Genomic DNA, 71,387 nt, shown 5'->3' on the forward strand with positions numbered 1-71,387 from the left:
CCCAGAGATGCCAGAGAGCTCGGAAATGGGTTCTCAGCCCGGCAGTAAACCGAGCCTTTCCCGTAAGCTGAAAATTTGAGTCTTTCGCACATGCTGCAGTCAAAATGATTGTCAGCTCAAACAGCGCCTTTTAACCAGATTCAAAGGAATGCATTCAGAGCAGATTTGGAGTTTGCCCCACGATCAAACTAATTACAATTACCAGCCCGTTAGTGAAACAGAAAACACCCAGACTGCCACAATATTTGAAGTAGTGTTTTAAGGCATCACTTCAGAAAAAAATGCTTTAAAGGCCAAAGCGATCATCTTTTAAACAGTCTTAATTGCCTGGAAGATAAATGGAAATGATGTGCTGGGGGAAGGGGAGAGTTCAGATAATCCACGTGGCTACGATGAAGGAGGAGGAAGGGGAGGTGGCTGCAATAGATGTGTGAGCCACCCGGGGGAGATGTCTGTCCCCAGCCAGCTAGAAAAGTCTGTGTCTCCCCCTGCAAAGCTGTGTCCTCCTCCGGCTTCTTTTTGGGAAATTAGTTTTCAATATCAGGTTGATTGGGGCCTTGGCTTGCTCCTCCATCCCCAGCAGGTGAGCTCTGCTGGCACTGCGCAGAAGCAGCAGTGCTGGGCTCAGGGGAAACTGCCCACACTGAGCCATGTCCCTTGCGTCCCTCATGGCCCACTTGGGGCTCAGTTTTGTATTCATTTCTAGTAGAGAGGATGCCCTTTCTGCCCCTGAGTTCCCAGCTGGATGTGCTCTATCAGGGATGCACGGTGCATTTTCCCAGGGAGCTGCTGCTTGCTGCGTGCCCCCTGCCTCTGTGCTCCCGCTGCCTGGGGCTGTACCCCCAAAAAAAGAGCAGCGATGAGTGAGACATGGGATGAGCCTGGAAATCGTGGCTGCAGCTCCCAGTCTGCATTCTTCCTCTGTATTTGGACTCTGCCCCATGCCCTGTGGATGCAGATCCAGGCGGTGTGGTCGCGGCTCGCTTCTCCTGCTGAGCAGGGGTGTTTATGGCTGGTTTTGGCACATGGGGCTCGTCTTGGCTTCACCCCAGATGTGAGGTTTGGGGATGACAGTAACCTGCAGCACGGGGCTTTGTCCAAAGGTCTGGGAGCTGAGAAGGCTTTATCAGCAGTGGGTTCACCTCCCTGGTGGTGGTGTCCAGGTGTGGCTGCTCTGCAGTCCCCTCCTGGCATCTCATTTTATCCCAATCTAGGCTAACGATGGGAATGTGCTGGACACTGCAAAGAGATGTCTTGGGTACACAAAGCCACTCACAAGCCTGAGAAGAGAAGAGGGAATTTTTCATTTGGCAGAAAGATAGGCATGGTGAGCGCTCTTGTTTTTAATAAGCTTACAAAGCTCTCTTTAAAGCCAGGGCTTTTTTTTCCATCCTGAACACATGAGGTATTTTCATTTCATAATGAACGCGTGTTATGTCCAACTTCCAGAAAGCCTTTCACATGGAAAAAAAAAAAAAAAAAAAAGCAAAGGCTTTTTTAGATGCCGAAGCGAACGGGGTGGAAGTAATCATGAAACCAAATGCTGGGATATTTGCTGTGTGCTCAGAGATTGTGTGGCATCTCACATTGTCTGAACCAGAGCACCGGGTAATAATCATACGTGCAGATCTCTCAGGCTGGGGCAACAGGGAGAGAAGCCAATCTCTGCGTCTCCACAGAGCTGGAAGAAATCTCGGATATTTCTGTTTGTCTGCAGAACAGCTGGGGACTTCTCAGACATGAATCTAATTAAGCATATTCCTCGCCACAAACACTTCATGTCCTATTTCTGAGATCCGAATGTCTGTCCAAAATGAATCCTTAGGAATATTGCTTTCATGCAGTGTGTGTTTGTTGTTTTTTTTTTTGTTTGTTTGTTTGTTTTTTGTTTTGTTTTTTTTTTTCTTTGGTCTGGGTGAAATTAAATTATATTTATAAGCTTGGCACAAAATTTACTGAAGTCAATAATATTGATTGATATCTGGCCATCAGCAGAACGCCCTGCATTAATAACAGCGGAGTTTAACACTGAGGGCTGGGGAGGCTGCTCTGAAGCCAGCCAGGCGGGGATGACATATCCATGTACATACATTTTACACACCCAAAATGCTCAACCCTCTCCCCACAAGCACATCGACTGCCCCTGCTTGCAGGCAGTCAGGGGAGGACCAAACCAAAGGCAGCATTTTCTGTGCTCACCACAAAAAGATCTTTAAAATACAGCATTTACTTCCTGAGATGCAGGCGCTGCTGGGGTCTCCCTTGCATTTCTGCCTCCCTGGTCCCTCGCAGCTCACCTGTGAGCCAAAGAGAAGGCAATTAGTGTAATTAGGGCTCGTTTGAAGTTTTGCCTTGCCTGCATTTTGGTTGTGGCTCATTTTCTTGTGCAGTGTTTAGCAACTGGAAAAAAAAAAGAGATAGAGCCCTGCATGGGTTGAGGCTCTAAAATGGGGATCTCTCCCTTAATAATAATAAAAACCCACCCATTTTTAGATAGAATTAATTCCTCTTCCTCCCTCTCTTCCTTATGGCACCTCCAAACTGCCCAGGAGCAGCAGCCAGGCCTGGGGGTGGCCATGGGCTGTGAAGCTGCTGCCTGGGTTTGCCCAAATCCTCCCTCAGGGGAGGCGAGGCTTGGGCAGGGCGGGGAGCCCAGGACATCCTCCTCACCTGCGATTTCACCACTCTCACCCTCAGGTGGGCTTTCCAGGGCTGGTTCCTTCACAGATCATTCCCCTCTGGATTTTTGAGGATTTAGAGGAATTGTTTCCTCCTAATATTCCAGGGAATAAATTTGCCTGAGGAAAAATTCCGGTATTGATTCACTGAGGTTTTCATCCGTCCGCCTATTTCCTGCTACCTCTAATTTCATTCTTAATCCATCTGTCGCCAGGCACAAGGCTTGCAGGAATCCAGCCCTGGGCTCCAAGTCCTGCTTCATGATGCAGCTAAACTGCAGCTGTGGCGAGGCTGGTTGGTGCAGCCACGTATCCTAAGACCATCAAGGGGAAAAAAAAAACAATAAGCTTCCATCTCATAAGCTCCTCCTTGGATCTCTTACATCCGAAGTTATTTGTCTGTGCTCCTCAGTGTGGTTTATGTTCATTTGCATACACGATGTATAGCTGCAGCCGGTGAATTCTCCTGGTACGCTTCCACTCTCGTAAGAAATGTGATGGGAAGTGGAAGATGTGATCATCTCTCTCCCTAGTGGCACCAGTAAATATCACACATATCAGATTAAACCCTTGACATTTTTCCAACAGTGTGAAATTTGCTTGAAGACGTTGGAAAATGAGTTATAGACGTGAAAGCAAGGCTCGGGATATGAATGCAAACACGTTAACCCTAAAAACAAGGTGAGTTGCTCTCCCCAGTGTCCTGGAGCATGGGGAGAGGAGCTGGGGGTGCGTGGGGTGAGCCGTGAGACAGAAATGCCCCTGGCTCTGGAGCAGCAGTGGGTGGTGAAGTCCTGCCCTGGGGTGCTGAGGGATGGATGCCAGCAGCAGCAGGGCCAGCGCCTGCCCCAGCAGCACAGCATTGAGTGAGCAGCGTTAGCAGAGCAAAACCTGGGAGAGAGGAGCAATATTGAGCATTTCAAGGAAGAGGCTGATCTTACTGCAGAGGAATCGTGGCAGCAATTACAGCACTCAAAGTAGCTTGATGCCTCTCCTTAATTTCCTAAGCACTACCCTGTTGCCCCTTTGGAGATGACCGAGAAGGACCCGATCCCAGCTGCTACTCGTGAGTGTGCTCACGAAAACTGCGGCTACTTACAGTGCCTGTGAGCATCGCTGGAGTTTCCATGGCGATGCCCAGGCTGGCTGCAAGATGCCTTCCTCAACCACCTCACCGTGCATCCCTCCCCAGGGACACGAGAGGAGGAAACAGGGGTCTCAGGGGAGGCAGTGCTGCTGCTGGAGGGCTGACAGTGAAATCAGAGCGTGTACCGGGTGCTGGGTGGGTTGGGAGGGCACCCAAGTGCTTCAGGTTTGGGAGGGAGGTGAGCCCGGACCTATGCCTGCAGATGGAGATGGGGGAGGAATTCACCACGCCAAAATTCAGGCCCAAATAGCCCTGCGGGGTGCTCTCATGTTGGCCCTGCTGACCTGGCCCAGAGCTGCTCCTGGGTTTTTGTGTCCTCCTCCAAGGGGCTGGCTGCGTGGCAGGCGTGGAGTTCACAGAAATCAGCTGAAAACACACTGATGGGTGGCACCGTAAAGGTCACCTGGCAGCAGGTAGCCGGCTTCCACGCAGCAGATACTCCAATTTTCTCAACAAACAGCCCCCAGACAAGAAGGTGAGGGGGTTACACACGGCTAAGCTACTCGTAGAGCTGGCGTTTGGGGACACGGGCCCACTGCTGGTACCTGACGGGAAGCCTGTGCCATCTCAGGGGCTGGGAGGTTTCACTGGTAATAAATCCTGGCCCTCACCTGAACGCAGGATGACTGTGTCTGCCTGCACACCCAGCCCCTTCGGCTTTGTGTGTTCACAGCCTGTGTTTGGCAGGTTTAGGTGTGCCAAAGAGAGCCGATAAAGATAACACCTGGGGCACTGCACAGCTCCTGCTCTGCCAGGTCCTGCTCCAAGGCCACGACCATCCCCTGACACACAAAGTTAGTGCAGCTCCTACCGATTCCAGTCTCGGAGTGAAGGTCAACAGTACCTTTTTTTTTTTTCTTTTGAGAGCAGTAATGGAAAAAAATCTTACCAGATATGGAAACAGGGTCAGAAAGCCATGGATAAGTGGAGCAGAGCATCAAAAGAAATGACAGGAGACCTAATTATGGGACTGAAGGTATGGCGTGAAGGAGGTAAAAATCTCACAGGAACTTGTGTCTCCTTGTAATTTTTCGAGAACATAAAAAGCTCTTTCCTCTTCTTGCCTCAGCCTTTTAGAGATCAGTACATTTTTAGCTGAAAGTTGGAGACGGGGACCAAATGGCCCAGGAATTAAACAGCAGATTTCAGTTGTCTAGGAACAGCTGGAGAAGTGTTAGCATTTTCTTCTCCATACACAGGATGCGATGACTGACCTTGAAAATGTAGATGAAGTCAAGGGAAACAGTTGGGCTTTTTTTCCCACTTTTCCAAACTGGAGTTTGCAGGCACCACCACCACATGTCCAACAGAGCTTTCTACCAGCTACCCACTCCGTGTGCTTAATTTAGGACAAAGTCATGTAGCACCGAGCTATTATATCTTTAATGCCTCAGTAAATTCATCCTCGTGCTTGCCCTGCTGGGCTGGCGTGGGCCACGTTTGCACGTTTGTATTTGCACAGTGACAAGCAAGCATTCATGTTCCTGCCTAAGAGCTTGCCCGTCCCAGGGTTCAAATTTGCTCGTGCAAATGGGGCAGCACAGCGGGGGCAGTCAGCCGTAAACCTGCCAGAAATTCAGCCTTCTGAAAACCTCAAATTCAGGGACCCAGCGTCTGAGGGAGTGAATGGAGAGTGAGGTTGTGTTGAGAAAACATCCCGCTGACCATGCTCTGGGGGAAAGCATGAGGAGTGTGAGCAGCATGGGTGGTGCAGAAGGGTCCAGGCACCTTTCCCTGCTGCATGATTTAACCTCCCTTCCCTCTATGCTCCGTGCAGCCACCTCTCCTCTGCTCTGCAGGCAGGCAGGGGCCTGGGATGCTGCTGCTGGCTGCAAATCAGCTCTCTCAGGCCCTTGCTGCAGAAGTAACCGTGGAGCACCAGCGAGAGGAAGGCATTACACTGCGGTATGTGGTCTGCTCCCACTGCTCGTGAGGCTCTTCCTTCCCCGAGGCGCCGTGAATTAATAACGCAGGATGAAAATGAAGCCAATGTGGTTATCAGGGCTATTAGATGAAAGCACGTCGGGAGCTGATGTGGCTTTAGATATCCCGGCTGCAGTCTGATGCAGTGGGTAATGGGGAAATCACTTCTCTGGAAGAGCACACGCGTGCCGGTGGGAAGAGGGTGCCCCGCCGTCCCCAGGCCTGCCTTATCTTCGGGAACGAGTGCTGTGGAATCCGGCTCCGTGTTGGTGAAACTTGATTACTGCCTTATCAGCCAGTCCTCGAGGGATACAGGCATGCTGTTATTAAAATATGTTATTTCCTCGCAGCTCCTCATGTAAATGATAGGGGCCGCGATGCAGAACCGCCTGTGTGGCTGCGAGCGCATTGTGCTCACCTCTGCCAATGCAACCCCATCTGTTTCGGAGCTGGAGGTGGGTGCTCACTGCAGGGCACTGCCTGCCTTCTTTGTCTTTTGCAGCAAGACGTGGTCTGTGATGAGGTAAAACAACCAGCCTGGTGCTGGGGTGTCCCCACGCCCTGCCTGCCCCATCCCAGCAGCCTGTGAGCCTCAGGCTGGTCCCCCAAACCATCCTGCAAACCCCAGGCACTGCCTGAACATCCCCAGACATTAATTTCCTCAAAAAGGAAAATGGTTTAAAACATTTTCATTTTGCCCGTCATGTCTCTAAACCGCCTGCAGATTCCATCAGGAATTTGGGGTTGTTTTGACCTGGAAGAATCAAAGCATCTCGGTTCTGACAAGCCGCCGTACTTTGACTGACACCAGCTAAAATCAGCTCTTTCAGACTAAGAGATTTTACAGTGTCATTTGCATACAAACGGGGACCCAGACAAGCACCTGAAAATTTCTTGCACATCCTGACACTTGAGATGAATACAAGGCGTTTTACACCGAGAGCCCAGCGGATGCTCAGCAGCATTGATGTCCTCATCAACATTAGTTTGAAACTCGGAATTATGAAAGCGATTCTGGGAGACTTTCACCTTTCTTTCCTCCCCCCCAGCCAGGGGCTGTTACGAAGCGAGCAGCATTAAAGCTGGAGGTCTCGGGGGCTGCCATAAAGCCTCCACGGGGAGCGGCGCTTGTTTGCTCCAGGTCTCCGTGCATCCCAAATCAACTTCCTCGCTTTGCATCTTTCACCACCAGCGATCACCTTCATAAATATGCGAAGAGCTGCTTCCTCTGAGCACAGCCCTCACCCAGCACCACCGGGCCAGGTGGTGGAGGCAGGCGGGGAAGCTCACTCCCACCGTTACAGAACCTGAAGCAAACTGTTGGAAACGTCCCTTCCCTTCCCTTCCCTTCCCTTCCCTTCCCTTCCCTTCCCTTCCCTTCCCTTCCCTTCCCTTCCCTTCCCTTCCCTTCCCTTCCCTTCCCTTCCCTTCCCTTCCCTTCCCTTCCCTTCCCTTCCCTTCCCTTCCCTTCCCTTCCCTTCCCTTCCCTTCCCTTCCCTTCCCTTCCCTTCCCTTCCCTTCCCTTCCCTTCCCTTCCCTTCCCTTCCCTTCCCATTTGGCCCCAAATAAAGGCAATTTTACACCAGCACTCACTTGGCTCCCCTGTCCTGCCCCTGTAGCTGCGCAGCTGGTGCGAAACGCGACATGCAAATATTTCGCTCGACATTTTTAAACCGTTTTTACAAGGTTCTATGAATTTAGTAAAACTCCTTAAATATTCATAGACCGCTCACCAGCCACACCATCTGATGAAGGATGGAGCAGGCTCGAGGGGAGGGGAGAGGGGGAGGGAGGATTTACTATTTTGAAGAGTCATCCCATAAATTATTCAAGAGCTCTAATGTGACCAGCTGTATTTACTATCAGGGGCCAAGAGCTCCCAAGGCTGCTGCCTCCCCGCTCCGACCAGAAACCTCCCTGCATCGCCTCTTGGCTCAGCTTCAAGGGGTGATCGAACCCATCCGGCTGGGGCTGGAGGAGGCTGGGGGCTTCTTCTGATTCCTCCCAGCCTGGTGGTGAAGCCTTTCGCTCAGCATCTCCCCCCACGTGCCCCTCAGATGCCAAAAACAAATGTACGAAAAATAAATAAATGATTAATTAAACTCCACTTATCCATTAGAAATGACGTCATTATATTTAATTTTTTTTTTTCCAAATTATGAGGATCATTTATGAGCAAGAGAGGGGCACTTCCAGCCCCATGGGGTACCATGGATGGGGTCCTCACCCCGGCAAACCCCCTCTGTTTGGCTCAGCAGGCACACGGGCCCAGTCCATCGCCATTGCCCTCATGCCTTGCGAGTGATCAGGAGCAACGGCAGCACCTCCAGATGTTTTGTGTATGCTTCAGCTTTCGTTTATTTGTTTTCTGGGCCGAGTTACTTGGGATACGGGCAATGTAAATAATGAATATGTGATGAGCAGCAAGAATGGATGCTGCCCCTGCCCTGCTGTTCCAAAAAACCTCATTAAACCGAGTACCAAAATAAAAGCTGCTTCAGCCTGCTCCAGCTCCAGCCATAAGAGTGCTCGTGAGCAAATAATTGACAATTAGAGGCCAACTTACAGAAAAGAATTGCGGGTTTAAATATTCTAGGATTTTTAATCTCCTTGTGGGTAAAAACATAATTGTATTGGAGCTTTGGAGTTGGGGAAACTGAGGCACCGAGCCCTGGCAGAGCCAGCAGCTGGGCAGGGGTGGCCAGGGCCGGCTGGCTGTAGGGCTGGAGCTGTTATCAGTCCCTGCATGTGCTAATTTATATAAATATAAATTTATTTATATGTAGCCTAATGTACACACAGCCCAGCCGAGGGGCTGCATTCCCGTGGGGGTGAAGCTGATGTGGGATCATGGCCCAGGGGACGGGGCGCCGGGCTGTGTGCGCATCTGGGTGTGTATGGGCACGTGTGTGTGTGTGTGTGTGTGATGGGCGCTCTTCAGAGCTTAATGCTTTATTTAGGCTGAATTAGCTCGCTTCACAGGGCTTTGTTTATCCATTTTAATAAATCAGGTCTTTCAGCTAAATCTCACTTTAAGAACTGATCGTAGCCAGAGCCTCCAAGAGCGCAGCAGATATAAATATTTGCTTTTACAACGGGAAAACTCTCCTGGGAGTGCTTTAGCAAACGGCTGCGGTTTTTGCCTAAAACAGGGATGTCGGTGACTCGCTGTGCTATTAATAAGGAGGGGAGCAGCAGCAAGGTGGAGCAGCAGGCAGGAGCTCTCGGGTCACCGCTCGCCCCAGGTGGAGCAGCACAGGGGGTGCACCCAGCCCAGTGAGTCCGTGCCAAGAGGCAGAGGTGTGAATGATTGAAACTTCATCCTTTATTCCTTTTTTTTTTTCCTGCTGGGAGTTGCAGATGGGCATTCTTGGCACCAGCTGTGGCTCTAGTGGTGTCTGGATGTTTAGCAAGTGAGTGTCAGCATCCAGCAGTACCTGACTGGGAATAAAAGGCTTGTATTTATTTTTAATTTTTATTTTTAGTATTGTAGAATAGAAATAGCTGTGGAAAATAGCTGGTATTTCAGCGTGATGGCTCGCAGATACTTTTGGAAACAGGTGCCAGCTCTCTTGTGGCTTTTTCATGGCCCTTAGCATCCCTGGCCACCAATTCCCCCTTTCCCCTTGTACTCAAACAGGACCTGAATTCCTAAATAGATTTAAGGATCTAGGCTGAAAGTAGGCTGCATAAAGTCTACTCTTTAACATCACGTCAGGTGGTGTGAGCAAATGGGATATCCCCACCCCCAAAAAAGAAAAAGTCAGGGCATTTAGACTTTAAAATAGCGCCCTGGAATTGCTCTTAGCTAATGAGCTTCTCCTGGCCGTGGAGGATGGTAACCTAGTAGGAGGCAGCAATCTGCAGAATGAGGACAGCCCAGTCCTCAAAAAAAAAAAAAAAAAAAAAAAGAAAAGAAAACTGTGGCAGCAATAGGCCTAAACAGATTTTTTTATTATTTTCTTGTAGCAGGGCTGATTTTGTGCCAGCCCGACCACAGCTGGAGAGGGCTTCCTTGGCAAAACCCCTACACCAGCAGCATCCCCACCTCCCCCACCACCTGGCACTCATCTGCATCAACTGGGGCCATATTAACTGAATTTTGGGAGCTGGGGAAGACAGAAATGACCATGAAGGTGCCCCAAGGTGCCCCCTGCTCCCCAGGCTGCCGGCAACCTGCAGGCAGCAGGTGCACGAGGGTAACCCAGCGGGGCCAGATGGCGAGGGAGCAGAATTTCACGGGCTTGTAGCTCCAGCCCTCAGACTCAGTGGGTTTGTCAGAAATGGTTAATCATAGCCTGAACAAGGGGAAAGAAAAAAAAAGAAAGAAAAAAAAAAGGATGAAAATTTCCTTTCCCCCATGTGCAGAATTGTATGGGACTTCTGGAGCCCATATGAAGAGTAAAAATGATTCTGAAGTTGGGTTTAGCTGGTTTATGTTTTTATTGCTGAAATTCAAACCGACTTGGGGCTTTCTGCCTTCCAAAATGCGGTGTGAGGTCTTTACGTTGGGCTGGCAAAAGGCACGACAGAGGGGAGCATCGCCAGAGCTACCCTTATAGGAACAGTATGGGAAAAGGTGAAGCCTTGCTGACGGTCAGTAACGCTTTAACCCTGCTGGACAGCAGGCAGGAGCACTTACTGCTCAAGCTCAATTTTTGGAGAGGCAACAAGCAGTTAAACAAGCCAGCGAGGGATTAGTTCTCTGTCATTTGCTGAGCAATTCAGGGTTTGCTGTACAAACAGTGGTTAGTCCTCAGGCAGCTCAGCTGCACGAGGTACTTAGGGCTGATAGACAACATTCATTGTGCTTTTAATCAGTGACAAAGAATTAAATTGTACATATTAAAAGCCAATTATATAATAACCTGTAGTTAGTGTCATACTTGTCACTGAAAGCTATACCCCTACCCTCCTTACCAGGCCTGTTTGGGAAAACATGCAAAGATCTGTGATCTTTCGGAGGAGAAGGCTGTTATTTATAAATTACAGGTTGAAGTCTCGCTCGGCACAAACCAGAGCTGTGCTGGGGATTTCAGCTGAGCTACGCTGACTTGCCCCAGGTGAAGATCTGGGATTTTTAAACACCAAGCCAGCAGAGGGGGCAGCAGCCCTGGGGGCAAGAGCCTCCTGCCTTGGGTTTCCCTGCCCACCAGAGGAGTCAGGGATGGGATGGAGCTGATCCTCATGCTATAATTGTTGATCCTCATGCTTTAATTGTAGCACTGGCCTGGTGGAAATCCAGTCCTGTACTCCCCAATTAACCATCACACCTTCAGAGTAAAATCATACTCATGAGACTCTTCCCTTTGGATGAATACTTCCATTTATTCCAACTGGAAAAAAAAAAAAAACATTATTTTTTTTAAATATACTTAAGTGTCATTTCTTTTTTTTTTTTTTTTTTCATTTTCTTTTTGAAGGAATAATAATTATCACATTGTCCTTTACAAACGACAAAAAAATTCCTAGCAATAGTTTGTGGTGTGGAGACATCCAGCTTCACGTTTTTCCTGCAGCTGCTGCTGTGGGCAGGCAACGCCGGGTCCCCGCGCTCTGCGGGGATGCTCCTGCAGCGGGGAGGAGATGGGGCCCCTCCGTCCTCCCGAATTTCCACTGGGAGGTGGTGAAGATGCCAGAGACCACTTCCACAAGCGGCATCACCTGTGACCCTGCTGCTACCCCGATGGCTGAAAGCACACGGAGGAAAAACTCGGGTCCACCAGAACACAGCTGAGCCCCGCTGATGTGACTCTCGACCAGGGCGATGCTGTCGGTGGTCGGCCAGGGCAGGAGCAGTTTGCAGTCGGTCTCTGAAGTGTTAGGCAGTAGGCAATACTGAGACTTCCACTTGGTAATGAACAGCAGTTAACATAACCCGGAAAACTAGAGCACCATAAGACAAGTCTATATTCAAAACAACGTCATGCTGACATCACACAATTGCACCATTTACACTTTTATTTACTCCAAATAATAGTTCAACGTTTAGTAACTTCAGCATTCTCTACAGAGATGTAAAATTCCTTCTCCAGCTTTGGTCATTTACAACTTTGCAGACATTTGGTAGTTCTGTTCTTTCCTATTTAACAAAAAAGTCACTTTTGCAGCTGTCAGGACTCCTGTATTTGACTGAGAGTGTACCTAAAAACCACAGGTGTGAGCAGACTTCAAAGTGCCACCTAGGCCTCTTCAAGACTTAATGAATCAGCAAATGTTCTCTTTATTTACCAGGAACAAAACGAACAGGAAAAGAAAAATGGAGTTTAAAAAATAAAACAACTACTCGAACTCTCACTAATATGCTTAAGAAATTTGATGATGAAATGAAAAGTTGAGGGGGGCTAAAGTACTGTTTGTTCAGCTCTGGCGGGATACAGCTATGGATGTGCATGCATTTTCCCAGTGACTCCTAAGATATAGAAATTCCTCTGATATTACAAAATACAAAAATATTTTCTCCAAACTCTCATTTACATTGCATTTACAACAACCATGGAAATAACTTAGGCTCCCACGCTGTCTGAGAGAGACAAACACGTAACAAAATTGGGTAATGGGAAATGATGGCGTGGTGGAAAGCAAGAGTTACCAGCGGATGGATGGTGATAGCCAACAGTGGCAACAAAAACGTACGGGCAAAGAGAACTCAAGGGGTGGCAGTACTCGGGAGAGAGAAGAGAAACTACTAGGTAAATATTACAGGCTAAAGTGAACTTTTTTTTTGTTTTCAAAGTAAGATGTGCAAAATATATTCACTGTGCCCACGATTATGACTATTTATAGAAGCCAGTCTACAACCTTCTTACAAATCCCTACTCCTCAGGCCTTTTTGTTACAATAAAAGCGCTTACATGGTCTAGAACAGTGCAAGTTTGTGAGTTAATCTACATTCTCCGAAGGTGCCTGGCAAGGATGCCATTAGGATATGATACAGTTTTTGCTCTTCTGTCTTTTCCGGCTGTGCAACTGTCCTCTGCCGCCCAAGGTGGAAGACTTGGGCATGCTGTAGGAGCCGTACTTGTGCAGGAGCTCCTCGCTGGTCACATACCGGAGGCGGGCGGGCTGGGGAATCGGCTCCCCGAGGAAATAGCCCTCGTTGTCGGACTCCGAAGAGGAGGAGCACGTCGAGCACCAGTCGTACTCGGCGAAGTAGGGCCCCCAGCGCTCGCCCAAGTGGTTCTGCAGGGCGAGGTCCGACACCGTCCTGGGACAGTGGCCGTAGGCGTCCCTGCGGGGACCCTGCTCCAGGCTCTCTCTGCAGCTCCGCTGGTGCACGAACTGGTCGTAGTCATCCCTGGCTCGCAGCGAGGGCCTCTCCTTCAGCCGGCAGCACTGCTCGCTGGCCAGGTGCAGGGCGTTATCCGAGCGGGAGCGCCGGGAGCGCCGCGAGCGGTGCGGGCGGTAGTGCCGGTCATCGTCCCGCAGGGTAGTTCGCCGGCGCGTGCGCTCGCTCATGGGGGCATGCCTCGCGCCGTCCTGCGCCCCCAGCTTGCCCCCGGGCACCCCGCTGCCGTAGTCGAAGCTCTGGTGGAGGCGGCCGTGCGCCGGCCGCTCGCGGTAGCCGATGGGGCTGGCCAGGTCGTGTAGGTTGGGCTCCAGGTCTTGGTACTGCTGCACGGAGAGCAGGCTGCGGACGGACTCGGCGCTGCGGAACTGCACGGAGGAGTTGAGGGTCCCCATGTTGCTCAGCTTCTCCGAGACGTTCATGCCCGAGTCTTTGCTCAGGTCGGGCATGGAGAACCTGGAGAGATGCTCCTGGCGCTTGGCTCCGCCGTCTGCTGAGAGGCCTTGGTGGGGAAGGGGAAAGGGAGGAAAAAAGAGAGATCAGGAGGAGAATTTCCTGTCACCGGAGATGCAGGGAGACAGCTGGTTTTGGCCTGAACCTGTGGGTTTTTGCTTTCAAATAAGCTTTGTTTTAGATGTTGTCCTGAAGAGCCCTTCAAGAGGATGCTTTCTGTTTTATTTTATTTTTTAAGAGGAGACAGATCCTCCTTTGGGGAAATCACACCAATTTAAGGTGTTTTGAGTAGGACTCCAAGGACTGTTAGATGCTTTTCGCGACTCCCTTCCCCATATGTCTATGCTGTCTGCGACTTGATAGGAATAACCAGTGATGCCAGCAACGAATTCATGCATCAGAGGTAACCCGAGGCCTCCGGCACGCTGAGATAAATAGGGTGCCATGATCCGGCACCCACACCTTGCTCAACAGTGACATGTTTTGAAGGACTGGGCAATGTCAGGAGCAGCCAGAAATGGGGACGCCGACCAATTCATGCTCGTCACCGAGCTGTGATGTCCCCAGGCGGGGTGGCAGGAGCAGCCTTGGCCACGCTCAAGGGGCTCCCCTCCAGCCCCAAAGTCCCTAAGGCTGCCACAGAGAGGGGGGCTGTCTGCTCTGTACCATCTCATAGACAAGAAACTCAGCATGCTCCATGGTCCCCTAGGCTCTGGCCTGTTTTCTGGGTGTTTCCTGACTATTTTCTGACTGCCTCCACGTTGGCTTGACAACTGGCAGCAGTAAGCTCTTGCATTACAAGCTAAGGACAACACATTTCGCAAGCTGTTTCAAAGGAAATACATTTCATCCCAAATCAAATGCAGAGTGTTTGCTTTGGCACTTCTCTCCCCGTCACTCTCCGGCAATCTCCCCGTGCAGACCGAACGGGGAGCGCTGTGCACCATCAGCAGGATTTTCAACATGACGCACGCCCCTTATGCAATCATCAAGAATTTACGACTTGGTAAATTAATTTAAAAAAACAACAACCCAGCCCACAATTCAAGAGTAAATTCTTTCTCCCTTAACAAAAGCTGCTTGCATTTCATCAAGAGCTCAGCTCTACCCGCTGCCTGCCAAAAAACGAGCAAGAAGAAGGGCTGCTGTCACTACCCCTGCTCACAATCCACTTCGGCGTCTTCAGGACTTGGCCTTAAAAAGACCTACAGATCCTGCAACGTTGGGCAAGGCTTTCCTGAAGTGCCCAGCCCAGCTGAATCCTATCCTTGGGGGCACCAGCAAGAGCTTCAGCACTCCAGCACAACCGGCTGCCAGTGTTTCAGCCTGGATCTGGCACTGCCTGGCTTTGCTCCCCAAGTCCCAGCCGCCGGCACCATTTATGAAGCGAGACTCTCTGCTTGCTGGCTTTCCTGCTTTTAATTGGGAAGCTTCCAGTTTTCATCCCAGCAGAGCAAAGCTAAGCAAAGGCAATGCCTGAACGCCACGGGAAAAGGGAGAGGCTGAGCTAAGAAAAGCAAAGCTGCGTTTTGTTTCGAGGACGCACTTTGCACACCAGCTTCGTGCCTTTATTTTTTGCTGATCTCAGGTGAGTTAAACCAACCCTGCAGCTGCCCCCCGCCTCCTCTGTTTGGAACCAGCCCCGCACGAGGCTTCCCAGCCTGCTGCTGCCTTTGCAGCACCGTCTGTCTCGTGCCACTGGAGCAGCTGCCTTCTGCGCTTTGCTCCTGGTTATGCCGTTTGGTGCGATATTTGCTTCGCCCCAGTCCCCTCTGTGCCACCGCAGAGGAGCCAGCGAGCCCCCCGTGAGGGACGAGCACCCTCACAGCGTGAGCAAAAGCCTCTCCAAAGGCTGGAGGAGCAGCGGGGTGGCCAGCTGAGCCGACCCAAGCGTGAATCACAGCTGCCGACAGCCGAGTTTGGCCTTAATCAGCTGTGTCAGACAATAGCTGATGCCAAAGAAAATGAGCCCTGGGTGACATTCATGCAGCCCTTCATTAAGAGAAGCAGCGCAGCCCCATAATGAGGAAGAACGACACGGGTGCTTTGCAGAAATAACAGCCCTGAGCACCGCAGGATGCTTGGGCAGCAGCAGCAGATCCGTTTCGGCAGCAGCCTTTGCAAGGGGCCGGTCTCACCCTGCTCTGCTGGGACGGAGATTTGTCCTGGTGCACAGCCAGCCCCTGCCATGTCTGCCACAGCACCTGCACTTTTGGCTCCTCTGGGTCTGCATCCAGTGAGAATAACCTGAACGTGCATGGAGAGGCTCCTGAGACAGGAGAGAGCTGAGCAGGATTTCCTAACTAAGCACCACGGCACTGGCCAGAGCCCTCCACGCAGGAAATATATTCAGAGATGTTCAGGTTGAGGTTTTGGAAGACCCCAACCCCTTTTCGGAGGTCTCCAGACCCTTGCAGGCACCTCAGCAGGAGCAGAGCCTTTTCCTTCCCCCTCTTCGAAGCGCTGGTCAGCACTCGGGGAAACTTTTGTACAAGGGGCTTGTGCTACATGCACAGCCCCGAGCTCCCAGCATAAGGTTTAATCAGCAATTATTAGGCCCAAGGGATGGTTTTGGCTGTTCATCCGGATGGCCTGAATATAATTAAGCGCACACATTATGAGGTCTTTAATCACTGGGAAAACATTGATTGTACCAAGGCTGAACGCCGAGCCGGCTCCGGGAGGGAGCGTGGCCCCACCATGCAGAAGGGGAAAGCACCCAAGAGCTCCGAGTTTGAGATTACCAAGCCTAAAGGAAATTTGCTTAAAAGGCACCACAAATATAATATATTTCCCCACTCGGCTGGAAGCAAAGCACAACGGGTGCCTGCCCGTGGTCTGTCCATGCTCTGAAACAATCCTGCCCTCCTCCACGGAGCTGTGAAACCTCAGCGAGCCGGGAGTGCTCCCGCCTGACTGCAGGGAGTCCAGGGGACAGCAATAACAAATGCTCTAAAATGTTTGATCTAGAAAACGTGAGCTAGGAATACCGTTTGAAAGACCAGGGGTTGTTTAGTCTAGGGAAGAGGAGGCTGAAGGGGAATATAACAACAGCCTCCAAGCGCTGACAAAACGCAAAGAGGAGGGGAATGCGTTGTTCTCCAGGTCGGCTGGACTCCTGCAAGGAAAATTTCATCAGTAAAAGCGGCCAGAAACCTGCAAAATGGGATGCTGGAGGGCTGCTGAGCACAGGCAGCTGCTGCTGGTCCTGGCACCCCGTGCTGATGGCTGCAGGTCCCCGGGGATGCTGCTGTGGTCCTGTGCTGCCCCGACCCTCCCCTCCTGCGGTTGTTTAGCTGCAGCACTGCATCGAGGCCCGAGCTTCTTGAGTTACCAGCACTTATTTACAGCCACTGCAGCTCCCCCTTAATGAAGTGTTTCATCTGGGAACACAGCTAATAATCCGATCGAGCCCTAACCTGGAAGAAAGGCAATGAGAGAGGGGGACCCTGCCACGCAGTGGGTATTTTTCCAATAAGGAAACCCAAGAATCTGTTTCATGGGGCTGTGTGGGAGCCTTGCTCTAGCCCGCGGTGTGAGCTGGCTGCTTCTGTACAAACCTCTGGCCCCTTTCCAAGGGTGCAAGCCCGGGGGTGACACAGTAACCCAGAGACGGCTCCCACGAGGCTTTCCTTCTGCAAAGGCACGAGTCCTCAGCGGTACGTGCAGCAAATGCACAACACAGGGCTTGGGATAATGCAAAAATCCCAAATGCCATCAGGGGCTTCTCCCCACAATCCATCACACCCCAAAGCTGCTGCTCCTGCTTTGCTGATGCCGACCACGGCCAGCCCAGGGGCTGTGGCAGGAGGCGATGTGCCCGGCTGTGAGCACGGTGCCGCTGGCGTGCCCGTCCCTGCAGCTCGCGCCCGTGGGCACAGCAAGCTCTCATCCTGCTGCTGCCCGCCGCTGCGTGGGGCTGCCAGGCTCAATATTTCACGCCGAAGCCATGGAAACGCATGCGTTTGGGATGAACACAAGCGAAAGCTGTAGCTCGTCTGCGGGCATGCGATTTAAAGCTCGGGCTGGCTACGGCTCTGGGAACACAGAGCGGGTTTCTGTTTAACATTAGGGTTTGCTCGGAACATGCTGTACGATCCCCGCCCCGACTGCAAAGGCTGCCCCTGTCCTATCGGGTGCTTCCAAGGAAAATACAACAATGGAAGAAGCAAACCAGCAGCACGAAGTCCAAAGAGCTGATGTTCCTTGTACGCATCACCTCCAAAACCTCGCCACAACAAAGCACCGCAACACGCTCACGTCTCCCTTGGCTGCGTTATGTGCTTTGCTAAACCAGGGCTGCATTAATTATGGATTATTAAAACACCGAGCAAATGACAGCGGAGGGGCTACGGCGAGCACGTAGGCTTGGTGTGAGGCTGGAAACGAGGCACCCAGGAGGGGAGGCAGCTCCCGGGCCACGTTACACTGAGCTCCCTGCAAAGCTTGGCTCACGCAGGGCAGCACGGCCGCAGCCAGCAGCCCGTGCAGAGACAGCATCGTCTGTCCCTGCGTGGGGAGAATGCAAAGTTTGTGATATTGCAAACAAACAGGGCTCTCCTTGCCTGTACTTTTACCAGGGTGCAGGCATTTACCCGCACATCACAGTCCTCAGCGCCCCAGCCTCATTGAGGTGCCTGCACCAAAACCCTGCGCCCAGACAGGAGAGGTGCTGTGTGACAGGGACACAGCCACACAGGAGGGGACGTTGTGGCACCCCTCGTTCCCCCCTGTTACAGCCCTGTCTCTCCCCTAACAGCAGGCAAGCACGTCCTCCCTGCCCCTGCAACAGGATTTATTTTAAGTTCAACCCCCAGCACTAAAAAGGGACTTAAGGAGAAACAGCCTTCCCGGGGATTTGTTTATAACTCAGCCTCGCTGCGCTTCTGACCGGCCTTGGGGTGGTGCAGAAATAAAGCAGAGCCCTGATATAACTGGAAGTCACGCAAAGTAAACAGGGCTGCGAGGGAAAGGCCAGGAGCCCTGCAATTCGGGGGGAACCACAGCGCTTGCCAAACACATCATGGTCCCGAGGAAATCTTCCCATGTTGGGCACATCCCTCCCCAGCTGAGCAGGGGGAGAAGCACCCGAGGGATGCAGCGGGGGAGCTCTGACATCCCCCTGGCACTGGGGGCACAGGGACGGGGACCAGCCCCCAGCCCCTGCTCGCCACAAGGACCATCTCCACCATCCCCAACAGCGTGGGGGACGAGGTATATGGTGCCAGAAGCAGCATGGGCAGTGCAGTGCAGCCTTGCAGGGACCAGGACTGGCGCACACGCATGCAGGCATTTTCTCTCCCCACTTTCTGACTATATCACAGTTGTTGTTAGTCCTGGAAAGGAAAAAAAAACCAAAAAAACAAGCTGTTTGGGGCCTTCGAGCATCTCGTAACAGAGGAGGTAACAGGAACGTGTGCCATACACGTGCAGTCACACTGCACCCTGTACCAGCACCAGTTACATTTTTTTTTTTTTCCTGGATTTATGCCTGTGACAGATGAGGGGAGGAAACGAAGCTCGGCTGTTACCCTCACCCAAACACGTTTTCTCAAGAAATACATCAAATCCCTTTCTCCTTTTGCACAGAGCAGTGTCACCATTCAGCGCAGCTCCCCGCCACAGCACTCGTGCTCTCTGCACGCAGCTCGGCTGTCACCGCAGAAAAACATTCAGCCCGCAGGTACTTGCTTAAGTGGGCTATTTGACCAGGTGGCATGGCGTGGAAATGACTGCTGGGGATCAGCAGAGATCAGCTCTTGATTTCTGATTCAGCTGCTAGGCACACACAGCACTTGCAAAACCTTTTTAGAGGGCGATGCAAGCACCCCACAACTCTGGGCACACCGTGAACACCAGGGTTGGGGTTGTAGCAGACTGAGCACCTTTTGGGAAGGGACAAACCTCTGCTGGGAGCAGATTCCTCCTCACAAGAACAGCTTCCTGGCCAGCTGTATCTTCACATAGCCCTGGTTGCTTAGGAAGGGAGCTGAGGGGTGATCACTGCTGCAGCAGCCACTGGTTTGTGTTGTTGCTAATGACATTAATAAAAAAAATAAAAAATAAAGCAACCAAAGGAAAACAGATATAAAGGGTAATATAAAATACAGCAAAAATGAACTTGGAGAATGTGCTGAGAAATGCTTTCAGATCTCAGCTGAATGTCCTGGAGCAGGCGCTGGCCCCAAATCTCACTGGAAAACCCCTGTGTCCCTCGCTGCCTCTCCCCCAGCGCTGCCTCTGCTGGCACCTGGGCTGGGGCAGGACCCAGCCGCCCATAAGGGGCTGTTCAGAGTCTGTTGTAGCCTTTGGCTGAGAGCTGAGAAGGGATTTCCAAACTACAACGTGGGAGGAAGGATGAGATGAGCCCCAGCAGCAGGAAACTCTCCCCTTTGCCAGTGTCCAAATCCTGTCAGCGTTCATGGGGATTACACAAGCACAAGCAGAGGCCAGCAGAGACGCTGCCGTCTAACTCCAACCCAGAAACAAAGCCCGGGGAGGGCTGTGCTACCTCCGACACTCGGGCACCTAACGGGAGCCTGCTGAGGCACCACAGAGTGGCCACAGAGCACAATGGAGCAATTCATGGGTGAGTGCTCGGGAGCACGGGATGACCGTGGTGCTGCACATCCCAGCTAAACCATTCGGGATCTGCTTTAGGGCGACTAAATGGTGTCTGGTTGGTAAGAGGCTTCCCAGGACTTCATTTCACTCCTGTCCAGAGGACAGGAACCACCACCAGACACCCAGTTTGTTACCCACCCCTACTGGCATCTCCGGCTAATTATTAGTTAAGCCATAATAGAAACATCACAGCAAGAGCTGCTGCCAGGGAGGAACCAGTCAGCTTTTAATACACACTCTGCAGGTCAGGGACTGTTTGCTCCCCATAAAAAAGAGCGTTTCCAACCATGCCATAAAATATTAGATGGATTCAGCGCTAATTATTTCATTTTATAAGGTGGAGCAATGTGCAGAGCTAGTAACTCAAAGGGAGCTCAGAGCTGGGTAGGAGAGAAGCTGCCTGCAGAGGCTGGGGCGTGCTTCACAAGGGTCTGCAAACCCAAGGAGATACCGTCAGCCCCTGCCTGCCTTCTAAACATAATTTACAAGATGTGCATAGGGAAAAGCATAGTGTGGAACAAGCAGCACCGCAGCCTGGCTTGCATTCGTATGGTGTTTGCCATGGAGCTCGCTCTGAGGGGACAAGGAAAGGCAGTGGCTGTGCCCTCTTGCAGAATTTAGGCTTTGCACCTGGCTTCAAAATCCCACTCTCCCACAGACCTTGGCCAGGTCACCAAGGCTGTCCTCAAAACGCTGCCAACGAAGTGGGATAATTCTGGCTCTGTCCCCGATGCTCCCCGCCAGCGAGCACAGCCCTGGGGAGCTGCGGTTATTAGCACAGTGCCCCTGAGCCCGAGCTGAGCCAGGTCCCAGAGCAACGACAATTACTAGATCTTACACATTAATAAAAACGTTATCACCTCCCTCTTCAGAGGTACTGCTCGCATTCGTTACAAGCCTCATCATGCTGAGCAACTCCTCCGAAAAGCAGGAGAGAAGTGAGCACTTTGCACTGCACAGAAACCTACTACAACTACACGACGAGGATGCCTCTGGAAGATCTCTCCCCCAGGATTCCCAAACAAAATACAGAATGAGTTTTCACTTTAATATGAAAGATTTGCTACGTTTCTCACCCCTTGACTTGTACCTCAGAAAACTTGCTACACTTCGGCTCCAAAGCAGGAAGCAGTCGCTTCAGTATTCAGACGTTGCTCACTGGAACTCGGTGTTGCTCAAGACTATTTGTACTGGCAGGGTTTACACAACATGAGTTTTCAGGAACAGGAGCAACTTTTGAAATACGGGGCTTTGTTTTGGAGGGCAATTCCCAGCTCCCTCTCCATTTCACGTCTTATTTTCCTTTTTTTTTTTTTTTTTTTTTTTTTTCTGAGGCTGTTTGAGCAAAGCCCTCTCCAGCTCGTCAGCCTCTCCTCTCCCCCCATGCTCTTGATGTTTGCTGTTTAGAGGGATCCTGGCTCATTTCATGTCTTGCCACGGGGCTGGCAATTTCCCTAAACAAACACACCGAAAGCTATGAATAGGGCAAGGATGTACCCAAAGCAAACCTGCACATCCAAACTGGGGGAACACAGGCCCCAGGTTCACCAGCATGGGCTCCCCAGGGCCAGTGATGCTCCCTGGGGGGGATCCCCTCAGGACCAGGTTCCTCCAGGCTGCTCACGGATGGGGGACAGTGAGGGAAGGACTCGATTTTGTAGGGGCAAGAGCAGGATGAGCCTGGCTCCAAACAATGCTTGGCTGGAACGGAAACTTCCGGGGGAGTGGTGAAGAAGGAGCAAGCCAGCATCTCTGGCAAGGAAACCAGGCTTGGTATTTTCTTTTCTGAGAAGTTTGCTGCTTAGGGAGTCCGAAGCAAACGCCAGCCGTGTCTGGTTTGGGATTGGGATGTACTGGGGAGAAAAGAGCTCGACACTCATGCGAGATGGGAAAAGCATCTCGCCTGGCTTTTCCCTGCAGTCGCAACAGTATTGGAAGAGGAGAAAGAGAGCTCCATAGAAATGAGAAGGAATTTGTCTTAACTAGCCGCGAGCTTGATGGCTGCCTAACAAGCAAAAGGGGTTGCAAAACTGGGCCTGTTTCAAAGCATTTAAAAATATTTTTAGCCCACAACGGCAGCTGACAGCAGTCCTCAAAGCGCTGAATGCTAGGATCTGTCTCTGCTTTAGCAGTTGGCCTTGATTTTTCCTCCCTCTGCACAAAAGGGAGGATTAAAGAGCTTGAAAACATTTGTTTTGAGCTATGCAGAAGGGCCAACCAGCTATAAAGAGCTGCATTTGCTAAACAAGCAGACCAAGTGAGACGGGGCTGCCACGCACACTGGGAGCCGGGCAGGAGGCTGGTGGCCCCCCGTGATGTCCCCAGGCTGCCACCCACACCAGTGCCAGCACGTCTGGTGGCTGAGAGCAACGGGAGAGTGACGGGAACACTTGCACCCCACATTAATTACAACAACAAGCTATAACGAGCCCAGCTGACGGGCTGTGCCCACCCCCATGTGTCCCAGCACAGGGGGAGCAAGCACTTTGCAGGTCCCCAGGTCTGGTTTAGGGGAAGGAGATATGGAAGACACCCGCCGTGGTGACCCAGCACACGGGTCCCATCACACGGAGGGGGACAGGAGCCCAGGGTGACGTACCTGTGGCATTTGAAAGCGCCAGGGACTCCATGGAGCCGCGGGGAGTCTGCTCGGTGGGCGTCAGGTCCTCCGTGAACTTGAGGGCGTTGATGGGATGCCGGGTGCGGCACTGCGGCGTCGGCATCCCGCCTTCCTCCTCCTCTTCGTACTTGGGGACTTTGAGGCTTCCTCTGGTCTCGGGGAAGCTCTGGTTGGACATGTCGCTGTAGCTCTCCTGCGAGCGAAGCCGCCCCGAGTAGTAGTCCTCTCTGCAGTCCTGGATGAAGCTGCCGCCGTGCCCCTTCATCGCCAGCGAGGAGCTCCTCTTGGGGTTGCTGAAGTGCTTCCCCCATAGATCTGGCTGAGAGCCCGGGACCTGGCTGGGGTTGTAGGAAGTCCTGATATTGCATTGGCTGAGAAGCTGCAGCGGGCTTTGGGACTGCCCCTGCTCCATTTTACTCCCGTAGTGGTAGAGCTCGTCCCTGCTCCGCCACACGTGCTCCCTGTTGAGGCTCGGCGTCTGGCTGGCCAGGCTCAGCAAGTCCATCTGCAGCGAGAGCGGGTCCACGTCGGCGGAGAGGCGGCTGGAGGTGACCTGCAGCTGGCTCAGCGCACCCTCCTCCGCCTTCCCCTTGTTCTTGCCGATCTTGGCGCTGCGGCGGGACTCCTTGGCCCGGGCGCTTTGGAAGGCCGAGTCGGAGGAGTCGGAGCCATTGGGGTCGTCGCCGACGCTGCAGGCCCTGGAGCAGAAGATCTGCCCCTGCTTGGGCAGGAAGGGCCGGCCCAGGAGGGACTTCTTGCACTGCGCGCAGCAGAAGCAGGTCTCGGTGGCGTGCCAGTGCTGGCCGTCGTACGTCATCTGGCCCTGGTCGATACCTTGGGGGGAACCAGACAAAAAGTCAGCCCTGTGCCTGTCCCAAGGCCGGGTGTGCTCACACGGCACTCAGGCAAACTGAGTGGCCCTCCTGTGCCAGCAGCACCTCTACCCGCGCTTGCTCTCACAAACCCTTTGGAGGGGTTTCTCCAGCGTGTGAAGTTACGCCCGTTCCTAATTCTTTGCAGGTTGCAGGCCTCTGCTAGGGACTTACTCAGTGCTGGGAAAGGCAGCGGAGTCGAGCCTCAAGCTATTTCACATTAAACGGGGATATTTCCGATCATAAAGCATAGGAATGCGAGCTCTCCATAAAGTCCTTGAAGCCAAAGCAATAATACGCTGCCTATTTAAAAAAACAAAAAGCCTCCAACCGAACCATAAAGAGGGATCTGTGCTGCCTCGGTAAGTGCCTAACAGAACAGATCCCATCCCTGCCCCTCACTGCTCTGCTCCTGACCGCCTTCCCAGCCTGACTTTATTCTGGCTGCTGGGGCCCCTTCCCCAGATCGGAAAGGAAAGAGCCTGTCCAGGGGATGTGAGCGCGTCCCCTTGCCTTTCCCCCAGCCAAATTTCCTGGCTTGCCCCTGCCAAGCCCCTTGGGATAAGGGAATGAATGCACTGGGGGCTGACAGAGAGCCTGTCCCCAGCCAGTGACACCCTGGGGCTGGCTGCAGGCACCGGTCAGAGCCGCTGCAGCACGTTTACTGGTATAGATGCAGCGCTCAGTCAAAGTCATGAGCAGAGCTCCCGAGGCTTCAATTATAGCATTTATTTGCTTGTTTAAGCTGCCATTCTGGGTAAAAGCCCCCGTTACCTGAGAAACTGCTGCACAGGGCGCAGGCTGGCCAGGGCAGCAGCGAGCCACGCTGCACGTGGGCACAGCTCGTGCCTGCATGCACGCTGCAGCCACTGCTTGCACACACTGCACAGCAATAATGAGCAAAATGCCTTTATATAAAGCGCCCTTGTAGCCAGAAGAGAGAAAAGACAGCGGGTGGGATTTTATCAGCTCCTTTCTCAATGATCCAAAGCCACCTCTCGGAGACAGGGGCACAGCTTCCGTGCTCTGTAGCTCTACCAAACAACCCAGTCCTCCCAAGCACATGCCTAACTCTAATATATGTGGCTGCTAAGCACAACAGCTAGCAACTACTTGGAGCAAGCCGCAGCAAAATGGCTGCAGTCCCTCATTGCTAGAAACACGCAGATATGCAGCAAAATGGGAACCAGAGGGAAAACCTGGCAGCGAGCGGGCTCAGCGCCGATCCACCGCGCCAGCCCTGGCGAAGGGGAGCCCGCAGCCTGTGCCCACACCAGGTAGCAGCTGTCACGTTTACCTGTTACAGGCTCTTTTCTTTTATCGAGGCCTGGCAGAATGAAAGCACGTCTGCCACGGGGAAGGGGATGCAAACTAGCTGGGCTCGGTCCATGCAGGGCACCGCAGTGGAGCCGGCGAAGGGGATGGAGGGGAAAACAGGCAGCAGATGGGGGAAGCACGAGGGAAGGGAGCGTGAGAGGTGTAACAGCTGCTTCTTCACTGCTCTGCAGCTGAGCTTTCGGGATGGATGTGCTATAGGTCGCAGCAAACACGTCCTCCAAGTGTTTTGTTGAAGCCCTGTGTCTTCCCCCGTGCCATCTGGCCGCCGCACAAGAGCAAAATGTTTTTTTCTCTCCCTGCAGCCCGTGAATGATTTGAGTGCTGCGCAGACACGTGGGCTCACCTCCACGGACAGACAAAGGGCACCCTGTGCCGTGCTTCCAACTGCAAACAAATGCTCGGCCAAGTGGCAAAGTGAGCACAGAGAGCAAGGCTGTGACAGCCCAGCTTGCTGCCCCACAGCCATGTACTGGGGTGACAGCTAGCGCCAGTATAAAACGCACCCTAAATCACCCCATCTCCCTGTGCTAGGAAGGCAGGTCGACTCTGATCCATCACTTCTTTCCGTCTGAGAACATCTATCTCTGGGTTAATTAAAAACGGCAAACACAAACATTAATGATGCCTAATGAGCAACCATCTTTCCCGTCAGTAGCTCATTAACTCGTGCGAGCCTTCAGCAAGCTCGGCTGGGCATAAGCTTCAATCCAAAGAGCCAGGCTGCTGACAGGAAAATGAGTTTTAGAAGAAAAATGCACACGTTAAATTTGGCCAGAGGAAGCTCTCGCTCATTCCAACAGTTCCTGGGGCTGCTGACAGCCCTCCTGCCACAAAGAGGGATGCAAGCCTGTCCCGGGGAGGCGCACGTACCGATGTGCTGGGCGCAGGTGTCGCAGTACTCGGCGTAGAGGGACTCGAAGCAGCTGCAGCAGTAGGGCCGGCCGTCCTTCATGATGTACCTCTGCCCCCCCAGCACGGTCTCGCACTCGAAGCAGCAGAAGTGCTTCATGTGCCAGTGCCGCCCTTCGGCCTCAGTGCACTCGTCAGCAAAAATGATCTGGGAAACACAGGTGGAGAAGAGTTAAGTCAGAGAAGGGATGTGGGATGCGGGACCCAGTCTTGGCATCTCCTGCCTGTGTGATTTGGCTGTGCCCCTTTCCCACACAACCTCTAAATTTTACAGCTAAAAATCTGGGTCTGGCTGCAGGCAGGCGCACCTATCGGCTCCTAGGGAGCAGCACCCAGGGGAGCCTCCTGTTACGATGACACCAGGAGGGTGTCAGTGCATGGACCAGAAAGCGTTAACACCCAGCTCACGGCAACGTGTCCTGGCGCTGCTCGTAAGCACATCCATCAGCAGAAGGGGTCGATCGGGGTAATAAACACACTTATATACAACCTATCGACCCGGGGGACTTTTGAAGAACAGAACAGCCACTTATTAAAACACATCTACCCGTCTCTCAGACAGGGGCCTGAATACAAAGGATGATCAAAAGGACAATGAGAAGTGGCAAGTCTCTGGAGGGAAGGGAAGAAGTCACAACCTGGCTCCTCACCATCGTCCCTACCACGGCTGCCACCTGCTTGTGCCGAAAGCTTTCCCCTTTCTGAGCTTCTTTCTCGCATGCTTCAATGGAAGAAGCGTGTGTGAAAGAAGCAGCTGAATGAAGGACTTGTATGAGAATTTGCAAGGATGAAAAGTACATGAAAAAAAAATTACCCAGCCTAAACCACGGGGAAACGGGGCCAGTTGCATGGTTAGGAGTTGTTTTTTCACTGGTAACGTTACAAATTTAATTGGATACATACGTCAATGTTCTTTATATTTGAAGCCTTGGATTTTTACTATTATACGCTTGCATAGATGGGACTTGCTATTTTATAGTACATATGGTTTTCCACACTATGGTTTTCATAACTTTAAAAGCCAGAACAATTTCCTTCACCAGCCTTTTAAACAGAGATTGACACTTGAGAAACGTTCAGAGTCAACTCTGCACGGTTTTCTATATTCGTTTTGTATTCCATTTGTTCAGCTTCCTATATCCCTTTAATCTCCTCTCTGAAAGCCAGTTTCAGCTCGGCGTGCACTCAAACACCACTACTTGTAAGAAACACAACACTCTGCCTACCAGGGGCTTCTTCTGGGGGGGAAGGAGGAGAAGGAAGGAATGGCACACACACAACCAGGCTAAAATTACGCAGCACGGGTGGGTGTGTTGTTACTGGAAACGCTCACGGAAAGCCCTCCCAGGATGTGTGTGCGTGAGGACCTGTCTCAGAACAGCCCCAGGCAGATTTCAGCTGAAAATCCCACAGGAACCCCAGGATGCCAACTGGAAACCCCAGGAAAAGCTTGGATGAGCACTTGGCAAAGCCAAACCATTGCATTTTGTGTGTGCTCCCCACACGCACAGGGGGAAAAAAAATGTTTGGGCCATCCCCGTGGGCAGTGTCCATACCAGGGTGCATCTTTCAGTGGGCAGTAGTGGGATTTTGGGGTTGGGTGGAACCCTTTGGTCTATTTTATTTTCAAGAATCACTCAAGAAAAAACTTCACACCTTGGAAAAAAACACGGTACAGAGGTGGGCAGCTGGGATTTTAACAGGGCTTGCGGGCTCTCACCTCGTCGCATGCTGCGCACCGGGGCTTGAGGCACTCAGCGTGGTGCCTGCCGCAGTAGATCTTGCCGTCCTGGTAGAAGTAGATCAGGTCGACCAGCAGCTCGTTGCAGACGCTGCAGATGAAGCAAGGAGGGTGCCAGCAAACACCATGCCCAGCTCGTGAGGCGAAGACGGCCATGTCCCCACCGTTGATCTGCCCGCCGCACTGTCAGGAAAGCCAGGGTATGATATGGGGCCAGGGAGCCTGCTGCCGCCCGTCCCTAATGAGGTGCTTTTCCAAAAGTGGCAGAAGAAGGTGCTAATTCACTGCTCAGGGAAAGATCTCCCTTTCTGGTGTCTCTCCATCCCTTTTCACCCCCAGGAACCCATCAGCTCCCCTCACATGAAGCCAGGAGCTTTGGGATTAGCCAAAGAGACTGCTCTGGCACCCCAAAACTATGGGGTGCTCATGGCACACACCTGGCCGACCCCAGCTTTGGTTACTGGAAACCCATCCTGCTCGCATCGCTCCATCAGCCGCTACCCACCTGCTCGCAGATGGCTCCCGTCATGGTTACAGGGAACGGCCGGACGTTGCCTCTCCCTAAGTTTTCCCTCTTCCTCTGATTGCTGAAGAGTTTGAGCTCTCTCTTCTCCTCCTCATCCAGCGAATTGCAGTAGCGGACCTAGAAAACAGGAGCGACACTCGGTGCTCCGAGCCACGGTCCCAAGGGCTCTGCAAGCCTCGTTAAGGAGTGCGAGAAAACACAGAGCTACCTCCAGAGGTGGGATTTCGGCTGGAATCCAAACCCCTCCCGCAACCACTTCAATGACAAACAAAAGAAAAACAAACAAAAATGCACAAATGGACCTGGTCCTTGCCATGCAGGAGGTTGCTCTCCAGCTGCTAGGTTTCTAGGAAGGCTTGGAAGTCTTAAGTCTTATCCTGATCCAGCAATCGGACCGATGCTTTCCTGCTTCCTCCACCAGTCACCTTAAGGCAGAGGTTTTATAGCAGCTTCAAAATATTTTGTTGGCGTTTCTTGAGCACAGCCCATGTTCCCTATGTAAATGATGGAGTGCCGGCTCTTCGGCACCTCCAACCATTATTCTGATATCGGATAAAGTTTGCATGCTCGCAAAACCTCCTTGGAAGGCACTAAGTGAAATAAAAGGATATAAACAATGAATGTTGCAATTTCCCTGAAGCTTATAAAACTGTGAGGTTTCTCTGGGTATTTTCACCCCACAGACCTAGCTTTTGGCTGAGCAGATCTCAGCGGAGAACACCAGCAGGGTCCCTCACCTGAGCACACCGCGACTTTTCAGAGGAACAAAACCAAGCACAAAGGGGAACTGGATGTAAAACCTGCCAAGGTGCAAGGAAGCTGCACAAGCTCTGTGTTTCTTCCGCGGCTGCCAGGGAAGGCAGGCGGGCAGGTTGGGGCCCGAGGGTGCAGGCGAAGCCCCTGCCCGCTGTCTGCAGCTCCCTTCCGCGCCGGCAGCGCCACCGTGCTCCCGTGGCACCCGGCCACGCATGGGCAAACTCGTTAACGTCTGACCTAGATGCAACAAGCTCCCTGCCTGTGTTTCCCAGAGCGGATTCTTCAAAAGGAGCACGAAAAAGTTCTTGTTGTTGTTGTTCACACAGGGAAATGTTGCGGGCTAGCAGAAGCCAATGATGTCGCTGATGGAGGAGCACGTCAGAGACCAGAGCCTTCTCGCTTGCCTCTTGCGAGAGGCACTGAGGTGTGTTTGCTCTGCTGGTGTTGACTCAAACCCTGACTTCCCAGGCTCACAGGCTCTCTGCTCGCACTCAAGAGCCAAACACCTCCTCGCTGCATGCGCTCATGAGCTGGAAGCAGCGCTTGGGAAGGGCTTCTGTAACTTTGGATCTGGCCTCACTGCTCCAAACAGCTCTTGGAGCCGCTTCCAGCGTGGCTTTGGCCTCCACAGGCTGAGAAAGCTCTTTTGTGTCAAAGACGTGAAAAAAGCCCATTTCAAGAATAAAAGCTGAAGCTTTAAAAACAAACAACTCCCAGCCTCCAGTGGAACCCCACCAGGTAGCAAACGTGTCTGTTTAAACAGCAATGTCACCGAACTCCAAGCAAATCCCCCAAAAAGCACCCAAAGAGCTGCAGAGAAGTCCAGCCAAGCCTCCGACCAGAGGGACCCCAGGAGGAGCACCCCGTCCCCCCCTGCCACCCCGCCACCACCACGCTGTCCCCGCGAGGACGCTCACCCCCCTGGGCCGCTCACCTCATTGTCGTGCGGCGGCAGCTGGTGCAAAAGCTGCTTGATGCGAGATTTTTCCCCCGGGCTGTTGACGTAGGGGACCTTGTCTTCTGGGAGGCAGCTGTAGTACTGGTGCACCTAGGGAACAACAGAGGGGATGGCGGTGACACTCCTGGCCAAGCCGTGTCCCCGCGCACGGAGCAGCCACCCCCGAGCGCAATGATTATTTCTCATCATCTCAAGCGGGGCAGCCGCGTGCTGCTCCGTTTTCCCTGCCTTTTTTTTTCCTCAAAAGAGGGCTCGGGAAGGGCGGCAGCCCCAGCAGCTCGTTACCGTTTGCTCCGTCAGCCTCCAGAGCGTGAGCATGCTTCGCCGGCTGCGGGGATGTGTCGGCACCTGCCTCGGCAGTGGAGGTTAAAAAGGCTGCGCCCCGGCAGCCTCCGTGTTGCCGGCTATCTCAGCCTCCACCTCCATCAAAACCCTCCGGGCCTTTTCTGCTGCAATTTGTGGAAATAAACAGCAGATAAAATCTGTTGGAAGGCTTGCTTTTATTTATTATATATATATATATTTTTTTTTCCTCTTCTCTTTCGTCTTGGAGCACGTAATTAAGATCAATTACTGTAAATGCAGCACGGTGGGGCACGGTGTGCCCCGGTGCAGGAAGAGCCCGGTGGCAGCCCAGAGAGGAAGCACGCCCTGAACTCCAGCGTCTCTGCTCCGGCTGCCACACCTGGGACATGAACTCTAGGGCCGGGATGCAGCTCCTGGGATCAGGATCAGCTCCAAAACAGCCACGGTGGTGTTCAGGGGCTTGGAGGAACCAGGAGAATGTGAAGGTAAGGGAAAGCTCTCACTGCATGGCTGGAATCAGGGGTCTGTGCAGCCTTGGACATCTCGGGATGCTCGGGCAGGAGCAGGGGGATGGATGCCTTCCTTAAATCTGCACTCGGCTAGAGAGACGCAAACTGCTTTCCCAGCACTTGCAGCTTTCTGCCTCTGTCACGCTGCATGAGTCCCCCGATACATTTCCTCTGCTTTTGAGCACTGCAGAAATTCATTTCAGAGCATCTGCACTGCTGGCAGATTTCACAGCCCTTTTTCCCAAATGACACATGCTTTGCAGTGGCTTCACGTGAGCTTTTGTGCTACCGGCACGGTTTGGGCTTTGACCTGGGCACCCCCACCTGGGCTGGGCTGCCCCAGAGAAGGTTGTTCCTCTGCTGACACAACCACACAGCATCTGCGGGATGTACAAGCTACAGCCGGTCACCGAGAGGGACAGGGCTGGCAGGAGAGCTCACCCACGGGCTGGCAGGCTTTGTTCATTTTTATTCTCGGCTATATGTCCAAACCCAGCACTATTCTGGAATAATTACTCTGCATTCAGCTGTCTCTGTTCTCATTCAGAGCTACCTGCAGGCAGAGCTGCAGTTGTGTTTGCAATTGTTCTTCCTCTCAACAGCTCCATTTTATGATTCTTCTCTGAACCAACACTAAGATATGACTTTCCCTTCATTGGATTTTTATGAAAAAGGAGATTTTTAGCAGATTTCCACCCATAACTCTGCAGTGCTGACAAAAGGAAATGCTCGTGTCCTGAAGCTGACGAATGCACTGAGCGTGTGCCTCTACAAACCCCTGAATTTGCTTTGCTAAAGCAGAGCAGAAACAGACCCACCAGCTATGGAAACTCTCAAAGCAAGAAGCACGGCTGCTAAGTATTTTGTTATGTTAAAAGGGGAACAAACTACGTACATTAGAACACTTACTTTGCATTTATAGACCATCCTTCATCCAGGGACATCAAAGCACATGAAAAACACTTAAATTCTTATGGCGCACTACACGAGGGAGCAAATACATCCACTGCAGAGCACTATTTGGGGCATAACCATGTGAAATGGGCTGTCTGTGTTCATGCACCTTGTCCATAGTGGAGCTCACAGCTGAAAATCTGAAGGCAATGTCCCCCCTGCCATTCTTTCGTCTGGCTGCCAGGCTCCAGCTCTTCCCTGCTGGGCCGTCCTGGGTGCCCCAACCGCCTGCTGCCTTCTTCTGGGCCAAACTTCCCACGTGCGGGTGGATGGGCTGCTCAGGTCGCTGGGTTTGTTTGTTTTCCTCGTGACAAAGTTCTTTTCCCCCGTTGAGTCCCTGAAGTTGGCGGGGACCAGAAACGACTTCTTTTTGAAGAGCTGCCAAATGACATCAGGCTGCTCTGGTCCCTACAGTAACGAGCTGTAAGACGCGCACCCTAAGCAAAAAAAAGCAGGGATGTGTGTGTGTTTTTTTTTCCCTTGGCAGCCCAAGAGGCCAGGAGCTGCCTCCCCGCAGCCCGGCACGGCGCTACGTGTGTGCACGGCTCCTCTCCTGCTTCCACTGGGAAGTTTTCCATTTAATCCCATCAGGTCTGCGGGAACTGGCTCCCATCGCACCATCAACATAGCTCGGCAGGGATGGGCGATTTGGTTTGAACAGCAAAACAAAATAAATACTACAGGCTCCAACCTGCGTTGCGTTGCCCGGAATAACCCGAAAAGTTTGCTTTGGATCCGCATCAGCCAGCGCAACCTGCTCACGGAGGGGCTGCAGAGGAGGTGGCTGCTGGTCCTGGGGCCACGGATAGCAAACAAGCCCTGCGGCTGCTGGCACGTGGCTGGTGGAGATGCTGGGTGACAATAATCCAGGGTCCTGCCAACAAAACCTCTCATTTATTGCTTCCTGGGATGTCCCTGATCCATGGGACAGGGCCACAAGTTGCCATGGTCCTGGATCGAGCAGCCAGGGGTTGGGCTGGCACAGCCCGGTTGTGATGCTCAAGAATAGGGAAAAATAAAGGAAAAGGGGGATTTTCAGATAAATCCGGCTTTTCAGAGAGAAAGGCCTGCAGAAAATGTTAACTCACTGGAAAACTAAAACTGCTCCGTCTGCACTTTGCTTTTGTACCAAAGGTCGGTGTTTTCCACGAAAGTTACTGCTGCTCCATCGGTGCCGGTTCAGAGCACACACACAGACCCTCGGAACCCCCACAGGCAGAGGGCCCCATCCAGACCCCCCAGGAATCAGCGGACGGCTCTTCACTGACCCCGGGGGCTCTGCAACATGAGCTGCACCCAGATAAGGGCAACAGCACGGGGTGATGACTCAGGATGGATAACATATCCCTTTTAAGTCGTACGGTATCCAACTGCTTTATTATTAAATACTTGCGCTGTACAGCGCAGCAGCTCAACTTCCTGCTATTTCCCCTTGCAACAGGCCTATTTTGTCCACGATTATCCTCACAAGCAGCATTAAAACACACAAACCACGTGAGGGGCCCTGCTAGATTTCCTCCTAGGCTTCCTCGCTCGCCCCTCTGCTCACATCTGGATGGGAGAAACCCTGGAGGAGTCTGGAAACCATCAGGCCAAGTCAAAATAAGACTTCAGAGTGGGTCGGGGGCCCCAGATGCCATGAGGATGCGGTGGCAGGGTGCAGGGTGAGCCCCCTCCTGCTGCAGGGAGGTCTTGGTTGTCCCATGAGCACTGGGACATGCCCCATGCCGTGAGAGTCTGGGCACATCAGTCACTCACCTTCCCACCCACCCTCCCCATCCCAGGGTGTTATCTTCATCTTTAAAGATGAAAGAAATTACCTAAGCACCCTGTGTTTTAACGAAGGCATGGCTAACAAACGCGGATACGCATTTTGGAAGTTAACAGCTCCTTCAAGCTAAAAGAAGGGGAGGGCAAGACAGAAACCAGGAGAAAGGAAAGAACATAACGTAAAACGAGGGTAGGGAAAAGTCTTTAAAGTGGAGCCAACTTTATTCAAAGGCATTGAGGAAAGTAATTACATTAGTTTACAAATGCCTTTGTGTTCTGCAGCCTTCCTAGGTTTGGGGTGTGTTTCCAGTTTAACTTTTACAGTTTAGAAACCTACCCCGGCCCTGCTAAACACAGGCATGGCTGCGGCTCCTGCCGGCGGTCCCACAGGCTCCTCGCCAAAGACAGAACACGCCCAAGCACCTTATGAGCAAACCCCACTGCACCTTCTCCAGGAAGGAAAACTTTGCAAGCAACCTGTGAATCTAAGCCATTGACAAAGGATCTTTTTAATAATGAATTAAAGGGGGGGCAGGAAGGGGATCACATTTTTTTTATGCTGTGAATTGCTGGGAAGCAGCACTGGGCACAGCCCCTCGGCAGCGCACGCTTAGGATGCAACCACCACAGCCACCAACAAGAACACACCTCTCTTACAACAGCCCTACCCCGAGCACCCACCCAGCAGGGCTGTTCGGTGTGACTGTACCGCTGGATGGACCACAAAGGAGCACGAGGTGTCCTGGCACGCTCCGTAGAGGTGCTGAGTTGCTGAGCCACAACAGCTCTGACACAGCCAGCAGGGCTGTCCCGCCTGGTGCTGACAAAACCAGCCCTGCGAGGGCAGGATGCAGCAGCCTGAGTGCAACGGAGAGCCTGGATGTTTTCTCCAAAAGGTGATCCCAATGGGGTCAGCAGGGCCGTGGGAGATTGGGAGAGATGTGATGAACTCCAGTGAAGTGGGGAGAAGGCAGCAGGCGGCTCCAACAAGCCCGTGCTGGCCTGAGCGAGCGGGGCTGTGCCGCCTGCCCGCTCTCTCCTGCTCAGTGTGGGTTTTTAACAGCACCGAGACATTAAATGATCTTTTACATTGAGAACCTGAAAGCTACAAAGGAACGAAGCTGATGTCTTCGATATTTCTACCATCCCTGCTGGCCTGCCATGGAAAAACAAGATGAAAAAAAAAAAAAAACAAAAAACACAAACAAGCCACACATAAATAACTCTGAAAGCATCTGCAAAATTTTGCAAGTGCTTGCAAACAGCCCTCACAAAAGAGCTCTACAGATCACAGACGTGTACAGCTAGGAAACAGGTTCTGCTTGGCCCAAACCTGGCACATCCTCCTTTTCTGTGGCCATCAGGATACAAAGCACTTATTTATTCCTGGGAGCAAAACAATCCTCTCAGTGAGGCCGGGTGCTCCGAAACAAAGTGAAAAGGGAGCACTGCAGGCGGCTGGGGCTGGTGTGGGGATGCAGCCAGGCACGTCCTGGGTCAGCCGAACACCCCATGGGATGACCGGGGCAGAAAGGCTGCTCTCCATCCTCCTGTGCCCACAAGCAACCTACTCTGCAAACAGGGAACTGCTGTTGGGATGCAAACCATTAAAAGGAATCTCTGTATGCTTATTATTTAAAACTATCCATTGCCTCTTATAACTGAGGAATCCCCAGGGAGAGTGTATAGGCCTGTGTCTCCAGGACTGGAAATTGTGCTGGCAGCTCATAAGCACCACAAATGAAGAGAGGTGTTGGGAAAAGCACACAAAAGCCTCAGGTGGGAGAAGATCTTTATCACTCCCCAAATCCGTGATCGTGCCTGTGTGCTGACAGCAAAGACCATCCGCAGTGCCAGGCAGCCCAGCATCCCGCCGTGCTGTCCCTGTGCCTGCCGCCACGGGTTTGCTCTTGCAAACCCACTCCAGAGTCATAGGGACAAAGGCAGAGAACAAAGAGAAACAATTCCCATAAATTCTGTTTGTTCTGGCATACTTTGCAGCTCTCCGTGCGCTTCTCTCCCACGGCTAATGGCAGCGGATCCGTTTGAGTGTTGCTGTACCTTGGTTTCTTGTTGAGAATGACATCAATTTCTGTCAGCCTTTTGGAGCAGTTCTTGCTCTATAAAAGATCCTGCAGAGACATTGCTTCCTGCTGGCATTAAAGAAGAACATTTGAATCAAGGACATATATCCACAAGTTTGAGACTTGTGAAAGCGCATGCCATGATTTTCCTTTTTCTAAGCAAAAATGGAAATTGGATTAAACAGTCAGAAGCAGTGCTTTCAAAAGCTTTTGATGGTGGTCTTTTGGCTGCTACACACTGACCAGCAGCCCTGCTCTCACACCAGAGTCCCTCGGAGCACCAGCAGCTATTAGGATCATCTGCTGCATTGATTGTAGCTGATAATTCTTCTGGGTATGCTACTTAAAATGCTCTTTTATTTTTAAGTTGAGGGATAGCATGCTAGAATAATGCTGTAGCAAGTACAAGCTGTAATTGTATGCTGGAATAAAGCTCCAGGACAAGAAAGGGCGAGAAGGTAAAATGCACTTGATCGTGATACATGGGCACAAGTGAGGCACACGTCCCCCAGAGATAATGGCCCAGATAACTGTCTGTCTTTTACCAGTGAGGTGGTAAAAGTCTTTCTTTTACCACTGAGGTGGTAAAACTTGGTATTTTTAGGTATGGTGTAAATGCATATCCACTACAGGTTTGTCTCCGCTGCTTACTCACTAGCAACATGAACAGCAACTCATAGAGCTTGGAGGTTTTGTAACTCAGGTACGTGCCATAGACCTTGCAAAAGCTCCAGAACAGGAATCAACACGTACATTAGCCCCCGAATAAATTCCCCTGACACCTACAGCCTCACACCACACTGCGAAGCTCTCGAGATCCTATCTCCCGGTGGCTGCCTTAGAAGAAAATGGCCCCCTGAATCATAATGCTGCTAATATTAGCACAGATGAGATTTTCTTAACTTTGAAGGAATTTGATTCGACAAACCGTGCTGTCAGCAAGAGGGAATTAAGTTCTTATGGCACATACGAGGGTCTTGAACGTTGGCGTGTTGGAGCCATATGGGAAGCCACACCGCAGCTAAGGCAAGGCACATCTTTTGTTCCATTTGAAATCTGTGCCCGTAGCCAGCTGCTCCTATTACGGAGACACAATAAAGGCAGAAATCCTCAAAAATCCCTTGTATCCAGAAATTCAAGTTGGCACGTTATAACCTCTTTGGATTTCTCCAAACCACAGGCCCGAGGAATTCAGGGCTGCGCATTCACATGTAGTTGCGCATGCCTTGCCTACAAAATGTGAAAAACACATCAGAGAAGTGTTTATTTTCAAGCATCTGCCCCAGACTGGGTGTCAGCGCGAGGAAGGCCCAGCTCATGGGCCACCAGCCCCAGCAGACACGCCGGCTCCTGCAGCCGCCCTCGCAGGCCTCACAGCCAGGCCCATCTTGGGGTCACTGGGATGGGTTTCTATTGCTGGCTGCCAATTTCAAGACTTTCACGCTTTATCTGACCAGAGAACTGCAGGCAGGCAAAAAGAAGAATTTCTTCAAACCCCGAGCTTCTGTTTCTCCCTTTGTACAGCCGTATTTCTCCCATCTGCATCAGCGTCTTCCAGAAGAGAGCTCCCTCCTCTACCACGAAACAATTTTTCATTGGGGTCCTGATGCAGGTGGGATGAGAGCTCACAGCAACCTCCCGGCCACCCTGGGTAGCCAACTGCTATTGCAAGAAACCACATTTTCTGAACACATTGTAATTTATGGAGCTCACTCTTGGGTTTTTACCCTCCGCCTTCCCTGTTGGCAGGTTGCCACTGAGCCTAACACCTCTGATGGTTTGAAACCTCTTCCAATTTCCTGCCTGAATGCATTCAGAGCCAGTTTATATCTATGTTCGTGTGCCAAAGTTTTAGCTTGAATAACTGCTCTTCCTCCTGTAATACATAGGGAGTGATAGCAGCCTTTCGACTGGGGAGGCTGAGCAAACCAAGCACTTCTGGGCTCCACAACACAATAACATTTCCAATCTCCTTCCAGTTTAAATTTCTTTCCTGAGCACAGGTTTCATAAATTTTAGCCCATTTTCCAGATGAATTTTTACCATACCTTATGCAGTTGTATTTTAACATTTTTATATCACTATCTTTGTTACAAACATTCTTAGAAATATATAATAACTGTTGTGTAAAGCACTCTGTAGTCCTGCAGGCTGATCAGCTATAATAAAAGGGATAACTTGCAGGTCTGCTCTTCAATGCAACAGCTGGATCTGACTTGACCAATGCTTTTTTTTTCTGTTCAGTAATGGGCATTAAGTAATCAACACGATTTTCACACAGCTGGCATGTACCATGGACCAGCTGATCACTCCTAAATTACTGTCCAGGAATCCAGTGAGACCTGCATGCTTGGGTTGATTCCCCTTCTGATTATATCTAATAAATATTTTAAGCTACAGATAGAAGGGACTCTCCAAATTCTTAAATGACCCACTGAAACTGCCAAAAAACGATGTCATATTTGTTGGCCAACTTCCCCCACTGAAACCCTGTAAATTGCTGCGCTGAGTGAGACGTGAACACTGTCTCCCAAGAACAGCGAGGTAGGAAGGCTGTCGTCCAAGTATAATAAGAAAACTGCATTAGTCTTTCAGGGGACTACTTACCTCCCCAGCTCATATGCTGCGTGGAGATTTTAATAAAGTAGAATATTGCAGAAAAAGTTGTTTCATTTCATCTGTTTCATGTCAGAGAGATACGACAGAGAGGCAATGGAAGGTAGAGAAAAATTCATTGCCTGCAAATGTGCATTTTCACCCCAGCCTGACAGCAATGTCCCCATCCTGCAGCCGGGCCCACCACCAGCTGCTTGACGGCAGCTGCAGGCTTCAGACACCAGCCTTCGAGAGGCTTTGCATCACGTACGCACGCTTGACTCATCGAGCAGAAAGCCACATGTCTGTCTGCAGCCTTGTACAGCTCCAGCAAGTCACTGCAGAGGTTCCTGCTCACCGCACTGAGCTGGGCTGTGCAGGAGGCCAACCCCCCCAGCGCCCCGGGGCACCTCCAGCACCACTGTTATCTACAGGAGAAGCTCAGGGTGCTGCTCACCATGCCAGCACCATCACCACTACCTACAGGAGAAGCTCAGGGTGCTGCTCACCATGCCAGCACCATCACCACTACCTACAGGAGAAGCTCAGGGTGCTCCTCTCCACACAAGGACAATGCCTGACCCTTTGTGGTTCTTCCATAGCCAAACCTTTTGTTTCCTTAGAGGCAAGATCCCCAAAGGGCTGGTGGATGAGCTATGCTGGAAGGATTTCAGTGCCTGTCTTAGGCTCTGCTTATGGCTGCTCTTCATCTATCTCCATGGTGATTAGAGAGAGGCCTGAAGTGGTAAATCTGCTGAAAGACCCAGCAACACAGATAGAGAAGCGTAGTTAGAAAGCTCGTGTTTGTATTGAGGAGCACAGTGACCTCTGAAAGAAACAGGTGCTGGAAGAACCTAAAAATACATTAACCTGGGTAACGCATCAGACGTCAGTACCTACTGCGAGAACTAATGGACTTTTGTTTCTCCTGAGCATCCCAGACTCCCTGAGGGGAAATAATTTCTTAAATATCACCTCAGGGATCAAAGAAGCATCCACATCTACTGGCATATATCACCACTGTGCTGGAGATGGGTCTCAATTGCTGTCCATGGCACGCTGCAATCATCAGACAACATGTCTACGGGGTCAGGAGTTGCCTGTTGCTAAATAACTGTATTTCTACCCAAAGATAGAGTGACACAGGACAGCATGGGCTCCAGAAGCCACTGGGCCCAGGGCCATGCTGAGAGCAGGAGGCTCCAGCTTGGGTATGGTCCTGCAAGGAGACTTCTGAAACCCACCTGGTTCGTGTCCCCTCAGCCTGAGGGACAGGCAGAGCTCCTCCAGGATCATCTGAACCTGGCCATGCACCCGACCTGGCAACTCCTGGGAGGCTGCCAGGGAGCCTCCACCACAGGGAAGGGGACAGACGACAAGGCTACTGCCTGACTGTCACAGCTGGTTGGCACCAAATGGTGCTGTGGGGCTGAAAGCAAGCACTAAGCCAGGCTCGTAAAGACAAGAGGGGGAAAAAAAAAGAAACCTAAACAACTGGATTTTCTCTAATCAGACAGATAATATTTACAGCCTATGGGTGGTGCCAAAATATTTCAGGAAATGCCTAAGCCCTTTGAATAAATCTCAGGAAAACACGGGATTTAAAGACAGTAACTGTAACAATAAGAATGAAAGCCTTCCACCCTCTCCCAGCCTCCTTACATGGTTTAAAATGATTGCCATAGCAATTATCAAGGCTAAGCTCATTTTGTAGTCCCCACTGCAAATTAAGTTCTGAGTTGAACATGTAAAAGATCAGCATAAAAAATAAACGAATCGTGTAAGCTGCACGGAGCAGAAATCAATGCACTTTCCACGCAGACAGCATGCTGAGGTCTAATCCGTCCTGTTAAATTCCTACACAGAGATACTTGAACTTCATTAGAGAGATTATTTCCCATAAGTGAAACTTCTTGCCCATTTTTAGAGTGACCTGCTGGCTTTGTCCGTCTGTGCTGGGCTTACTGCAGGGGCACAGTGGCCCAGGAGAGCAGAAACGTGTGCCAGCTGCCCCAGGCACGCTGGCATCCCACCACTTCTTCCCCATGAAACAGCAATATGCCTGTCTGTACCTGTTCCTTTCCACAACCACAACAAAATCCATCCTGAAAGTATTTTGTTTCCCCCCTCTCAGTTGCCAGTTACGCCTACAGACACAAAAAACCCAAGTCCCCTGAGGACTGCATCCTGACGTCACTACATTTGTGCGTTCAGACCAGACCTGCATCAGAAAGTTTCTACAGCACATGCAGAAGCAGAATCGTAGTCAGCAAGTGCTCACTCCCCTAAAAAATCAGGGCAATTACTTCCAAAGAGCAGATTCCCACAATATATTTTGGCATCTCAGCATTATGGTTACCTGCTCAGGTTTCAGGCCGGGGGGCACCCACGCATACTCCTCCAGGGCACAGCCCGAGTCGTCGTCGGAGGTGGAATTCCTCTGGAAGTCGAACATGAGCTTGGTGACGGTCTTCTCCATCTCCAAAGGCATAACTGTCACGATGTGCTCTTCCTGGGAGCACTTACAGTGAAGGCAAATCTTCCTGCAAGGGGAAGAGAGAGAAAAAAAGAAGAGTTCCCCTGGTGAGCTGCACTGCAAACGGGAAACAGCCGAGATCCCTGCCAGCCGCTGGCCTGCAGCTACTGAGCTCAGCCACTTTTTTTTTTATGCTCAGGCATTTTCTAACAAAGCATTTGTCCCTCTTGCACGCAGGAAATAAAAAGTCCGTATTTGCTATAACAACACTTGGCAATTCAGCTGAGTCAGGCTGTCAGACATTTGGGGCTATGTAATTGCTCGTCCCTCTGCTGCTCTGCAGAGAGCATTTCCAGGGGCCACGCGCCCGCCTGGCACGGACCGGCCGGTAATTGCGGAGCACTTACCAAAATTAGGACAGCCAAGCTCTTGGCTAATGCATAAAATGGTGGATTGACTGGGAAGCTGTGAATGACAAGTCCTTTTAGCATGCTGATAGCATAAATTTGCTTATTAAAGTAGCATAAAAATTGATTATAGTCTGAACATATACAGCTAGATTAAATTAAGGGAGGCGACACAAGCTGCAGTCGCACGCCAGCGGGATGCTAACGGCCCAGCTCGATGGCACACGCCTCAGCTCAGCGGCATGTCAGCTTGCTCACTGCCCAAGACACGTGCAATGCTATAATATAATTTATTATAATAAGAAGTACAGAGAGAGCAACCAAAAGGTTGCCATTTAACACACATTAGCTTAACTCAGTGCAACTACCAGCACTTAACGTTTCTTTTAAGTGTGTATTCCTGCAGCTGGTGGTCCAGAGGAGATTTTTTCATGGGCATGGACCCAAGTATCCAGCTGCTCTGCTGCTAGAACACCCCAGCCATTCACCAGGGGTGATAGCGAAGGACAAAGCAGCCTGAAAACATTCCCCATGCCCCCAAATGGGGGTTAGAGTGCTGATAAATTGCTTTCTATTTCTGAAAATACAATGCTCTTCCACAATGTGGGTCAATGTTATCTATTTTAAAGTAACCGCGCAGGGTTCTGAATTAATTTGAGCTAATCAAACGCTTCTGAGGAATTGGGTGCCACTTCACGTGGGCAGCAGAAGGGGGAATCAGGCCCACATTTCAGAAATAAGGTAACAGACAAAAAGCAGGAGAAAAGTTACTGCGACCACTGCAGCTCTCTCTACTATAACGCTGTAATTTCTCTGCCCTCCAAATAAAATTGGAGGGCAGGAACAGTTAAACATCAGGGGCTTTCATTTTCAAACACCTTTCCTTCTCTTTAACCACCGTGCAAAGGCCAGCAAAGCATACCAGTGCTCCGATCCAGCTTTGAGTCTAAATTTCCACTTGGCCATTACAGCACAAAAAATGCACTCTAGCAAAAGTCAAGAGGCTCCGTTCAGTCAAGCCAGGGAGATTTGCCAGATTTTCCCATTTCCTGCCTTTCATCAGATCTAACGTACACACAGCCCCAAACGCACCCCGAGTGTCTGGTTTGCGTCCAGCCAGAGCGTCTCGGCATCGCCTCCGGCCGTTACCTTCAAAAATAATCAAGGCACAATTTCATGCGAATACTTTAATTAATCAGCTACTGTGGAAAGGCTCTCTGCCACAGCAAAGCTGCCGGTTCCTTAGCTGTTTCCATCTCATTTCACAACACGATTAGCAGCAGCTCGATATGCAACACGATGTTAAAAATAATTAATAGCTCCAGAGCCTCACATTCGGGGTTTGCGACTTGGGCAGTTATCCTAACGGAGTTTAGGGCTCCTTTGCCAAATTTAATTTTCAGGACATCAATCACGGGCTTCAAAAGGAGACAGCCCAGCAGCGTGTGCTCGGAGAGCTAATGAGAGAAATTGTGGTATCAGGTGGCAGGGTGGAGAAAACGGCACGGGGAGGGAGGCTGAGCGCAGGCAGCCTCTGCCCCGCTGCCGCTGGGATGTGCTACGTGCCAGCAGCCACGGAAGGATCAGGAGAGCCAAGGATGAGAAGGACACATGGAGCCCCTTGTGATGTCCCCAGGCCGGGACAACGGGCTTCATAAAAACTTTGCACTGTTAAAAATTGAGCTTCTCCAGGCATGGGGTTTCTGCAGCCTCCCTGGGCGAACCGTACAAACTTCAAGATCTTGCCCTGGAGATGTTCAGTACTCCTCCTTTCCCCTCGTTAAAAACAGAAGATTAACAGTTTTAATTACAAGTATTTTCTTTATGTTAGGATATGCTGTTTCATGGGAACAATACTCAGCATCCTAAGAGTATCTTTCTACTCCTATGATATGGTTTCCATGACTTCTTCACATAGGTCTCACTTATTCAACTTTACTTGATCATCTTCCAGCTCCCTATAATTAAAAATAATTCCCCATAGCGAAAACTTAATATAAAAATGTACATTTCAAACGTGAGATGAAACTGCAAAAGCAATATCCCCAACCACAACTCAAAGCAGGAGGGCGTTAAGTGAGATAACGCTGGTGCCCAATCATGTGAATAGTGACCAGAGCAATAAGATGCTGGTGCTGCTGATGCCCTGGTGCTGAGCTGATGGGTTTTGGGGACACATGGGGCCACCAGCCCGTCCTGCAGCTCCCTCTATCACATTAGGCATTACTGGGGCCACAGGATGAGCATCCGAGCCCGGAGCTGCTCAGCGCTGCCCCGGCATGCTGCATGCCTTTCCTTATACAGGGTGCCGAGCTGCACGTCCTGCACAGGGACAAACCCTCGACTTGGCCAGCCACCAGCCTCAGCTGAACACCAGCACCTTGTCTGGAACGGCTGCTGCTCCCCAGCTCGGCTTGTAGCATCAGCCAAGGAGCCTGCTGCTGCTGGGGGTGAGAGCAGGCGGCTGCTTTCTGTTGGTTGGGTGGTGGTTTTTTTTGAAAGCAAGAACGAAATCAGGCCAGTCGCTCCCTGGAAATCCTATCTTCATTCCTGAGCCCTTCTGCCTTGCTCTCAGCCACACTGGGGTGGCTCGTGCTAGCCCCTGAGAAAGCAGAAAGGATCTGCAAGCCCCTCTTGGGGTAGTCCTGCCCCAGAGTAACAGAGATGCAGAGATTTTGGTGCTGTTACTGGAAGCTGGGAGCATCCCAGAACCTCACCTGACTCCAGAGCTGAGAACTAGCAAAGAAAAGGCCAGTGATGCTCTGTTTCCTAACAAAGCAGGGAGAGCTGAAAGCACTGCCAACCTCAGGCATAGAGAGCAAATCCAGGAGCTGCCAACCGAGAGCAAAGAGGAGAGGGACCGTGCTAAGGGAGGCACAGGCTGTGGAGCATCCTGGCACATCTGCTCCGCGTGGAGCTGTGCGTGGGACAGCCCTGCAGCCGGGCTGGGAGGGGAGAAAACTGGGAGAAAATGACATTTCCTGGTTTCAGATGTAGCCGGAGAGAGGCCCGCATCGAATTGACTGCACATGGCACGAAGCAGCGGCGGCTTGAGAACAGATTGAAAAATTTGTTCTGCTCAGGGTCAGCAATTCAGCAGGTGAGGTTGCAAGATGGATGCATGTGATTTTGCGATGGCTGCTTGGTGTGGTGCTCCTGGCACCAGGGAGGCTCCAGCCTGTCCCATTACCTCCTCACCCACTGCTGGCACGCACTGCGTCCACCAGCCCTCAGCTGAGCCCTCTTTCTACAGCCCAAAACAGACACAAAAAGGGGAATGTAAAGGAAACAGGGCCAAAGAGATCAAGTGGAGAACCTGGCTGCAAATTCCCTCTTGCTTGGGATGCAGAAGCACACTTCTAACCCAGGTGCACATCCATGAGGTTCAACACGAGTCCAACTGACCAGCAAGGTCTCTGGGACAAGGATCTCTCTCGTTACACACAGCAGTCAGCCAATAATGCAGAAAATGGCACCAAAGCAATCCGTGCTCAGTTTAGGACAGTTTAAAGCCGTGGCAGAAATGTTAACATTCTTCCTGGACAAAGAAGGAGCTCGGCAAACAGCTCCTATCATCTACCCGCACTGCTTATCTCTGTTCCTCACTCGTTTCTTCTATGATGGAAATAAATGGGTTGTACCAGGGAGCGATGTGAGGAACAGAGCCTTGTCCGCAGCCGGGCCACGAGACGCCTGTGCTCCGCTGTCATGAAGGATTTGCATGCATTTGTGAGCACATTAGCATGCAAGATTGGGAATCCCTCAAAAAGCAATCCTCTGCTCAGCTCGGATGTGAGGTCTGAAAAATAATGGGACAATTCCCTTGCATCGTGGTGCAGAGTTTTTTTGTTGTTTTTTCTTTTTTCCAGGATTGAGCCATCATTCTGATTGCAATCAGCCCTTTCGGCCAGTTGTATGTCACTAAACCACAATGCTTCATAGGAAAAGGGAGAGGCTGTGGATTTGGGGCAGCTCATGTGACCCCTGAGCCTCTTAACAAGGGCTTCTTAATGTCTCTGCCTGTTATCTCCTCCCTTCATTTGAGAGCTAATGAGGCATCCTCCCACCCCGAGAGAGCTCCAGCTACACAGACCCATCTCTCCAGATCCCACAGGCAAGGCAGACATTTGTCCTGGCTGAAAAACGAACGCAGCCCCTCACTCCTGCACCTCTCCTCCAGTAAGGGCAGCGCTCTCCCGTTTTACAGATGGGGAAGCTGAGGCACGGCAGCAGAGCTCTGCCCATGAATTCAGCATGGCAGGCTGAAAGAAGAGTCGCTGACTGGCAACCCACGTTGGGGCTGAAGCTCTGCATCCTCCTCCAACTCCTCGCACACCATATTTACATTACACATGACCCCGGGCAGCTGCCCAGAGGTACCCAGTGCCCACAGAACTCAGCTACGAAGTGGCATCTCTCTGGACAAAACGTTTCTGCCACTTCACACTCTTCTAGACCCACTTCAGCCAGGAAAAACAAACACAGCTATCAGCAGGAATGAATTGCAAAGACTTTGTGAGACCTGGGTTGAAAAGGAAGCTTAAAAAAAGCTTTTATCTGCAAAACTGGGGTGCACCAGGCTAATGGGGTTGTTAATTAGCCACACGCGTTTACAGTAGCAGCAATCCAAAGTCTGAGGACAAGGTGCCCTTGGTGGTCTCTAAGTACAGCTCGGTTGACCCTGGATGCTTGGATCAAGCAGTTGGCTTAAGAGATCACCATAAGGCAGCAGCAAGAGAGCAGGTAGCACAGTAATGCCACAAAGCCAAGGAAGGGAGAAATAATCCAGGAACCAAACTAGTCCTAGAGCTGCAGCTCCTCCTGATCTCAGTGCTGACAGCCAAGCATGCACAGGCTGCACACCTCCAGAAAGGCTTGCAGCACATTGCTTTATTTTATTTCCCTCCGACCTTTGTGGTGCCAACAGCAGCAATTGCTAAGGCACTCGGGCTGGTGTTGAAACTTTTATGACAAACCCCATTTCCACTCCTGGAAAAATTCTCCCCTCCTGGCTGAGCATTATCCATGCTCGGTTTCAGGCTGGAGACTAATTTTACTTTTAAGACTTGGTAAAAATCCTTTACCATTGCAGGATTTGCTGTTGCTTAATTAAGAAGGAAAAAGAACTACCCCCAGTATTGCCAATTTCAACAAAATCTGAGCAAAACCAGCCTAGGATGGTTTTCCACTTGGTCTGCCTTCAGGGTGAGTTGCAGAAGCAGGTGGAGCATCTGCGTGTGGGTCCCCACTGCTGCCCCCAGATCCTGCTCCCCTGGGGCATGGCCCATAGCAGGCTCCGGTTTTGGTGTCTGTCACCTTCAGCGCCACGTGGTGGACAAGAGCCAGCAACACACAAAGCTGGGCACCTCCACGATGAGACCAAGAAATTGGGGCAAAACAATACACAATGTACTGGGGGAAGAAAATAAAACCACCACCATCAAATCCCCAATCTGGGCTCTCTTTGTGCATTCCTAGACAGGCAGGGTAGCAGGACTGCATCCAAAGAGGTGGCCAGAGCTCTCAGCAGCACCACGGGACGGATCAAAACACACTAACCTGCCCATGCTCAGGTGCCACCTTGTGGCTACACCCAGCTGGAGGAGCTGGGGTGCTTTGTGGGAGGATTGTGGAGCCCAGGGGTGCCCCAGCTCTCTCCAGTAACACCAGTCCCCTCCTGAGCTGGGCGAGGGCCCCAGGGTGCTGAGCACACTCCTGATCCTGATCCAGGCTGCTCCCCTGAGCTGCAGCCCCGCCACTGACCACAACAGATCCAACACAAAGATGATTAAAATTAAGGAGTATAGAGAACGTGGCAGACCTCAGATGAAGTCTGGAGTTTTCAAGATACTTTGCAGAGGATGCAGCGCTTTTTTTTTTCCCCCGTAACACAGGTTACACAGGGGTGGGCTCCCTGCTAGCTGGTGCGAGCTGCAGACCAAACGAGGGAGAGAAGAGCAAGATGTGAGCCCCATCCCTGGCCAGGCAGGCCAGCAGGAGGGAAGGTGTCCAACAGGCTGCTCTGACACATCCTAAACGACGGAGGCAGCCTGCCAGCTCAGGCTCACATCTCAACGTATCTGTTTGTTGTTTTTTTTTTTTTTTTTCCCCCCTTAAAGGTCCAGCTCTTAGAATACAGAAATGAAAACAACCGCCTATTTTTTCCCAGTCACGGAGATGAAATGCAAGGCGTTAGTTTCCAAGTCAGAGAGCACAATAGGCTCAGTAACGACCCCAAAGCTGGTAGGGAAGCAATCCTTAAGACAATCTCATGATTTTGGGAAGGGAGCCCCAGGAAGGGGGCTGGGGACACCTGGAGGGGTTTGGTGTCCCCTGTGGCAGGACAAGCCCAGCCCCAGAGCTCAGCTCTGCCTGGCAGAGACCGAGCCCTCATGCTGGGCTTTGCTCAGCATCGCTCCCTGCCCAGCTGCCCAGCACTGCCTACACCACGGGTTATCTTGTTGGATTTTTAATTACATTGTTCAGCAGCTTTGCAGCCCAACGAGACACAGAGCTGCATCTCAATGGGTTTCTTTCCACCGCTTACCTGAAGGGAGAAAACTGCCTTCAACCTCAGGCTCTAGCAAGACACAGCCTCTACCTCTGGATCCAAAACCAGCTCTCCACAAGCCAGGGAGCAGCCCGGCTCTGCTCACCATGCAGATCCTCACAGTCCTGTCTGCGTAACACCAGTCCCTCCATGAGCAGGATTTATCTCCCCGTCCCTCTCCCTTCACCCACCAGTTCTATCTCCTCCAGTGGTCCCCGGCCAGCAGCGAGACTGGAGCAGGAGCTGCGACGTGCCCCAGGCTGTCTGTGCTGGCTAAAGGGACCTCACCCGCTCCCATTTGCAGCATGACAAGCAGAAACCAGGGGAGCAGCGAACCCCTTTCAATTTCAGCACATCCTAGGCCGCGTGTCCTAGAGGAAAAAACCTGACTGATAGGCAAAATGCTCAGACGCGGGATAAGCTACGCTCGAAATTGTAATTATTTCAATAGCTGAGGCTTAGACAGGGTTCCCCGAGAGAGGCAGTGCTGACCCAGTTGTGCAAGCAATCGCTGCCAGGCTGCTGTGTGTGTGTGTGCCGGCTCACCCCGAGCCGGGCTGCCACCAGCGAGCGCAGGAGGCTGGGTCGTTTTGTTCAGCTCCATCCGCCTGGTGTGAAACAAGCGGCAGGAGAAGATTAAAATGCAAAGGAAAACACAACCTGGTTAGCTGCAGATAGTTTTACTTGACAAATCTTTATCACGGGCTCAAGCCGGCACCCTTATAAACACAAGGCATCGATGTGAGATGTTCGAGTGCTCCCACAGCAGGTGAAAAAGTAGTGGAATAAAAATAAATCAGATAAGTTACAAGATGAGGGAGCTAAAACTGAAAGGATGACACTGCATCTGGTGCGAATAATTATTTTGGCATTATTCTGCCCAGTGCTAATCCTCAACAGCTCGAACAGATTCAATCACTGTTTAACCAAGGAATCATGACTACAAAACAAAGAGTAACTGGATTAAAATCTTTCCATGGTCACAGGTCACGTCTGTGTCACATCTGCTTAAAATGTTCCTCCAAGGAATAGAAAAAAAAAAAAGAAAGATTTGACTTTAGAAGATTGCATCGAAATACACAGCCTCCAGGTTTCAGTTCTAGCTTGGTTTATACTTAGGCATTCTGGCACTGAAAGGAAGGACGTATTATTACTTCAAAACTGTCTGTTCTCAGGAATCCAAACCCAGCACAATAAACATCTGACCAGTAATGTCATCATCCACAATACCAGCCTGCACACAGCCTGCTCAGAAAATGCCCAGAGAACCCAGGTTTCCTGAGGCTGCGCTTGCCAAAGCAATAAAATTAGCACTGAGAGATGAGGATTTTTTTAATACTTATTTAAAGCCAGCTGAGCCTTTCTGATTATTTTTAAAATGAAAAATCTGTTCGAGTGGCATCACCGCTGCTGACTTCCTGTGGCTGCAGTGGTGCAATGTAACCATTAACCTTTTACATCCATAAACAATGAGAACAGCTGAAAAAAAACCCACAGCCCCTCTCTAAAGGTCGCCACCAACTAACAGTGCGTGGAGCAAAGTTATCAGGCAGCTACGTGCATGCACAGAACAGCGCTCATCCCTCCTCCCTTCTGCTTTCCATTCCTCCCAAAAACACACGACGACTCCAAAGCTGTTGCGAAAAGGCAGCCTCTTACCTGTCCCCACCGACGACCGTGTTAGTTGTGACAGCTCGCTTTGGGCTGGCGAGCTGCTCCCCGGCACGCCGCGAGCGCCGCAGTGCAATAAAGCATCCTGGATGCTCGCAGAACAGCGCAACAGCCCGGCCGGGGCGACGGCGAGGCAGGCAGCAGGGCTCTGCTTGGAGCACTCAGAGCAGGCTCATGCTCAACGTGGTGTAGCAGCGGGGAAAATCACCCGTGGAAAACCACGCCGCTCCTGCCCCACGCATCAAGCTTTCGCTTCCATCGCCTCACTCAAATCGCAGCTCCTGGGGGGTGCCTCCCTCTCTGCTCCCAACCAGCTGAATCCAGCAGCCCCCGGAGCTGCCTTCCCCTCGGTGACCCTTGGCGGTGGTGCTGGGATGTCCGACTCGCTCTGCGAGCGCCGGGCACTAAGGAGCAGAGATGCAGCCCGCCGAGAAGAACTGCGGGAGCGGCGCGGGGCTCTGCTGTTGCATTGCTCTCCTCTGCTGCATGCTAATGAGCAATGATGTCAGCCAGCCAAAGGCACCGCATCCGGACCGTGCGCCGCCACGCCACGGCCACCCTCGCATCAATTTACATGGCAATCAGCCCGCACCTATAAATCAATAAGCCCTGCGGGCTGCTTTGGGAAAGGGAGAGCAAATCCTTCCCTCTGGCTCACATGTGCGCCTTTCAAAGAGTTGGCTCCGCACCAGCCGCCCAAATTGAATGGTGTGAGGATGCTAATTATCCTTCCCCAACCATCCTCTCATTTGATGCTGACCCAATCGCAACTTGCTGTCAAACTTAAGGCACGGCTTCGTAGGTAAGCGGGCTATTACAGCAATGATCTGCTGGCTCTGAGCAACGGATCATTTTTCTCCTGGCTTTCAGTGCCCTCTTAATTATTTTCTGCAGTCACTCGCTACGATTCCCCACTGGTTTTTCAGACGCAGCCTGTTTGCGCACCAGCAGGGCTAAACATTCTGGGAAACGTGAGTTATTAGTGTGGCGCTTCGGCTGCCGCATATTTTAATGCGTTTTCTCTGCTACAGCCCCCAGAGATGCCCCGTTCACACCTTTTCTGAGCGCCTCGGGCAGGCGCTGCAGCCCCTGGGAGCAGCTGCCCCAGCGGGGATGCTGAAGCCTCGTGCCCTGTGGGGGAAAAGCAAAGGCACGGAGGGATGGAGCTCCGCTGCTGGGAGCTCTCAGCTCGTTGCTTGGGAATAAGGTCGCAAACGAACCTGTGGTGTTTGCAGAGTGAAATTTGAAAACCTCATTTCCGGGTTTTGGGATGATAAAAGAGGCAAATAAAACGTTCCCAATGTGTATTGTTTCCACGGCGTGCTACTCGCTTCCAGGGCCTAGCTCCAGCTCTGCGAGCCCTCGCTTTTGGCAACGCTAACCGTGTTTACAGAACACAGACGGGTGCAGAAACTACAGCTGCGAGTCTTCCTCCAGCCTAAAAATGCCTTAAATTATCATTATTAAGGTCATAAATTAGGTTTCATTACAGAGCATTATGCTCCAAGTACGCAGGGCGAGCCCTTCAGCTGGGACACCCAGCGCAGCGCCGCCCAACTTGCCCGGCACAGCACAAGGCACAGGACAGACAGACAGACAGACAGGGGAAGTGCAGAGCCCTCACCTGGCTCAGGCACCACGTTAGACGAAGGGCAATATTCGTGGCCATTAATTAATTAATTAACACTTTCTTACTCCCCTCTCTTTCTGAATCAGAAGCAGCAAGTGCAGGAGCTGATCTCTGAATCTGTTCCTGTGCCCAGCCGGGTCAAAGCTTCCCCTGGTGGCAGCAGCATCACCACCACCTCTGCTGAGCGATGCCGAGGAAGATCTCCTCCAACCACACTTGCAGAAAAAAAGCCCCCCCTGCCCTCCAGCCTCCTAAACTGGCATATTTTGTCCCCTCCAGCTTTCACCGGCATTGCAAGCAGGCTGTCAGCTCACCTCTGTCTGCTGAGCGTGCCAAGGCCCCAGGATGACGTATTTTCCTCTTAACTTCAGAACATGTTAATTAAAATACAAAGGAAGTGAGACAAAACCGAACGGGGCAAAAGCAAATAAAGAAGGCTGCTTGTAAAATGATAATGTAGAGCAGAAACTCTGCAGAGCAGAAATTACCCGTGTTTACTGTAACAGCCTTCCCTGGAAATACGTTGTTAAAAGCACACAGCAGTAATAGGGGCTGCGGCTAGCACAAAGAACGCGCACCACTCAACATGACAGGTCCTGTAGGTGCTAATTTTCACTGAATACATGAGTAAAACGCCTGCCTTTATCTGCATTAACTTCCGAGGAGCGAAGGCCCCGAGCTATAAACACTCGGGAGCAAGGCGTCAATTAGTGCACTGAGTGCCACTCGAGCAGAAGCCCCTCCGGCAGGGTGCGAGCTCTGAGCCCACTTCTCATACACGTGCTCCGTGCCACTTGCTCTGCAGTAGCTTGGACACCCCAGAATCAGCCTGGCACAGCCCCGAGGGCAGCGAGATGGAGGTGCGAGCCCCAGGCACCCAACTGGGTGTCCTACAGCAGAGCTGAGTCCTGCAGCACATTTTGCTTGGCTGTCTTGGCCAACTGGGTCATCCCAAAGGAAGGGATCTCAGCAGAAACTGCAAACTTTTAAGTGTAAGTTGATTCACAAAGAAGCTGCAGGCTTTTAAGTTGATGCACTGAGATGAAAGGCGGGTGAGAATCATGAGCTGATGTAAAGGATCAGCCACGCCACTGCTTACAGCATCTCAGCTGCATGGCTACGAGCGAGAGCGCGGTGTCTCCGAACAGCGAGCCTAATCAGTTCCTGGCAGACTTCCTGCTGTGATACTCACAGGCCTAAATATCCCCAAAATCCAATGAACGGGCTATTCTGGGACAAGAAATCAGATTAGAAGATGCCACTTGTGGACACACAACTGTCTTTGGAAAGTGGAAATGAGCCTTCCTGCTCTGAGAGCTGCCAGCGCGTTGGCAATTGCTCCGTATTACTGCTACCTACTCAGTGCCTGTGAAAAGGTCATGTGTTGGAATAACTCCAGAAGGCACGCAGTATTTCTTGATGGATGCCGCACATTACGCAGGTGAAATGGGTGTTTCATTAAGCAGCAAGGTGAGGACTGAGCCGGCGGAGTGTATTTCTGAAGGTCACATGAAGGACTTGCATCATTACAGGGATGGATGCTGACAACTACCCGCAGGGAAGCGAATACTCTGAACAACCTGAGGTAAAGCCTGAGCTACTGAAATAGAAAAGCAATTGCATCAGAGCAGGAAGCCATGCTCAGGTTCAGAAGTATGTGATGGCCAGCTCTGCTCATAACCACAGCCACTTCTTTCTGCCTTTTGCTCCAGGTTTTAAAGGCAAAGACCCAAGCTTTAAACTTTCTGACATTTGCACAAACTCAACCCTACAGCTGGTATGAAAAGTCGCTGTAAAAGAGCTCGCATCTTTCAAGTGCTGTCTTCTTTATCACCTTGGCGTATCGATCAGCCGCCAGGCTCCACGTGATGCTGTTTGTGATCACAGCGAGCTACAAGGCACGGCCACGTGCAGCCACAGCAGCCTGGCACCCTCAAGGTCACCGGCTGCTAAACCTGATGGATGTCAGGTCAAGTTGCCTTTCTGAATTATTTAGTGAACATCTTCTGCTTGTCAGGGACGTGCTACCATAGGATGCTGTGCAGGCTCCAGCTTCTGCCGTCCCTGAAAGCTGCCTGTGGGACAAAGGCTGTCACCCCCTGCGCTTCTGGGCTGCTCAGGGACGGAGACACAGCAGGTCAGCAGTTCCCCTTCGCCAAGCCTGGCTTTGTGCACAACAACAGCTTATTTTCCCACCTCTTTCTACCCACAGAAATGCAGAACTGGATATGCACGGTGTTCTTTTTCCCCTCCGTTCCCACACTCGCCCTGTAATTTGCACAGCAATCTCTGCTCTCCCAGCCAGTGCTGGCTCCGACGCCAGGACGGGCTGTGCTCCGCGCAATCCCAGCATGTTGCCTGGGGCTGGGGACATCTGGGGCACGAGCAGGGACACTGTTGGGACTTCACACCCAAGGCCGCAGGGCAGCAGAGCAAGAAGCTCTGCAAACACTGGATACCTCTCAGTGCCAGAACTGCGGATGCCTCATCTCCAAAAAAACTCTGAGCAAAAACGGGGTAGAGGCAAAGGAACTAGCATCCCATGCAGAGCGTTAATCCCAAACCCCAGCCTGCTCGGCTCTTCCCCAGGACTGCCGTTCGTACCTTCACGTGGCTGCTGCCATGCGCGAGACAGACACGTTCCTCCTGCTGTTCCTGCTGCTGCGCTTCACTTATTTTTGGCAGACGCACGGGTAAGGATCCGTGCTGTCAGTCTGCAAGGAGGAATTTAGCTTTTAAAACCGTATCGAGCCCGGCAGCAGACGACACAGAAGGGGAGGTAGAGCCTGTAAGCACCACAGACGATTTCAGACAGCCATCGGTGCTCCTTGCTAATTCAGCCAGCGAGACAGACCCGACCCTCACCCTGCACATGCAGCCCACGTGCCCTGGCACCCCTGGACCACACAAACCTGCGATTTCAGGTGGTGAAAGGTGGGAGGACCTGGCACTGTGCACACACAGCCCAGCGAGCACACAGCCTGGGTGCACACACGCCGACAGCGCGCCCCGGTACCAGAGCTGCAGGCTGGGTTTCCATCCATCGCTGTATTCCACCCCCCTCTTTTTTTTTTTAATCACCTTAATGCAAGAAGCTTTACACAGCTTAACAACAAAAAGGCTTTTCATAGCCTCTGGCTTGAACTCTGCACTACTACGTTTTTTACTTTTGTATGTTAAAATCAAATTTGTAACAGAATGTGAACAACAATCTGCATGCTCATGTTTTGTTTCTTCCCCTTTGCCAGCCTGACTGCATTCTCATCTGAAGGCTTTTTAATAGTGTCCCTTAATAATGTCTACAAAAACCTCATTAGAGCACTGCATTGAAACTTAAGCTAAATCAACTCAAAGCACTATTTTTTAATTAAATATTTTTCTTGGGGCCTTTCCACAAACAATAAAGCACTCAGTGAAAATATGCTACGAAGGAAATCCATAAATCTTCAGCTTATCTTGCGGTGCATTTTCCAAAGATCTAAACCTTTGATCGGTTCCACAAATTAATTTTCCATTTACAAAAAAGAGAAGATGTGTGTACAGGATAACCCTGCGCTACCACGTACCTCAGCAGCAGCTCAGGGCTCCCTCGCTGCAGCCCTTCTCTCTACCTGACACTGCCAGGGTCGCTGTCATTGCAGATGATTTTTTATTTATTTATTTTTGCTTCAAACCTGTCTGATAAGGCGTTTTGGGTCAGCAGTTGTGCCCTGAGGGTTTCATGTCTTTGCTCACAGCGCTCCCTCAGCATCATGCATGAGAAGGCTCTGCCTCCGCCCGCTCCCCCCAAAACCCCATTATCGCAGTGTTTTCCTTTCCTTGCACGTTCAACCATCTCCGTGCTCAGCAGTGAGTCTTGAGCCAGCCCAGGGCCATGCCCAAGCAACACGAGCAGGGTTTGTACCCACCAGACCCCAACCGTGCCAGCGTTCCCTGGCTGGCAGCTGGATTTTGGCACTGCCCCTTGCCCCAGGCAGCATGCGTTGGCCAAACTGCCCCAAAAAAACAGTGGTTTAAGCTAGCTGTGTTTCTGCTCTGACATGGCCAGATAGGAGTGCTTGCTCTTTGGCAGTTAAGAGAAGAGACCTGCTTGGTCCCCAGCTGCATTAAATGCAGCGAGGTAACGCCAGCACATTTTAGATTCATCTCCTGCTCCTGTAACATATCACACGTCTGGGAGGAGAACGTGTGTTTGTCTCAAACATAAATGGGCTTTCATGATGCCTGCGAGTCTTTTACATTTCCAAGTGTATCTGCAAATGCAGGGAGATTGCCTGTGGTCAGGAACGCGGTGGGTCCTCACGTTGGGTAATGAACAGCCTCTTTAATGCTCAATGGGAAGAGAGGTGCCAAAATGGGTTTTGATTTCCTACCCTGATGTTAAATTAAAAAAAATGAATAATTAAAATATTGGCAGCTCAACTTAATTTCACTGTCCCCAGCCCATTCTGGACCATAACCCCCATGCACCCTGCCTGGAGTGCACGGGGCAGGTCAATACCTTTTGGGATACTGCAAGGCTTACAGCCTGCCTGCCCTGGTAGGAAGGCTGGATGAAGCCCACGTGTCCCTGAGGCAGGCTGGCACGGGATGCAAATGACAATAGTTGTTTGCTATCCTTCCCTTTGTTTTAATTAGGAACAACAATTTGTTATCGTGGCTTGACATTTGCTCACACTCAGGAATAAATTGTTTCCTCAAATGATACGCTGAGATTACAACGGGTTTTGCGTGTTTGTATTGGTTTTAGTAGCTCATAACAAACCATGAAATTCATTACTCTTGCCACAAGCACCCATGAGATATGCCAACCAGGGTGTGATTTATACAGAGCTCGACTCACTGAAATTAAAAGGTTTTAGTGTTGCCTGCAAGAACTCAAAGATTCAAAATTTTATACAGCTCAGTTACAAAAAGTCTCGGGTTCAACCTATTCCATTGTTTTATCTGCCTAAGGAGCCTGAGCATTAAAGTCAGGGTAAAAACAATTCACTAGATATTAATTAAGTGTAAAATTTGAACAGTCTTTTTTGCGATAGGCCTTCCAGCCTGCAAGTTACTTCATTATCTTCTTTAACTGCTTAGATGCTATGTACAGGAAGGTACTTAACGGCAAAACTTCTCCGCTACGAGATAATTCAGCAACAACACTGAAAGAAATCACTGGAAACAGCCCGTGCCTCGGCATCCTTAGCAGAAAAGGCCTGTCAGTCATCTCCCAGCCTCGTTCCTCAATGCCACGTCAAGCCTCGTACATCAAGCACAATACACAAATCGCCAGCCCCATCAAGACCATTAGAGCTGCTCAGCCCGTCACGGAAAGGTCAGGCTGGCGCTGGCGGCGTGGGATCAATCACAGCTCTCATCAAAGGCAGCCACGGCCAAGCCCGCGAGAGCACGCAGCTGGAAACCCCAATCCCCCCCTTTTCTAAGCTGTCATCTTCTAAACCGTTTTCCCTTATTGTAAAACACGGCCCAGCTTTTATCTTATCGCAATCTACAGGGAAAGGCAACTAAACCAGCTGCCGAACAAGCTGGGGAGAGCAGGACTCCAAGGGAGGGATTACGACCGTATCAGCCTGGGTCGAGCAGGGACATGGCCCTAACTCCAGCGCAGCTCCCTGGGAGGCTGTGGGGTCCCAGCTCTCCTCACTGCCCCTTGAGATGCACACAAGTAACACACAGCCCTTACTCCAATCACCCTTGTGCTGCTAAGCCTGGACTTCCAGATGGCGTGTCCCAAGCAGGAGGTGTCCTTGGAGCATCCCTCCACGCCTTGTCCCCACTCGCCCTATATAACAGACTAGAGAAAGGTCAAAGCCACCTTGCAAGGAGGTGCCGGCTGATGCCACGATGGCAACAACGAGGCACAGAGTGCAGATGTCCCCAGCCAGGGGACAGCACGAGTGCCCTACACTCGTGCAGGAGCAATGGGAAGGCACAAATATCACTGTGCCGTGGTCCCCAGATGGGAACCTTGGGTGCAGGGCTTGAGGGCACTACCAGCACTGGCTCACCACGGCAGTAAAACTCAACCACTCGCATTTAACGTGGAGACGAGCAATATTGACTGCTATTGCTCCCACCAGCCAGTACTTATTAAGCGGGCTAAAAACCACAGGCCATTTCTTCCCTTCTTTTTATTTTTTTTCCTACCAAACCCTGCTGCATGCAGCATTATCTTCAAAGAGTAAAGCAAACATGTTTGCTAAACATTAGCAGACTAAATACATCAGCCCTTTAGAACCAATTATTGCTGTTAGAGATTTAGTGAGCCTCATTGTTTTGTGGCTCAGAAAGCATTTTCCAGGCTGCTTTGGAGCAGGCTGTTCTTCAAAGCGAGTAACCCCCCGACTCGCCCCCCAAATAGAAACCAGGTGGGCATCCAGAGGAGCCGTGGTTTCTTTTTGTTGAGATTTAACTTGCATTGTCTCCTCGCAACAAAAGAACAGCTGCAATTTTGGGGGTCAGGGCGCTCGAGTCCAAAACCGGGGAACAAAACCCTTTGCTCTGCTGTCACACAGGAGGCAGAGCCAGCCACATCTTCTGGCAGAAGCTGTGCCACATCTCACCCTTCTGTGCCCTTATTTCAGGGTAAATCAGCAAATCCCCAACATCCCTCCCACGTGCCAAACAGGATTATTCCCCCGCAGCAGCACGGGGAAGCAGAGGGGGAGGGCAGCTGGGCTCCCCGTGGAAGGAAACACTTCGACTGTACCTCCAAAAGACAGTCCCCGTCTCAAAGATGAGCAACCATGGATGGCCAAGCAGACAGATGGGGGAAGGAGAAGGGGAGCTCGCGATGCCGGTGAGACTGTTGTAATTAGTGTAATAAGCAGCAATCACAGCTCAACAGCTGCCTTCCCCTTGCTGAGCGTCTGCTCCACGCACCAGCACAAACCCACGGCCAAGGAGGATACTGACACTCACTGTAGTCTGAATATCACTGCTTTGAGGAAGTTTTCACTTGATTGAGGTTTTCTTTCCGGGTAAAATGTTGAGAGAAGCAGCCTTCCTGCTCTCCCAGCCCCTGCCCACCTGAGCAAGCAGCACCCCGTGTTACAGCAGGGTCATGACACCAGGCTCAGTTTTGGCATTGACTGACTTCACATGGAGCTTACAACAAGACCTCATCGCCCCTGAGCTGAGACCAACCTTTCTGAAGCCCAAGAAGTCTCAGAGAGGAACCATGCTACAGAAAACAGCAAACCATGGCAAATCATTTACTACAGTTGTGCCACCAGCCTTGCCTCCGACCAGTTTTAGGGGCTTGCTGGACTGCAAACGCAGCGAGCACAGGCATGGCCAAGACACTTGTGTGACAGCTACGGGTCCCAAAGGACAAAATATGTCATGGCTTAGATGCAGGCTGCTTCTGAGTCCCTGGGCACACTGTGAACACATCCCCAGGGAGAACTGCTCCTTCTTGCTTCCTTCTGCCAGCCCTTTGTCTACAAGGATGGTCAATGGGAGCTGTCAGATGCTCGGGCCCTAATGGATATTTTGGCAGGAGTTAAGTGTGGAGCTCTCACTGATTTTTAGTGGGTGTTTGGCACCGATGAAGTGCCTAATGTGAAGACGTTCGGAGGTGTGAGCTCTAAACTCTTTATGTGAGGGTCTGCTTCCCACACTGTGGCTCCTACAGTGCTTCAGAAAATGAGCACGCTGAGAAAACAAATAATGACAAGCTCGGAAAGCAGAAAATGTTTACACCAAGGAAATTTAACCCCTCCTTTTAAACAAGCTCCAGACCAGGCTGGGCAGGAGAGCCGAGGACTAATTGCAAACAGGCGGCAAACTGCTGGAACCAGCACGTCAACAAACACCATGCCGAAGGGTTAAAAAGCATGCAACACAAAGCCAGAACAAAGATTTCTTTAATTTCCCTGTGCAAAGAAACACGTTTGTATTTTCTCTGACAAGCGGCACGTCAAAGCAACAAAAGAAGAGCAAAAGAGCCATTTCTTGTGACTTTGATCAGCCCCAGCTCCCCAAAAGCGCCGCGGGTCTCTGTGTGCGCAAAGCGCAGCCACGAGCAGCCTCCCCGTTAACGAAGGCTAACGAGCAGCTCTGGTGGCAAGGTGAGCCCTGAGTTAATCAACAGTGGCTTACGCAGCATGTGCCAATGCCTCGGCTTATGCAGAGTGACAAAACACGACACAACAGCAGCAGTGAGCGGTGCTCAGCGCTGTGTGCCAGCGGTGGCCGCGTCATTTTCCTGGTGGCTGCAGGGAGGGAGCAGGCTTGCTCCTCGTGCTCGGGGCGGGATGAGCCGTGCTGTCAGGCAGCAAAGAGCCCCACATGCTTGAGCCTTTCGGTTGCAGGTCTGCTGTAAGGCACCAGTGGAAATTAATGGGCTTTCAAGTGCATAAATGGATGGTGGAGTCAGCCACAGTGAATCTGTTAGCTAATTAGTTGAGATGGGCACTTATTTTATACAAGGGGCGTTCAGGTAAAGCAGGTATTTTCCTTATATCTGTATACGTGCCTTTTACGCTTGGCAAATAGTCCACCAAACCCATCTCCTGATGCTCTGAAGCTCACACCAAGACACATTTTTCCTCCCATGCAGACAGCTACAGCTTCACCCATGGGTGCAGCCTGGGCTGGGCACATCTCCTGGGGCAAGTGGCTTGCAAGCCATCACCAACACAAGCCCACATGTCCGAAGCCCACATCTGGCACATCTTTGCAACCAGTACAATCCAGAACAAGGTATCCCGAGACCTGAAACAAGACTCTGTTTCAAGGGAACGTTTAACCTGCCAGGTTGCTGATGTTTCAGCCCTCCCATCGCTGTGGGAAGTCAACGCCCCGTGCCGTGATCCTGAGGACACAACAGCCAGCAAACAAATGCAGCTCAAACACTCAAGTGGCTTCACTTGCAAAACCTAAGTGACGCTTCAGATTTATAGCACCAGAGTAATTTGATGCCTTCTAGCCTGTTAATGAAGCAAGCCTTAATACCGTTTTATCATCAGATATAATCTTCCCGGCACCATTTCACGCCCACGGATAGTGCACTCCCTGTCTTGGTACCTTGGCGGCTGTCGGACACAGCCTCCGAGCAGCAGCTGACTCCCAGCCCCACTGAGAACTCAATCTTGGCTAATCCCATCCCTTTAAAGCAACTCAGAGTTGAGCAATCTAAAAAGGAGACAAATGAAGTCACTTAGGCTTATCTCCCTAATTGCCTGCCTGTGAAACGGGAGGGCTGGTGTCAGCCACCTGCACTCACGCAGCGTGGAGATGAATTAATGCCGGGCAGAGAAATCAGGCCTAAAATATTTACCGTGAGCATTTTCAAACCTGTGATTGGAAGTACTGAAACACTAGCACTGCTGCAATGCCAGATCCAGCCCTGGCTGTGAGGAACACGGCCTTACCTCCCCTCTGCTCCTGCACTGTGACGGGGCCTCCTCCTGCCCTGCCCAGTGCCAGAGAGGTGGCAGTGTTAATGAACACGGCCCCGTGAATATTTAATGCACATTTTCCTGCAGTCCTGCTGTGATAAATGGCCACCTCATTACGAATTACCTTTCCTTCGTTTGTATCTTGACGCGGAGTATCTGGAGTTGGAACCACATACGGGCAACTGAACGGCTGGAGACATCAGCAGATAAACCAACACCAAGAGGGCAGAGCCCAAACACAAACTTCAGGGGAATGTGAAGAGAAATCCAGCCTGTTCAGAACAAACATTTAATCTCTGCCACCTCCCGGGATGCGCAGAGAAAGGCCAAGGGAACAAGACAGCACTGCGTTTTCTTTTTAGTGCAGTTATTTGTCAGGTTTTATCATCCCTTGGCTTTTTCAATTGCACGTGGAGGTCCTAGCCCCAAAGGGGGTGTGCCACCCGTGCCACATGGATGTGGCCATACCTGGGTACCATGCCCACAGCTGGCTCTGCTCCAACACCTCCACCCCAAACCAGAGCTGGGCTGCTCTTCCCACATCTGAAACCTGGGAGCATGTCCATGACTGGTGCCAGGTTATGCAAGCAAACCAGGAGGGACGTGGGGAGGGAATGGGGATTGCCCCACGCTCTCCTGAAGGAATCACCATCACTATCAGGTATTAATACACTTGCCACGCTCAGCTGGGGCACCCAAGATACAGCTGACCATGAGAACACACCACCACGCTTGCACTTGCAGTCGTAGCCATAACCATTTAGGAATCCAGATGTAAAAATACCATGGGGCCACGCAAAAGGTTTGTTAGGGGACGGGAGTCACTCAGCCCGAATTCACACCATGAGGCTACAGATACAGAATACCCAAGGGAATAAAGCTGGGGTATGTTGGAACTGTCGGTAATTCTTCCCAAATACATAGTTTTGTTGGCACGGATGCCAGAATTTAACCAGAGGGCAAGCATTTAGCTCTGTTTTAGCTGGAGAGTCCCAGCTGATGTCTCTCCAACGTACACATGGAAGCAGCCTCGTTACTCAATCCATCTTTCAGCGAGTTCTGCATCAGGGGAGGTGTGAAGATAAGGCTAACGAGGGGAGCGTCATTAACACACAGCACAAAAGCAAGAACAAATAGGCTCATCTGAAGCAGGGACTGCTGCTGCATGGGTCACAAGGAGCCTCCAAAGTGCCAGAGCTGAATCTCTCTACCCTGAGAGCGCAACAAGTGGTGGTGGGTGGGCAGCACTGGTGAAGAACTGGTACCAACTGGTGGGGCTGCACTCCCAGTGCTAAGCAGGAATGCTGGGTGGTCAGGGCAGTGCTGGGCTTGAGCTAGCACGTGGGAAACATAAAGGAGATAAAAGATGCTTTCTGGCCTCCAGACCCAGCCCTGACCTTTGCAGGGAAGCAGAGGCTTCAGCCTCCCACCTCCTGAGCGCCCTGAGCTCACCAGGATGCTCACCCTTGTCTCCCGGGATGTGAGCTTTCCCAGAGGAACGCTCACCCTCCCACACACAAAACACACCCCAAATCTCCACCGTCCTGCAAAGTGAGGAGCCTGTGACAACCCCACTATTCCAAATACTTGAAATATTTGAGCAGGTTTTGAGCATGAGCCCATGCATTCGAGGAGACCACTTCTACACAGTGCTTTGTCTGCGTAGCCCTGCCGTCAGGAACAAACGCGTATCCACACTCAGGTTTTAAATTCCCTGCTGCTGGGGGAGCAATTCCCCGAGGAGCACTGATGCCCACCTCTCAGTGCCACACCACCGAAGGCTGACATCATTTCTACAGCCAGCCTGAAACAGCCGGGTGCGTTTCTAGGTCGCCAGTCCTCATCTGTGCCTTCACTCTATTGGAAAGCCCACCAAAGGACCCCAGCACAAGGGGTTTGGCAGGGGGGAGCCCAGCAAACTGCCCCCCAGCCTAGGAGAGCCTCGCTTGGGCTTGCTTGTGCACCCAAGTGAGCTGGCAGCTGCCTTTTGGAGAGGAAAAAGACCTTTTGAAAGGGGAAAAAGAGAGAAGTGTTGTGGTTTTTTTTCCCCTTCTTCTTTCTCTGGGTGCACAAACAGACTCATTTAAGGTGTAAGTAGATCAAGTAGCTAATTAAGAAAATAACCGATAACTTAATCAAGATCATTAGAGGAATCAGCATGTTGCTGCCATTATTTAAATGGTACCAGAGCAAAAATGTGCCTGCACAACCAGAGCTTTAAAAAAAAAAAAAAAACAGAAAAAAAAACACCTCGGGGAGGCCGGCTCTGCCAAGAGCCAAGCACGGGGAGACTTCCACGTAACACTGCTCGCTTGTGTTACACCGAAAGCTGCGCACCATCTGAGGCTGCTTCAGGAAAACGCTCAAATCTCCTGGTAATTTCCTGCAGACAGGACATTTAATCATCCCCCGGCCTCCACCGCAAAAAATCGCGAGTCAATGATTCACACTTCCAGAGGAATTCACCCCAAGAACAAGCGCAGTCTTCTGCTGCGGGACGCAGCCCCTGCCTCTCCCCGGTGTGGGGGAAGCGACTTTTTAACAGAAATACAGCCCGGCACGTCGGGCCCTGGGCATTCCTCTCCTTCGGCATCTTGTGCTGACTTTACTGCTCAGCAGGCTCCTCATGGGACAGGCTCTGCACCTCCATGGGGACGTGGTGATGCACCGATCCCCTGGACACGCTGCACCCATCCTTACTGAATTTATTCCCACCGAGAATTTTTCCACTATGGCACACAAAACTAGAAACATCCATTTTTTGCCACCCAAACTCACCCAATTCTTTCTCCCAGCCAGTGCCACGCTCCTGTGTTGTGCCACCCCATTATTTTAAGGCTCGCTCCCCCCACCACAGGTGTTTGTGTTTGCTCAGCACCCTGCCTCTCCCTCTAATTACTCCACCAGTTGCACGGATAAAAACATCTGCTTCAAGAGAGAAGCACACAAATAATTTGCACGGCCTAAACAAACAGAGGATGTTGGTAAACAGCCCTGCAGCAGTCCAAATGCCGCAGCCCAGATCCAAATTCCTGCTCCTCCTTTGCAGGAATCCTTTTTTCTTCCCCAACCCAACACGTTGTTTGTCACTAACCGGCGGGGCTGTAAAACACAGCTTCCTCTCTGCTTAATTCCCAAAGTATTCGAAAGCAATTGAATCCAGCAAGTTTGATTAAGGGCTTAGAAGTCTTTGTTTCACTTAAAAGAAACCTTTGTTTTGCCTCAAAGAAATTGGACGTTTTCTCTGGAATTTACAATAACGCAGGAAAAAAAAAAACATCCAAAAGTTAAAAATAACCCTTTCCCCTCTATTAAACACAGCTGCCAAAGGTTCAGGATTTGCATTTTGTCATGCCACACAAACCCTTGCAGCAGCTGAGAAGACACACACCACATTTGGAGACCAAGCGCTAAAGATAAGCCTCAGACTCCCGCAGGGTTTCGCACTTTGGATATTTTAAACGGGGTTAAAAAAAAAAAAAAAAAAAAAAAAAAAAAAGCAGGAGTGGCTCAGAAACAGTGATGTAAAGCCCCGACTGTGTCACCTAAAAGCTTTATGGTGTCCGTGGGTTCAAATATAAGCATTGGGATATTCCTGGTCCCAGCTCTGCCCCGACACATTGAGGCCGTGCCTGGCAGTGAGCATTAAAAGCCGTGGGTAACGCAGCGCTGAGCGCTCGTGAAGGCAGGCAGAAACCTGAGCTGCAAAGAAAAATCATTTCCCAACGCAAACATTTGTACAGCATTAAAAGGGCTTATCCTTTCATATGCTATAAATCGAGCGTGATTACTTACCCGGGCTAAACGGGCACGCACTTCACACGCCGAAACCCCCCCAGGTTACGGGCAGGGAAAGGGGGGACGCTGGGCAGAGGTGAGGCGAGCGCCTTCGCGCCGGGACCGGGGCGCATCCTGCCGCGGTGCCCTGCCGGAGGCTGCCTGCGAGCCAGCAACTGGCTGAGGTCATCTGGGGAGTTAAAGCTCCCCGGCTGCCTCCCCAGCTTGCAGAGCGTGACGCCCACCGGAGTTTTAGCTTATTGGTGAAAATCGCAAGCCCTAATCCAATCCTGTCCCTTTACCCAAATTTAGCTCTCCACGGAGCCAACATCCCTTACGGTTTTGACTAGCGGTCTGAAAGCGAAGTTACCTCGCCCGGGTATAAATCACGTCAAGAGAAGCAATAAAAAGCCCACGCTCAATTTGCTTCACCTCTTTCTCCCCAAAGAGCTCCTCGTCTACCTATTTGAGGGGACCACAACCCTGCACGTGCCTCTGCAGAGCGCCAGCAACCCAGCCTCTCCGCACGCACCACCTGAGCGCAAGTCAACAAGCCGAACACCGCCATGCCAGGAAAAACAACATTTATCACAACGCCTAAGCAGACGCTGACACATCTGGGTCACGACCGTATCACGCACGGGGAAGGTTTACAGAAAGTGCACGGTTCCCGAAGTGGTACCGAATTTCACAAAGGGAACTGCTGAAACGTAAAGGGTTCGTGGCGAGTAACAGCCCGGCAGGCGCACACATATGGTTTTCCTTTCTGCCGCCTGGCGCAGATGCTAAGCACGGTGCACAAACCCAGACCTCAGCTGCAGCAACAGCCCAGGGAAGCGGGGCCGAGCTGGGGGCTGCTGGAGGAGGCTCGGGGGCCACGGAGCTGCCCCCATGCACGGGGGCTTCCTCCTACGGGCAGCGACCAGGGACCCTCAGCTCTTTTGCGAACAATGGGTGGCAGAGGATGAAAGGCACACATGCAATCGTGGATTTCTGCGCTGTTACAGATGTGTGGAGCTGGAGGAACTCCAGGACGTGGGCCAGCGTTTGGGTAAGCTCCGAATGCGCTCACACAGCTACCTCCTAACGAGAGGAGCTGCCTGAGCTCCAGGCTGCAGGAACCAGGTGCAGGCAAAGCTGCCCTGGCCATCACAGGGGTTAGGGCCTGAACGAGCTCTATTCATGGAAAGCAGAGCTTCCAGTAACTCGGATGCAACACTTCCAAAGGGTATTCCCATTGTAAGCCTAATAAGTCCCTTTGCATTAAAAAAAAAATCCCCTCTGCAAGCTTCAAACGTGGAAATAATCAAAGCATGCATTAAAAAAAGTTATTTTGCACTTGGCAGCGCTAAGCTTGGAGCCATCCCCATCAGGAACGGGACCAGAGGATCCTGGCAGCCGCAGGGAGGGCTTACACTGGTTCTCCAGGAACAAAAGCAGCTCACACAGCCCAGGTTCACCACGTGAGAGCCTAATTAGAGACTGAAGCCCACACAGCAAACAGACAGACTACAGAGGAAATTGGAGTCTAATTTACATGGAGAACGATTACTTACTGCAACCAATTAGTGTCAAGCTGACTGACAGACTACCCAAAACAGGCTTTCCCTGCCCTGCCTTGTACTGCAAGCCTCAGCTTTCCTTGCCACTTTATTTTCAGGAGGTGAGGGGCAGCACCTTGCCATGAGACACGAGCATCCCCCCAGCAAACACAGCGTTGGAGCTGCCCAGGAGCCACTAGGCATGAGCCAGCAGCAGCAGAGAACAGAGCAATGTGCTCTCTTTCCTAGTCTTTAAATCCTTAAATCACATCCCAAGGGTCCCGACGAGAAATTCGTCATTCTGGGGCAGTGTTTCCCTTTTCATATCCTGCCTGCCTGCATCTGGAGCTTTCAGTCCCTGCTGTGCAATCACACAGGGGACCTGGAGGTAAGGTTTGTGTCCATGCAGCAACACAGCTTGCAAAGTGCCCAGGCTGCAGTTTCTGGGTCCTGACCCACGTTGCTGGCCTCTTCTGCTGAATACAATGGTATCACTGCAGTAAAAAGGCCTGGTGCTTTGTCATTCTCTACAAAGGAGGTAAAAAGACACCCTGTCTCCAGTAACAGGGCTTCTTCCAGCGGCTTGCAGAGGAGCAGACATGGACAGAAAAGCTGCCTCCTGGCTCGCACAGCAGTGCCTGCAGCACCTGTGCCGGGGAGAGCATTGACCTTGCTCAGGGCAGTCTTCCTCAGCTGATATGCTGCCTTGGAAGACGAGGATTTCATGTTTACCAGCGTACAAACTGCTTGCTCATACTGCAGAAAAGCTGTCCTTCCTCTGCACTGAATTAGTCCAAAAACTGGTAAACAGACTTAAAAAAATAAACTGAAGTACACACATAGAATCAAACAAATGCTGTTTGCCTTCCATTCATTGTTAAAGAAAAAATGCCTCGTTCTGTCATTACCATTTTCCCCTTCCCAGAACACGCTCCTTATGAACAGGACTAATTGCTGTCCTTTGCTCCATGCCACAGACTGCACGTGCATTTTGAACGCACAGATCACAACTTGCTGCATTGTCCTAAACAAACTTCTTCTAAGGACAGGCTCTAGGAGCAGCCTCTTCACTCTTCAGAGAGGCTTTCTGTGTGCATATTCAGGCACGCAGGGGCTGTATTTTTGTTATTTAACACAAGCTAATCAACCCTTCCTTTTAGACGCACCAATATAAAGCATATTTAAGGACTCTAGGGGTCTTCTGTACAGATAAGACACATTACTCTTTTCATCTCCGCAGGCTACATGGATATATGGTATCTTACAGGAAACTTCTGTAAAAAGCCAAGTGGGAGGAATCGCTTTGTGAAGTACCTGTTAGCTGCTTGCGTACCTGGGGACAGCCAGAACCTCAGGTGGCTCAGCACCAGCAGGGACACTGATTGCAGTTCACCTCAAGTCAAAGGCGATAAACCAATTTCCACCACAGGAGCACCGTCAGGAGAGGTGACGCCTGGCCACCTCACCTGCATCTCCTGGGGACAGCCACCACGAAGGCTGTGAGTTGTGGTGGCCCTGCTCCTCCTCGTTAAATCAAATCTATGCTAATTATCAAGTAGATGCAATGAAAATGCGCATGTGCTCACATTCCCCAGAATTAGGCTCTTAATCTTCTGTTTATAACCAAATTCACCTCCTTCACACCCTTTTTTTCCCCAGGAACTGACTTGCTGCCACTTTATCTGCAGCTCTGAGAACACCAGGCTGCTTCATCTTTGCTTTCCCCTCCGGTGCTACTCCCTGGATCAGCTCTTCAGGGACGGGGCTCTGCTGGCTGTAATTCCCATTAATTCCCGCTATGATTAACAGGTCAGCTCGCAGTCCTCTGATGACGGCGGGGTCCAGAAGTGCAACTCTATCAAAATTATCTCCGCATAAAAGATGATAATTAGAGGAGCGAATTCCATGCTGAGACTTTATCGGCTGCGCGCTTGCTGCTCGCTTTTTGTGCTGCTGCTGATGGGTTTGGAGAGGGGCAGGCTGCAGCCTCCTCACTCTATGGCAGGGGCTGCAGGCAGACAGCTTTCTGCAGCAGTGGGCGAGATGTTGATTACCAAAGGGTGGAGAAAATCACTCCAGGAGGTGGTAGGGGCAGGCAAGGAGAAATTAGAGAAATTTTCTGAGTGCATCCGCATCGCTCCCATCAGCGCTCGTGGAAATTACGCCTGCTGATCAAGTACGTGGCCTTCAGGAGGCTGCTCTGAAATTACAGGGCAGGGAGGGGAGTAAAAGGCGAGAAAAGGGAGGAAAAAGGTGCAAAACAAATTAACCCCCAACGAAGGCTGCAGAAATCGTTGTGGCTGCCTGGGAGCGGGGCACAGAGGAGCAGCTGCTCCCCGCGGGCATCCCCTCACTGGTGGTCAGTGGGGAGATAAAAGGCGGTGAGACCAGTTGTAAAATACTTGTAAAAACGCTTATGGGCTCAGGCCCTTTGAAGCCACCTCGAGCCCTGCTAAATCACTTGTTTTATTTGTGCTCTGCCCGGGATTTGCTTGGGTTTGTGCTAACCGTGTTTACGCTGAAGCACAGCATGTCTGAAGGCGGTGCGGATCTGAGCCCAGCTCCAGCCTCACCCCGTGCTCCGAGGGGGTGCTGAAGCAGCTGAAGTGCCAGGTGTGGGCAGCACCACGTCCTTCTACCTCCCAGAAAACCTCAATTCATCTTTCCAGAGTAGCCTTTCACTGGAAACCTCTGTAGACCACCCTTCCCTCTTCCTTCTGGCTTCTCCAGTAGGCATAGGGAAAGGGAAGCCGAAAGCACCTTCACGCCACCTTCCTAGGCCTCTGAAAACGCAGCAGCAGAAGCCATCGCAGTAATAAAAAACAGAAGGAAAGGCGAGAACTTTGGTCGCAATCCTGACCCTGAAACTCCTGACAAGGTGACAGGTTATTAAGAAATATCCATATTAATCCCAACTGCAAAGCGCTCCATTCAGCCAATTAAACCGCCTGAATGGCTGAGCGCTCCCGCAGACCTTTGTGCTCCCCCCCTTTTTTTTTTTTTAAATGCCCTCTTAGGGAAAGGAATGGCTTCTGCAGAGATGAGCTGCCCGGCTCCTTCCCGCCTCGCCATGTGCGTATAAAATGTTCTTGGCTGCTTTCAAACCCTGCACATTAATCTACGCAACAGAGCCTGTCTCTTCCAGCGTCTGAATGATTTCTCTTTGGGGCGGGTAGGACGGAGCTGTTCCACTTGGCATCACATCCCCTTCCCTGCCCCCTCCTCGCCTCGCTTTTTATTTTTTGGTACTGCCAGAAGAGCTCACAAGACATCTCTCCGAGTGTGTGTGAAGCTGGAGAACATCCTGCTGTAGGAACACACAGATATATATATATGTGAGATAGCTACGATGCCCAGGAACAAACCGGGAGATTAGGCTTTTAATGCATCACGTTATGGAGAATACAGCCCCTCCCTTCCTGCAGCTTAGGACTTACTCCTTATTTCTCCCTCAGCCATTTCTTTGCCTGTGGCTGAACCCAGAGTGACAGGGAATATTTCCTGAATTAAGGCTGCTGGAAATGAAATAGAGGAGAGGTTTATTTGTGGCCATCACCAGAATTCCTCCCCGCGCAACGCAAGCCCCACGGTCCCATCTCAACTAGCCTCATACAGCAATAAATCCAAACATCCCCACCACACAAAGGGCTGTCCGGTACAAAGCCATGCCTCTTTTTATTAACACCATGCTTGGGGCTGGGATTTTCACACCTGCTTGCCCTAAATTTCTGCTCATGAGGATCCCGGCTGCTCCTGTAGCTGCCAGTGAACCCCTCACTGGCTGCTTCACGGGGCCTTCAGGAGCAAGGATGGGAAGGATAAAAGTTGTCTAAGGACATTTAAGCTTTTCTGAGCAAGCACCATACACTCTGTCACTCCTGGAAGCCCAACCCAGCTCCCACAGCACATCTTGAACCTTGGAAACTGCCATGGGAACAGCGAGCACTTTCCTGTACTTCCAAATATCCCCAAATCCCCAGCCTCTGGCGCTCTCACAATAATTCAGCACACAGTTCTCAGCACTGTGACCCCATAAAACAAAATCCATATGGGGCCTGCCCCCGCCAGCCAGCCAATACCTGCCAGGAGCAGTAATCTTGGTGACACCAGATCTGTACAATAAAGAAGCCTGTTTCACTGGGGCAGGGTTTTCCTATAACTAAAATGGAAACAAAAATTGGCTCACGAAGACAAACGATGCCTGTGACAGTTTTTTTTGCTGCACTTGATTAAATACAGCACAAAACAAAACCATTTCTCCTCCTCGAACGATAAACTCCATAGTCTAAAATTAAGCCCAGCAGGGTAGGATCCTGTACAGATTTCAAGATATTGCAGATTTCTTGGAAACCCTGACTGCACTGTGTACACACACTGCAAAATCACTCGAGAACCTCTGGCACCAAATATAAACACAGCAAAAGCTGAAAATCATGTAGTGTTTTTATCTCGATACAGCCCGTACCACTGAGTACAGCTGTGGTTTGCCAGTTCACAATAAACCACGCTTTGCTTTTGATCATTTTGGTGTGTAACTGTGGATGTGAACGTAAGACATTATCATAAAAAGAAAATGGGAAGGAAAAAGCACAATTAAAGAAGTGTGCCAACCCGAAACATGCTTTCCGAGGAGTTTTTGTAGATATCAGAACTGCACCACTTCTCTTCAAGACAACCAATCCTTTTCATGAAAATATAATAAGCCCTAGAGAAATTCTGGTTGATAGTTATTAAATGGACAGCCCTCATGCATTTTTCCAGTAAAATAACTGAAGCTTGGCTTTACCATAATCCTGCAGATTATTTACATCTTCTGCAGTTTTTTCCATGGCTGCTGAATAATCAGAGCTTCTTAGAAAACCTTTGTCAGAGAAACATAAATCCTTTTTCCCCCTTCATTCCTTTCTCTTTTACCTGTTTTTATGCACCCCTTCTCACACAGGAGCAGAAAGGAGGCCAAAAGTCCCCTGCAAGTAGGCCCAACAGATACCCCTTGCACCAGCTGTGAGCAGTCAGCATTCCCCACGCCATGGCACTGCCCAGATTTTGGGGCAATTCTCTTATTTCTCCTCAATACTCAGCTTCCAGAGCCGTCCCATTAAATGGGAGCTTGGGCTGCCTTTTAAATGCGTTTTCTTCAAGAAAATGGGTTAAAAGATGGCAAAACTGTGCCTCTTCTGATGGCAATAAGAGGAGCTCCATCTCCTCTTCAAAGGAAGGGCCTTAAAAACCACTGGAAATGACTTGAATATTGGGTGCTTTGTGGGGGAATCTTGCAGGGATGCTTCAAAACAAGCTCTTTGCTTTCTTCTTCAGGGTCTGTGTCATTTCCAGTCACGCAAACTCCTTCCTTCCTTGCTTTTGCCAGCTACAACCATCCGCCACAAACGGCTGTGCACAGAAAATGAAGACAATTAAATACTCTTAAACAGTAAGGGCTGCAATTGGCATGTTAATGAGATCTTTACGCTCCCTAATGTGCTTTCTAAAAATAAAATTACACCCAGGTATAATGCTCTCACGGCTTCGGCATGCCCAGGGAACTGTCTGAATGGAAATTCTCTAATAATTTGGTTGTGCAGTCTCGAAACCAGCCAGGCCCTGCCAACGCCCTGCAGATGCCCCATGCACCCTCAGAACAACAAGAGCTCGACTGCTGGGCAGGGTCCCAAATTTTGCCTCATCTCAGGTCAATTCGAAGCCAGGAGACATGGCACTTGGCCTCCTCAGAGCCTCAGAGCCAGGGGTCACCTCTCAGCACCACCAGGCCCAGGGCTCAGCCCCACGGCAGGGTCGGGACCCAGGTCTGCCCCCACACGTGGGACATGCTCCTTGCCACCCTCCGGGGACCTGGGGGGGTCCCCATCCAGA

At 51.2% G+C, this 71,387-nt stretch overlaps 1 protein-coding gene across 1 annotated transcript; it reads right to left on the minus strand.

Moving 5' to 3' along the window:
• Window positions 1-12,669: 12,669 nt before the first annotated feature.
• Window positions 12,670-40,557, minus strand: PRICKLE2 (prickle planar cell polarity protein 2; the record flags this gene model as incomplete). The annotated part of the gene is made up of 7 exons (XM_084292999.1): window positions 40,411-40,557; window positions 29,810-29,923; window positions 28,099-28,236; window positions 27,573-27,776; window positions 25,814-26,000; window positions 22,713-23,567; window positions 12,670-13,538 (listed from the first exon to the last, which is right to left on the minus strand). Exons 1-7 carry the CDS (start codon window positions 40,540-40,542, stop codon window positions 12,670-12,672), a joined length of 2,499 nt encoding a protein of 832 aa, XP_084149125.1. The 5' UTR covers window positions 40,543-40,557.
• Window positions 40,558-71,387: the final 30,830 nt, after the last annotated feature.

The sequence above is a fragment of the Netta rufina genome (assembly GCF_964035555.1).
Source record: "Netta rufina genome assembly, chromosome: 10".
NCBI classification, from domain to species: domain Eukaryota; kingdom Metazoa; phylum Chordata; class Aves; order Anseriformes; family Anatidae; genus Netta; species Netta rufina.